This window comes from Leucopleurus acutus (genome assembly GCF_964270905.1).
Source record: "Leucopleurus acutus genome assembly, chromosome: 2".
In the NCBI taxonomy this organism is placed as follows: Eukaryota; Metazoa; Chordata; class Mammalia; order Artiodactyla; family Delphinidae; genus Leucopleurus; species Leucopleurus acutus.
In genome coordinates, this window is record NC_139143.1 from 84,580,540 (window position 1) to 84,650,057 (window position 69,518).

The window sequence follows — 69,518 nt, forward strand, 5'->3', positions numbered from 1 at the left end:
GGTGCCCAAATTCCCCAGTTATCACTTGGACTCACATCCTTCTCATTGTCCTCCACGGGGCTTCCCACAAAGGCAATGATTCGCATCTTGTGATTCTTGCCCTGTCGGTGCTTCAGGGCCAGCTTGAAAAGGAAGAGGAAGTTCCTGGAGTCAGCCAGAGGAATCACCCAGCTCTTTCCTGTTACTCTGCTCTTTTTCTATGGCTTCTGTGTACCTCGAGCCTACCATCATGCTCACACCAGGTCTAAACCCCCTCCTACACCCTTCCCTTCTTGCTGTGCCTCTCCGTGGATAAGGAAGAGGGGTTAATTCTCAATTCTAGGGATGTTTCCCTTCATGATCTTCACCGATCCTGGGATTCATCCCATCATATCCTTTCTACTCCTTTCTCTAGGTCACCTCTCCTCCCTTGCGCTGGTTCTAGCTCAAGAGTCCAGGGGAAAAATGAACAAGGGTGGAGGCAGAAGCCCAGAGCAAGGAGGAACCACCAAAGGGATCCAACAGGACTCACATGGGCCACGCGGATGCCAGTGCAGAAGGTGATCTTGCCTTTGGGTTGGACAGTGTGGAGCTTAGACAGGATGCGGCCGGTGTCAGGGGTGAGTGTGGTCAGCACTTCACAGTCACTGGGATGTGGGGAAAGCACCTTCTGTGATTTCAGGTCAGGACAAGTGCCTCCAAACTGTGTTTGACTAATCTTTTCTTTAGGGATCTTGATAATAACTGTAATCTCTATTTTTCTTAATCAAATATCTTGTGTTTAGAGAGTGGATCTTATAAGTTCTCATCACAAGGAAAAAAATTTGTTAACTATGTGAGACATGGGTATTAATTAAACTTACTGTGGTGATCATTTTGCAATATACATATTTATCAAATCATTATCTTGTACATCTTAAACTTCATGTCAATTACATCTCAATAAAACTAGGGAAAAACATCTAGTGTTTAGACATGAAACACAGAAAATAAGAAGTGGTTGATTTTGTGAGAAACTTGCCCTCTTCCTCCCAATATTTCCCCCAACCTCTCTCATGTCATCTTGCTCTCGGAGCCCTGGGAATCCTCTACAATATCTGGATGCGCCTTCTTATCTCTCCTACCCTCTCCATTTCTAGACCCATTTTCTAGCTAATAACATGTATATCGGGATGGGTGGTCACTCGTTTGAGGATTATCAGTTCCTAAAACAAATCACTTTTGGGGTAATAGGCTGTGTGATATACGCCCTGGGGCTCTGACCCAAAACCGCTTTTTACTGCCTTTAAAATACACTGTGGGAACTTCCTTGGCGGTCCAGTGGTGAAGACTCCGCACTTCCACTAGAAGGGGCAGGGGCTTAATCCCTGGTCAGGGAACTAAGATCCCACATGCCGCTCAGTGCATCCAGAAAAAAGAAAAAATACACTGGGAAATTTTACCCCGGGAGATTTAGCTTCATAACTGTATTAAATTCAGGTTAATATTAAAAACAAGTTGCTGTTTATATTTATACTGAACAGTGAAGAAGGCAGTCTAGGAAGTTCTCATGGAAGCCTCATGGAATCTGCAAAAGGGTAGCTACCTGGGCACCACAGTGGGTCACATACAGAAAACACCCCCGCCTCCCCCAAACCCCTCCTGCTCTGCCCCACGTACTTGGCCAGTGTGATGAGGCCCACGTTGTTCTCAGGGTTGCTACGGGTCTTGGAGTGACAGACTATGTTGACGGCATCCTGCTGGGCCTGTAGCCGGGTGGGTAGGAAGTCCCCGTTCCGCATATACTCGCTGTTGTCCACGCTGTCAGATTAGGGTGAAGGAGGAGAGAGAAGACACACTGTAGGATCTGAGACATCCTCTCCAGTTCCAGGGACCCCCACCTCCTTCAACAACTCTCCTGTGAGGGGCACTGTCGTGTATGGCAGCGGCTCTCAGTCTTTGCGGAACAGAGAATCACCTGCAACCTTTTTTCTTTTTCTTTTCTCTTTATGCAGATGACCAAGCCTTCTTCTAGACTTACTGCCTCAAAATAACCAAAGGAGGAAAAACTTTTTAAGTCTCCACAAGTGATAATGTAAGTACCCAAGGCTGCGAGCTACTAATGTACCACAACCACCTTCTTACAAGGTGCATTAAGTGTTATTAATCATGGTTATGGAGGAACATGTTGTCTGCTACTAAAATAGGAGTATTCCAAAGGTAGGCAATGAAGAGGGCAACTTAAAAATATTTGTAAAATACTTGTAAAATAATACACACTTGGCAGCACTGAGTGCAGGAAGGCACAATGTAATTATCTGGTTAAATGTTTAACAGCTTTGGCAGCTGGACTGAACTGCAAAAATGAAGTTTCAGGGCTTCCCTGGTGGCGCAGTGGTTGAGAGTCCACCTGCCGATGCAGGGGACACGGGTTCGTGCCCCGGTCCGGGAAGATCCCACATGCCGCAGAGCGGCTGGGCCCGTGAGCCATGGCCGCTGAGCCTGCATGTCCGGAGCCTGTGCTCCGCAACGGGAGAGGCCACAACAGTAAGAGGTCCGCGTACCGCAAAAAAAAAAAAAAAAAAAAAAATGAGATTTCATAGATTTGGGGTTCTCGCCTACACTCTCCCTGCAATTTTTCACAATCGCGAAGAATCCAAATAACATGAAATACAAGGGCCAGCTTCCTGGAGACCAAAAGAAGGCAGGTAAGTGAAGCAGTTATATATCCCAGCAGAGAATCAATTCTTGATGAATTGAGGTCCCTTAGAACTCCAAAAGGAAGCAGTGTCCTCGATGTGACACCTCATTTCTATTGGCAAGCAAAATATGGGCTTGGGGGCAATTTTTTTTCTTTACTATCCTTCGCCTGGGAATAAATACAAATCAAAAGTGACGAAGAGGGCTTCCCTGGTGGCGCACTGGTTGAGAGTCCGCCTGCCAATGCAGGGGACACGGGTTCGTGCCGCAGAGCGGCTGGGCCCGTGAGCCATGGCCACTGAGCCTGCGCGTCCGGAGCCTGTGCTCCGCAGCGGGAGAGGCCACAACAGTGAGAGGCCTGCGTACCGCAAAAAATAATAATAATAATAAAATAAAAATAAAATAAAAGTGACGAAGAGAGGTAATTAAGAAGCTACTGGAAGACAAGTAGAAAGGGAGGGAAGGGCAGTGTTCAGGCACAGGCTCAAATCTCCACTCTGCTACTTACTAGTTCTGTGATCCTGAGGAAGCTACTTAATTTCTCTAAGATCCAGTTACCTCATCTGTAAAATGGGTTTTATTATACCTACACTCACAGGGTTGCTATGAGGATTAAATGCATGGAAAGCACTTAGCACAGTGCCTAACAGTAAGCATGAAACACAGATTAGTCCTTATAGTGGAAATTCAATCTATATAAAGGAGGTCAAGGGCAGACTCTACTGACCATGCATTACATTCTTTTTTCCCTGATACACCGTTTCCAATTACTTTCCCAGCAGGGAAGTAACTGCCTTTCTAGCTTCAAATACAGCAGGTGAGTCCAAATATAAAAACAATGGAAGCTTTGAGGATCATCCAGATGGAATAGCTAAGTATAAAGACTGTGGGGGGCTTCCCTGGTGGTGCAGTGGTTAAGAATCTGCCTGCCAATGCAGGGGACATGGGTTCGAGCCCTGGTCTGGGAAGATTCCACATGCCGCGGAGCAACTAAGCCCGTGAGCCACAACTACTGAGCCTGCGCGTCTGGAACCTGTGCTCCGCAACGGGAGAGGCCGCGACAGTGAGAGGCCCGCTCGCCGCAACTGGAGAAAGCCCTTGCACAGAAACGAAGACCCAACACAAACAAAAATAAATAAATAAAATAAAATAAAGACTGTGGGCAAGACCAGCAGATGGATGAGGGCTGGAAGGAAGGTGTCAGAGGAAGCGGGGCCTGAGAGGGAGGGAGAACTCACAGTGCAGAACATGGCGGTAGTTCTCACACTGTCATGCGTGCATCAGAACCACTTGGAGGGTGATGGTGGTGCTGGCACTGTTAAAAACACAGATGCCTTCACAACTATGTATGCATCTCCAAAAAGTGTACTATTTAATTTTCCCAATGTTGAACTTTATATGAATGGAATAATATATGTATTTCCTGTGACTACTTTTGTGCAATGGTGTGTTATTTTTCCCAACAAAAATTCATATCAGGGCTTCCCTGGTGGCGCAGTGGTTCAGAGTCCGCCTGCTGATGCAGGGGACATGGGTTCGTGCCCCGGTCTGGGAAGTTCCCACATGCCATGGAGCGGCTGGGCCTGTGCGCCATGGCCGCTGAGCCTGCGCGTCCGGAGCCTGCGCGTCCGGAGCCTGTGCTCCGCAACGGGAGAGGCCACAACAGTGAGAGGCCCACGTACCGCAAAAAAAAAAAAAAAAAATCATATCAAAAAGGGCTTATGATATTATTCAGCTATTCCATAAAGCCTTCATTTAAAAAAAAGAATACAGATGCCTAAACTTCCCTGGCTGGGTGTCTGATTCAGAAGATTGAGAGTAGAGTCAAATATACACAATTTTTTAATAAGCTCCTCCAGTGAATTCTGATGCACAGCAAAGCATGAGAAAAGGAGTGGCTCTCACCGTTATTCTAAGGCCGGGCTAGTACAATACGCCACCAATACGTCTCTCTGGACCTAATCTTTCCTCCTATACGTCAAGCCAGATCAATATTCTTAAATTCCATTTTGTATACAGCTCTGCCTCGACCAACCTCAGAACTTTTTCAGTAGTCCTGTACTGAAGGGTACAGGACGGAACTCAACCTCCTCAGCCTGACATTTGTGGTCTTCTACCTGGTTGTATCTACCTTTCTCTAAAAAAAGGAACTACCTTAAACCAACAACCTAATAATAAAGTCATACTAGTCTATTTCCTACTTCCTAAACATGCCTTGATAATTTACACTTCAGCAGCTTTCTTTATGCCCTTCTCGCTACTCGTAATGGCCTCTCCTTAACATTTGTCTAAGTCCCTTCAAGGCCCTTCTTAATTTCTTTCTTGAGGACTCAAGTACCATGGCAACTAACAGATGTACAGTGCTGTACAGTTTACAGACCACCACGACCTACATTTTGCCTACTTGTGCTACAAGTAGATGTTACTATTATAGTCCCATTTTATAGATAAAGTGAGAGATTTACTACATTCTCAAGAACATGCAGCTGGTAAGTACTAAAAACACAGGTTTTTGGATTCCAAATCCTGTCCTCTTTCTACTCTTAATATGCTCTCTCCCACAGGCTGCCATATTTAGCAAACGAAAATATAGGACTCCCAGTTAAATTTGAATTTCAGATGAACAATAACTTTTTAGTATAAGTATGCCCCACACAATATTTGTGACACACTTATAGCCACTTTTTGATATTAAAAACTATTGTTTATGTGAAATTCAAATTTAACTGGGCATCCAACATGTTATCTGGCAACGCTATCCTCCCGGCAAAAAGAAAACTCCTAGGTGTCTGTTCCATGCAATTGGAGATTTGTGTGTGTTTGTGTACTATTCTGTTTTTATTCTATGCTCACACTTAGAAGAAACTCTTGAAACCTTGCAAAAGTTTGACTTTTGCAAATCAGACTTGCAAATCTGACTCCCAATAGCTACTCAGCCATGTCTGAGACTGATGAAGAGAGCTAGCTCACTGGATAAGAGCCTCTGCGTCAGATAATCCTGGGTTTAAACCTTGGCTTCACCACTTAATTAGCTGTGTGACTTTGTATAAGTCATTTAAAATTGCCGAGACTTGGTATCCTCATCTGCAAAAGGGAGGGATGTTCACCTTGAAGTACTGCGAGGTTTAAGGCACATAAAGTAAATTAAATGTCTGACACTTAGAAAGCAAGCTATAAAGAGTACCTCCGAAGATGATAGAGGGAAAGGCAATGGAGTTAGAGACTGAATGGGGCGGGGAAGGGATTTATCATCTCTCTTTCTAACATCCATCATTCTGAGAAGAAGAGAGAAGGGCAGAAGACTATCACGATGAGTCCGAGAAGGACTCTGGCTAAAGACAGGCCTGAGCTGGGCTAGAGAAGACGAAGCTGGAATAGAGAAAGGCAGCAGGGCCGATCAATGACTGTCCGCGGATTGAGAGTTAAGGGGAGTACCCCGGGCCTGTCCTCCGGGAACTACCTCCGGGGCCCCGGGATGACTCAGGGAGTCGATGGGGCTCCTTCCCTCCCGGCCCAAGGCCTCATCTCGCCCATCAGGCGCGCTCACCCACCCGAGGTCCGCCCGGCCTCCGAGCTACACGTGCCGCCGACCCAGTCCCGCTCCCCACAGGGGCCCGAGGTAGCTCCTCACCAGACCATAGTGCTTTCCAACACCATCTTGCCGCCTTCCTGCCTCCCCGACCGGTTCTCCTGGACCACCTAACAACAACTCCTCCAATTGGCCCAGCGCTCATCACCAATCACTGATCTCAGCTCCGCCAGCTGGTTCCGCCTCCAATCCTCCGCGTTGCGTTCTGGGAGTTGTAGGCGCCGCCAAAATAAAAGGGACGTTTCGGGCGGGTGGGTGTTGGGGGAGAGGCGAGATAACGTGAAAAAGAGGGTCCCACCTCCACCTGCCCTGCCGTTCAGGTTTTCTGGTGGGGTTCCCTGCCGACAGGATCTAAGAGAAGCTGTGGAGGAACCTTTGAAAGTTCTGTGGCTATGTCTGTTCCAGCATTTTTAAAAAGTGGTGGGATGACTAGTGACTTTCCAGCTCACTGTGTTCCCCATGGCACTTTGTTCATCAAACTACTAAGCCCTTATGCCCCTGAATTGCATTTGCTTGTGTATCTATCTTTCCCACTGCATTAAGGCAGGAAAGGTGGTAATCTCTGCTATCCCTGAGTCCACTACATAGCCTGACACATGGTAGGAATGCAGAAAAAGTTTGACGAATCAGTAATTTTAACTAATCTCCCAAAGAATGGGAGACAACCTAGTCAACCGTTTTGGTTTCTTAATCAAGAATTACATTAAAAAATGCCTTGGCTGGGAATTTCCTGCAGTGGTTAGGACTCTGCGCTTCCACTGCAGCGGGCACAGGTTCCATCCCTGGTCAGGGAAGTAAGATCCCACATGCCACCGCGCGCGGCCAAAAATAAAATAAACAAATAAATGCCTTGGCCTACCTTCCCCTACACACACACACACACACACACACACACACACACACACACACACACACACACACCCCAAAGTAAAACCGAAAATTCCAGGTCTCTATCTTGAAGGAAGCGGGGAAAGGAGCAGGGGACCAAGGCATGACTACAGAGATGGTAGATAGTAGATGGAGCTGGCAAGTGTGTTGTAGATATTACCTAACGGATATGTTCAAAAGTTATTGGTAACCATCACAGCTGGTAGGAGTTAAATCTCTGTATCACTAGAGAAAAAAAAAAAAAAACCAAAACCTGTCACTGTAACCATAGACAAGGATAGTAGACAGCAAAGGGAAGAAAAATAAGAAAGCACAGAAAAATAATTAGTGACAAGTTCAAACATAAACAAAATATTTTAAAAACAAGACAAGAATTACATTTTTTTGAAAAGGAGCTACACGATGTAGAGAACTTGGAAGGGAGCATAATAAAGTCTGCCCTTGTGGAGCTTGTATTCTATGGGGAAGGCAGATAATAAACCAATAAGTAAATATATTGTCAAATGATAAAACTAGGATCGATGTGTTTTCCTTTTTATATAAACAGAATATTAGGGAAGACTTACAGTTGAAAAGAGACCTGAAGGATACCTGGGGGAAAGAGAAAGTGCAAATGAGGCAAGAGTGTACTTAAGACCATGAAGGCTGGAGTAGAGGGAGAGAGAGAGAAGAAATGAGGCCAGAGAGGCAAAGGGAGTGGAAAGGTTGAATCATGTACAGTTGCAAAGATTATTTTAAGGACTCTGAGATAGGAGCTGTTGGAAATTTTCAGAAGAGGATCACTCTGGCTGCTGCATTGAGAACAGACTGTGGGGGGAAAAGAACAGGATATAGACCAGTTAGCAGACTACTTCAGTGATCAGGTATGCTGGTGGCTTATTGTAGGGTGGTAACAAGACGTGAAAATAGTGACATATGGATGGATTTTGAGTATGTCATACGATACAAAACTTAGAAAATTTGCCAGTGGATTTGTTGGAGGATGTAAGAAACGGGAGTGTTAAGGAAAACACTAGAGTTGATTCTAAGCAACTACAAGAATAGAGGCACTATTTCTGAAGATGGGCTAGGAGGGGCAGGAACCAGAAATTTAGCTTTGGACATGTTAGATTTAAGATGCCTGTTAGACACCTAAATGGAGATGTCAAGTAAGTGGGTAGATATATGAGTTTGCAGTTCAGAAAAACGATCTGGGCTGGAGATAGAAATTTGGAAGTTTTTAGCTAATCATGAGGTGACAGGGGTGTTTGACAAATTATACAGGGCCTTTAAAACATTACCTAGGGAGTGAATGTAGACTAAAAGAAGGGGGCCTATGATTGAACCCTGGACATTTCAACATTTAGAGGTTAGAGAGGAAAGGAGGAACCAGAAAAGAGGATGGAGATGGAGCAGTGTAGCACCTTGGTAAGGACAACCGGGAGAAAACACATAGTATCCCAGAAGCTAAATGAAGAAAAGTATTTCAAAGAGCAATAAACTGTCAGATGCTGCTGACATGTCAAGTAAGATGAGGACTGATATATTTAGCAACACTGAGGTCATCAGCGACCTTAATAAAAGATGTTTCAGTTGGGTGGTCAGGGTAAAAACTTGGAGTGAGTACAAGAGAGATTGGGGTAAAAAAAACCTATCTGTAAAAATTCACTTCGGGACTTCCCTGGTGGTCCAGTGGTTAGGACTCTGCACTTTCACTGCCGAGGGCACGGGTTCGATCCCTGGTCAGGGAAATAAGATCCCACAAGCCGCACAGCGCAGCCAAAAAAAATTCATTTGTAAGACAATTGGCTAACATTGACCACTGCCTGGGTATTATTAAGGAATTATCAATTTTTAAAGGCATGATAATGTTGTTATGTTTAAAAAGAGCCCTTATCTCTTGAGTTATATATATTGAGGTATTTATGCATGAACGGATATGATGTCTGCGATTTAACTTAATCCTTTGGAGGTGCAGAGAGAAAGGAGGGGTGGGGTAGAAAGTATACATAAAACAGATTGGCCTTATTTGTGTTGACAATTATTGAAGCTGGGTGATGCATACATGTCAGTTTCCTATACTCTACTTTTGGTTTGGAAATTTCCATAATAAAATTTTTTGTAAAAAAAAGGGGAGAGGGCTTCCCTGGTGGCGCAGTGGTTGAGAGTCCGCCTGCCGATGCAGGGGACACGGGTTCGTGCCCCGGTCCGGGAAGATCCCACATGCCGCGGAGCGGCTGGGCCCGTGAGCCATGGCCGCTGAGCCTGCGCGTCCGGAGCCTGTGCTCCGCAACGGGAGAGGCCACAACAGTGAGAGGCCCGCGTACCGCAAAAAAAAAAAAAAAAAAGAGAGGAGAAATTAGAAATAACTCATGCTCTTTAATGAACTTTTAAGAAGTAATTTTACAGGAGATGATATTGAACTGTTTTTGTGTCTTTGAAAAACTAAAGAATGAACAGCTTGGTTTTTTTTTTTCCTTTAAAAACAAGACGCCCCTTTATTTTTTTTGGCTGTGCCATGCAGCTTGCGATACCTTAGTTCCCCAACAAGGGATCAAACCCGGGCCCCCTGCAGTGGAAGCGCAGAGTCTTAAACCTGGACCACCAGGGAATTCCCAAGAATGAAGAGGATAATCTGAAGCCTATTTTAACTGGCTAATCTTTGTTTAAAGAGTGAATGAGACTCCAACTGCGGTAAATAACTTTCAGAATAGCTGAGACTGACATGCTTAAGAGTAAAACATTAGACCAGGATTTCCAGCTTTATAATCCTATGGTTTTGATTTCCCTCATTTTTGCAACAGGCCCTACTTGCATCTGAATACAGATGGCAGGGTACAGCTGCAGAATAAGTGGTAGCTGCTACCCACCACTAGAGGGACCCTCTGACCATCTAGTGCACCCACTCAGCAGCTGCCTGAGTATGTTGAAGGGTGACGAGGTATGCAAAAGCTTTTAAGTTTCATTAGGTCCCATTGGTTTATTTTTGTTTTTATTTCCATTTCTCTAGGTGGTGGGTCAAAAGGATCTTGCTGTGATGTATGTCATAGTGTTCTGCCTATGTTTTCCTCTAAGAGTTTTATAGTGTCTGGCCTTACATTTAGGTCTTTAATCCATTTTGAGTTTACTTTTGTGTATGGTGTTAGGGAGTGTTCTAATTTCATTCTTTTACATGTAGCTGTCCAGTTTTCCCAGCACCACCGATTAAAGAGGCTGTCTTTGCTCCATTGTGTATTCTTGCCTCCTTTATCAAAAACAAGGTGACCATATGTGCGTGGGTTTATCTCTGGGCTTTCTATCCTGTTCCATTGATCTATATTTCTGTTTTTGTGCCAGTACCATACTGTCTTAATTACTGTAGCTTTGTAGTATAGTCTGAAGTCAGGGAGCCTGATTCCTCCAGCTCTGTTTTTCTTTCTCAAGATTGCTTTGCCTATTCAGGGTCAGTTTTTGCACAGAAAAGGAAAACATAAACAAGATGAAAAGACAACCCTCAGAATGGGAGAAAATATTTGCAAATGAAGCAACTGACAAAGGATTAATCTCCAAAATTTACGAACAGCTCATGCAGCTCAATATAAAAAAAACAAACAACCCAATCCAAAAATGGGCAGAAGACCTAAATAGACATTTCTCCAAAGAAGATATCTATATTACCAACAAACACATGAAAGGATGCTCAACATCACTAATCATTAGAGAAATGCAAATCAAAACTACAATGAGGTATCACCTCACACCAGTCAGAATGGCCATCATTAAAAAATCTAGAAACAATAAATGCTGGAGAGGGTGTGGAGAAAAGGAAACTCTCTTGCACAGTTGGTGGGAATGTAAATTGATACAGCCACTATGAAGAACAGTATGGAGGTTCCTTAAAAATCTAAAAATAGAACTACCATACGACCCAGCAATCCCACTACTGAGAAAGCCATAATTCAAAAAGAGTCATGTACCACAATGTTCACTGCGGCTCTATTTACAATAGCCAGGACATGGAAGCAACCTAAGTGTCCATCGACAGATGAATGGATAAAGATGTGGCACATATACAATGGAATATTACTCAGCCATAAAAAGAAACAAAATTGATTTATTTGTAGTGAGATGGATGGACCTAGAGTCTGTCATACAGAGTGAAGTAAGTCAGAAAGAGAAAAACAAATACCTTATGCTAACACATATATATGGAATCTAAAAAAAAAAATGGTTATGAAGAACCTAGGGGCAGGACAGGAATAAAGACGCAGACATACTAGAGAATGGACCTGAGGACAGTGGGAGGGGGCAGGGTAAGCTGGGACAAAGTGAGAGAGTGGCATGGACATACACACACTACCAAATGTAAAATCGATAGCTAGTGGGAAGCAGCCGCATAGCACAGGGAGATCAGCTCGGTGCTTTGTGACTACCTAGAGGGGTGGGATAGGGAGGGTGGGAGGGAGGGAGATGCAAGAATAAAGAGATATGGGGATATATGTATATGTATAACTGATTCACTTTGTTATAAAGCAGAAACTAACACACCATTGTAAAGCAATTATACTCCAATAAAGATGTCTGCTTTTTTTGTTTTTAAAAAGAGTGATGAGGTAAGGGTAGCAGAAAGATCATTTTTTCCCTACCACATGTTCAGATTCAATTCCTTTTTGGGAAGAAGTCTTCTCCTTACCCAGCCTAAAGGAGGGCTGAGCCTGTGGCTTAAACTCAAATTCAAAACTTTGAGAATACCCAATTCCTCCTTTATTCCAATTACTTGTTCTATCATAAAGTTGTTTTCCTTTTTATTACCATCACAATTCTCTCCCTTCCTCTCCAGTTGATACCACCATCATTCTAGACGCACATCACCTCACACCTAAATTATTACAATCTAAACTGTCTGCTTTTTCTATCCACTGTGATAGAACTTTGTCAATAGATTAGTTTCGGAATTTTGTTTTGATCATGTCCCACTTACGGACAAAAATGTTCTATCCTTCCCCATTGCCTAGTTTAAAATAAAAATCCCTCAGCTTTTATCAGTCAGGTTTCCAGTGTTGCCTCCACCTATACTTATTCCAATATTCTCTCTCAGGTCTCCCTCCACCATTGCTTTCACCATGATCTCTTCCTTGTTCTCTAGAACAGATCATTCTCATACCTCTAGGCCCTTGTGCTCAAGTGAAACTTTCCCCAACACTTCAGGCCCACAATAACCTCTCATCTTCTTTGACCTTTATATGCTGTATCACTCTGAATCAGAGAACTGAAATCCTTAACTGTATCACATCTAACATGTTGTTTTTGTGTGCACGTATGTGTGTGCTCCTCCTGGACACTATAAACCCTTGAAGGTCAATTACTTCTTTTGACCTTCAACTGTCCAGTGCATTCATGGCTCTTGCTCATTAGCTGCTGCATAAATATTTGTAGAATGACCTTAACAAGGTAGGGAATAGTGGTGTGGAAAGGAACATTTTTTAGTTTGTTTCTCTCCAAATCTCCCCCACCGCCTTAGAACATCCCTTTTTGTCTAGTTTCCCATTCCAGTAAAATAGCCTAAGCTCAACCTCACAGAAGAGAAAAACACATAGCTGAGGAAAGCAGTCTCTATGCTTTTCTAGGAGTGACAGACACCCTGGGGCCAGGTCAAGGGAAGGAAAGGCAGAGAATCCTAGGACCAACCAACCTCAAGCTTGCTTTTCCCACTGTCCCTCTCCTTTCCTCCTAAACCTGAGTAGAATTTTGAGCTATGGGTCCCCAAATCCCTAGGCAACAGACCCACATTAATTCCCTTCCTATTCATTCACAGCTTTTCCTTGTCAAGTGTAAGTTGTTAAGAGGGAGGAGGTGACCAGAAGGTAATCAATGAAGCCATTTCTCTCAGCCTGAGTTAGACTGAAATTGGAGTGAGGAAAACTGGAAAGGATGCATTTGTTCAGGGTAACATGAACAAAACTGAGCCTGAGGTAGGAGGGTGGAGCAGATGGTATATGAAAAAGAACCAGGAAGAAGCAAGAAGTCTAAATAACTGATGAAAGTTTAATACATTAAAACCAGGTATTTATCACTTTTATATTGTATTTGCCATTTCTGAACAATACAAAGTAGAGGCAAATAGTGACACTTCATAAAAATGTTGATTCCCCATTCCCTTCCCTAAGACCCAGCCTCCCTCAAATATTCCCTCCCACCCCCTACAGAACTCTGTCCTGAATAAAACACTTAAATACATCATAAATAGTAAATTATGAAAAAAAAATAGCAAGAATTGTTTCTTTTCTTCTTGTAAAAAAGAACATGGCAGCAAAGACAGGCAGCCAGAAACTGGCTGGGGGTGTCTAATATAGACAGTTACTCGGGGTATGAGCTAACCTACTATCAAGGCAGGGTGGGATGGAGAGGGGACAGGATGGGGATTCAACAATCTGCCTGAGATGCCAGGCCCCCTTCTTCCCCTGACAGGGGGAGGAGGATCAGATGGAGAACATGGGGAGGAGAGGGATTACACAGCCCGTTTCCACGTTCTCTGCATGAAGAGAGGTGGCAGGGCATGTGGCACAGCAATGACCTCACTAAGGCAAGAATCTGCTGGCTCTCCATGAGTTTAAGAGAATATTCTCTAGCCTCACAGTTATGGACTACCTGTTAAACAGACACAGGTGTCCCCTTCTCCATCTCAGCTCCATGAACAGCAGAACGCTGTTGGAAAAGGTGGTAAGAGCAAGGAAGAAATCTCCTTTGGAGAAGAATCTAAAATTCATTTGATAAGTCTTCATATTTAGAAAAACAAGCAGAATACATTTCAAATTGCAAAACAGTAATAATCATTATGGCCTGGCCGTGAGTAGGGTCCTGCCTAGAAAGGGTTCTGACCTTTTACCCCTATGACTGCCCCACTGTTTAACAAAAGGGGTAAAGATTACCCCATGTCCCACTCTCTCCATTCCTTCAGCTTTCAGAAATTCATTAAGAGAGGAGGAGTTAAAGAGGAGCTGCTCCTGGCAGAGCAGCTTCTGTTTCTCAAACACCAGGGCTCTTCTGAGGGAACCCTATGAATATGCATCTCACCAATACTTACGGAGTTCTGATCTGAAACTGTCTGGCTTGAAATTGTGTGCTATTTTTCTTTTCCTTTTTTAAGGAACCAAAAGGCGGCGGCTGGGAGGTGGTTAAACACCCTTACCCCCCAAAACACCTTTACAAAGATTACAGGGTGGACGGGCTTCCCTGGTGGCGCAGTGGTTGGGAGTCCGCCTGCTGATGCGGGGGACACAGGTTTGTGCCCTGCTCCGGGAGGATCCCGCATGCCGCGGAGCGGCTGGGCCCGTGAGCCATGGCCGCTGAGCCTGCACGTCCGGAGCTTGTGCTCTGAAACAGGAGAGGCCACAGCAGTGAGAGGCCTGCATACAGCAAAAAAAAAAAAAAAAAAAAAAAAAAGAGTACAGGGGTCTTCTTCCACAGAAAAAGAGCTAAGGTTGGGATAATGTACCAGCCAGTCTGTCCTGAGGAAATTAAGAGTCCAGCTCCTGGTGAAAGGTAGATGAGGGGGAAGAAAACCACCAAGTCCAGCAACCCCACTTCCAACAGGAAGAATGGGGGTTTGAAAACAATTCAGTTGTGGAAGGAAGGCTGGCTAGTAGAAAACCTGTGCCACCCAGCTCAGGAGTAGAGAGGATGCCGCTGTCCTCAACTGTCCGAGGCACTAATGCCCATTCATGAGGAAGGCGAAGTAGAAGAGGTTCTTCTTCAGGGAGGAGACGGAGAGCTCCCTTAGCCTCCATTACACTTTTTTTGATGACCAAGTAAAAGAAAACTCAGCATTGCTGGGTCAAGGGCTGACATCTTGGGATCACAGAGATGGTAGAATCTTGCTCCAGGTCTTCTGAGGATTTTTGTTCACTGGAAAAGGGAAAGGGTTTAAAGTTAAAAAAAATTTTTTAAGTAAGATTTAGGGGGGCGCCCAGTCCCCCTAACCCTGCCAATTATGTTGCTGCTCCACTCCATCAGTGATGCTCTTTATACCCTTCCAAAGCATCCACCTCCCCCACATCCCAGACACTTACATGGATGAACTCTGACTCTGGAACTTCATGCTTTTCCAAGAGGGTTGAGCTAACAGGAGGGGGGAAAAAATGGAGGCAGAAAGAAGAATTAGTAAATAAATGAGAAAAGGGACTCTCAGGTCAAATCTCATACTACTTCTCCATTTCATTGGGAATCAATTTAGGATTCAAAAAGAAGGGGCTAAGAAGCTACCAGATTTGGAAGCACATTGTTTTAATTAACTATTTACTTTTTTGTCTTGACTTCTATAAAATATTTCCTAACACCCTCCTCTACCTTCTTCAATCCCCAGGTGTGGTAGGCACCCAATGAACACTGCCATCTGATAGTCATGCCATTGTGTAATTTTCTCCTCTTGAGTGTGGGCTGAACTTAGTGACTTTCTTCTAGTGAACAGAATGCACCACAGGAGATGTAAAGTCAATTCTGAGATTAGGCTACAAAAAGACTATAGCTTCCTCTTGGGTACCTGCTCTCTCACTTGTTTGCTCTGAGGAAGCTAGCTGCCATGCAGTGAGCTGCCTTATGGAAAGGACCATGTGACAAGGAACTGAGGGAACTGGCCAACAGCCAACAAAGAAGTGAGCCCTTATTCCAATAGCCTACAAGAAACTGAATCCTGCCAACAACCACACAGATAAGCTTGGAAGCTGATCCTCCCCTGGGCGAGCCTTCAGATGAGACCACACTGCTGGCTACTAGCTTCACTGTAACCTCCTGAGAGACTTTAAGCCAAAGGCACCCAGCTAAGCTACACCCAGATTCTTTTTTTTTTTTTTTTTTTTTTAACATCTTTATTGGAGTATAATTGCTTTACAATGGTATGTTAGTTTCAGCTTCACAACAAAATGAATCAGTTATATATATACATATATTCCCATATCTCTTCCCGCTTGCGTCTCCCTCCCTCCCACCCTCCCTATCCCACCCCTCCAGGCGGTCACAAAGCACCGAGCTGATCTCCCTGTGCTATGCGGCTGCTTCCCACTAGCTATCTACCTTACGTTTGGTAGTGTATATATGTCCATGCCTCTTTATCGCTTTGTCACCGTTTACCCTTCCCCCTCCCCATAGCCTCAAGTCCATTCTCTAGTAAGTCTGTGTCTTTATTCCTGTTTCACCCCTAGGTTTTTCATGACATTTTTTTTTTTAAATTCCATATATATGTGTTAGCATACGGTATTTGTCTCTCTCTTTCTGACTTACTTCACTCTGTATGACAGACTCTAGGTCTATCCACCTCATTACAAATAGCTCAATTTCGTCTCTTTTTATGGCTGAGTAATATTCCATTGTATATATGTGCCACATCTTCTTTATCCATTCATCCGATGATGGACACAGATTCTTAAGCTACATTATATCTGAGATAATAATGTTTGTTGTTTTTAGCTGCTAAAATTTGGGGTAATTTGTTACACAATACATAATATATATTTTTGTACCTGGAAGTGAAGTACTGCTGTAATAAATATCTAAAATGTGGAAGTGGCTCTGGAAGAGGGAACTGGGTTTGAGGACAGTTTTAGTGAAAGTTTAAAAGTGCCCTGAATATACTGTAGAATTCTGGACTTTAAGGGGATTGCCAGTAAGGGCTTAAAGTGAAAAAAATCTTATTAAAAATTGAAGGAAAGGGGATCTTTGCAATGTAGTGAAACAAAGTTTAGCAACAATGTCATCTACAGTTATGTGAAAAGTAGAATACGTGCCTCATGAACTGGGTGATCTGGCTAAGGAGATTTCTAAACCAAGTGCTGAAGGTGCCACCTGGTTTCTTCTTAACGCTTATAGTTAAAATATGAGAGAAGAAAAGTAAGTTCAGGGGAGGACTATTAAACAAAAGGAAGCCAAGACTTGATGGTTTTGAAAATTCTGAGCCTCTCCAGATAGCAAATAATGCTAAAATTAAGAAATGGATAAAATCTAAGGCACTGCCAGGAAAATGTGGTCTACAGATGAAGCCAAGGGTATGACTGTAAAACATCTGTTAAGAACTCAAAGTACTATTCAGTCATACAAAAGGTGATTCAAAAGATTAAGGGTATGTCTCTCAGATCCTCTCAACTTAACAGGATCTCTAAGAAGCATAGAGCTTATCAAGAAGGTATTTGTGGCTTCTGTCTAATAGCGTGAATCCCAATGAGATTCATAGGAGGCCCACAAAATCTCTGAGGGTATTATAGCAGCAGAAACACTGTCCTGCTTGGACTGAAAGGGACAGAAATAGTACACAATGAAAAGAGACCACTGGATCCCCAAAATTGGCAAGTAGCAGGCTGAGAAAATTACTCAGCTGCAAACACATTGTAGTTTTCATGAAAAAGGAAGACTCAAAAGGCAAAACCAAGAGTCCCAAAGGTAGAGCCAAGAGCCACAAATTATTCTCATGCTTTGAGACCTGATAAAAGAAACTCCGACATTTGCTGGGGTTTAGACTAGCTATGGATCAGACTCCTCTGTGCCTCCCGTTCTCCCTTTTTTATACAGGAATGTGTGAAGAGATTATCTATTGTTTGTCTCATCATTGTATGCTGGGTGTGTGGGGAGAAGATAGCCTGTCTCTTTAGTTTCACAGTCCACAGTGATCGCTGCTTCCTGATACACTCTTAGGTAATTCACTCCTCAAGTGTGGGCTAGATTAAGTGACTAGAATGCAGAATAGGAGACTTGGTTATGAAAGACCGTGGCTTCTGCTTAGGTGCATGCACTGTCACTTGCTCATGCTAAGGGAAGCGAGCTGCCATGTTCTTAGTTGTCCTATGGAGGGGCTCATGTGGCAAAGAACTGAGGGAGGCCCGCAGAAAACAGCCAGCAAGAAACAAAACCCTCAGTCCAGCAACTCACCAGAAACTGAATCCTGTCAAAAACCACATAAATGAGCTTAGAAGTGAAGCCTCTCAGTTGAGCCTTCAGATGAGCCTAGCCCTGGACAAAGACCTTGAGCCAGAGGACCCAGTTAAGCTGCACCCAGATTTCTAACTCACAGAAACTATGATATATGTTTGTTATTTTAAGTCACTAAGTTCTGGGGTAATATATTATGATGTAATAAGATGATTAACACACCAAAAACAAAAAATTAAATCACAATCTTTACACTGGATCCTTTTGAAAGGTTAACTGTTCACTGTCTTCAGTGCCTGGGAATCTTTCCAGCCTTAAATCCCAAGCTAAGAATTCTCACTTAACTCACCGGGAGATGAAGCATTAGTTGGGGTATTTTGATTGAATACCAGAAAAGTCTGTACATAAAGACTTCCCACCACCCCCTAAAAATGCAGAGATGTTGATACACTTTTCCAAATCACTAAAGATGAGCTCTTAGGAAGATGAACATGCAAAAATCTAGTGAAGAGCAAAAGACAAACAATAGTCTCTGGAAAAAACAGAATTATGGAGGTTCTCAAGGACCTGAAGAGAGAGATGAGAAGATTACATGGAGAAAGGGGCCAAGGAACCAACCTTGTAGTTAGCATTTGCAAAGTCTCTCCAACTACAGGTGAGAAATAGGGGTCAGGAATAGTCGAGACCTCACTGATTTTCTCTAAAGGTGGAGTCTGAGGTAAAACATCAGGACGACCGAAGTGGACGCCTGGAAAAAAGAAAGGGGAAGAAAATCAATAAATAAAAAAGAAGAGAAAAGGGGGTGGGGAAAATATAGGAAAAAATATGTAGCAACTTGGATTTTCATGGACAGGAACGGGGAGTAGAGGTCCTAAGCAGACAAGGACTCAGAAGGAAGGGAGGGAGTGCCCCATCACACGGGGACCCCAACCCTGGCGCTGACCTGGCTCCACTTCCGCCTTTGTTGTCACTTGTGCCTTGTGTTCCCCAGAGACCGATGGCTGGTAAGTTACGCAGGAGTTGCCGCTGGGGCCTGCTCGCCGAGAGAAAGATGAGCCAGACCGAAACTTTTTGGAAGGAGAGGGCTTCACTTCAAAAGGGAAAGAGAGAGCCTACTTAGCACCCACCTCGGAAACCGTCACCAAGACATAGATACAACTTGCTAGCGTCCCCAACACAAACCCAAAGTTGTTCCTCTGCAAAGCAGGAAAAGGGGTTAATGTCAACAAAGATGGGCTCTATGAACTACTCTTCAGAGGAGGGGGCATCTCAGTCCACTTCACTTTGGAAAAGAAGCAGAGAACCTAGAGGAAAGGAGACACATATCTCTCCCCTCCTACAAGCAACCTCAATGGCTTTGCTTCCGCCTGATGACATGTATCCTATTCTGTAATTCCTTTGTTCTTTAATAGTATCCTTCAGTTAAACCAGACAAAGATGACCCTTTCACTCTATATCCCTGTAGCACTTACACACACAGCACGATGGTGATACTTTACACTTGTTTATATATCACTTTGAAAAGATTTTGAAAGGATTTTTCCATGTTTCTTAAGACTGCTTGGCATGCCTAAGTCCGCTCTGCCTCACCGAGGGACAACTGATGCCTATGATGAGGAGACAGAGATGGGAAGGAGGAGCTGGAATCTGCCAGTGGCAGCAGCGTGAAAGGTTTGGAAAGAAGAACATTGGCACTTCCCAACCAAGAAAGTTGAGGGAAGAGACTAAGAACACCTGCTAAGCAGAAATGAGTAAGTGCTTCTCCAACCTTATGATCCTAATCTAAGAACTTCCTGGCCTTGGGGATATGGTAATATTCTTGCCTATCTCTGACCATAAAAGTCCAGCTTCGCCTATCTCAGCCTGTGGCATGGGTCCTACACCCACAACTAAACATTTTTACAACCCCACCAATTTCTCAGAAATGCCCCTCCCCTCAATGACACATGTAGGGATTGCCAGGGGGAAAGCAGCAACTTGGAAACAACTGAGACAGACAAAGTGACTGACATAAGGATGGGCAGCAGCTCTCACGGGATGTGGGTAGAGTAGGAGAAGCCTCTGGCTTTGGCAGTTCCCTGACAGAGGTGTCCTGCCCCCCATCTCTTGAAGTAAGGGAGCCATTGGAGGGTCATCTGGCAGAAGCCACTTACAGAGGATCTTCTTGAACACTGTAGTGCACATGAAGCGCTGGAACCGTTCGGCGTAGAAGCTTGGGCGATGCACTGATACAGTGTCCTGCAGAGCAAAAGAGATGGCTGCAGAGTTAGAGAGGAGGAGGCCCAGCAAGAGGATCTCTGGTCCAAGGGCCATTTTTCCCTAGGATGAGAGCCTAGCAGAAGGGTAGAACCCACAAATGAAATAAGGTAAGAGGAAACTGAGGGGGCAAATCAGAAGTGAGAGAGGCAGAAAGAGGAGAGCCTCTAGCTGACTGCTACTCACCCCATCATGTACCAGAGCTTTCCAAGAGTGCTCCAACTTCTTAACAAACCTGACAAGAAAAATGTATATCATGCATTCAACATTAAACGAATGACCTTATAGTTTTCTACTTTACAGAGTTAAAAGAGCAATCGCAGTAGCAAAGAGAGAGACCGGGAAAGCACCCCCACTATTATGCTGGCTTTCCAAAGAACAGACAAGGTAGTGCTTATTCCACATGGAGATCGAAGCTGTTTCTAGATAAGTCGATTATTGCCCCCCTCAGAAAGGGGTAGTTAATATGTCCCGGCAAGTCAGGGACAAGAATATTTATTGTAAAAGGGGAGCTGGAGGGACAGATGGGCAAACCTGGAAGGGGGTCAAGTACTGTCCAGTCCTCATTAGTACCTGAAACCTTACAGGAGCAAAACTGGGGTCTAACATTTCCAGCTCTTCCTTCACTACCACACCACTGCCTGAATTCCACAGGCTAATGCTTTTCACAGAACACAGTGATCCTCTTGTTTTTCCTCCATGGAAAGGAGGGATGTGTTTCCAGCTGTATCCTAATGTGGAGTATGACTCATGTCACAGGTCTTCCACAAAATGCCAGAGAGATGGCGTTTCTACCCTGGTGCTTCTAAGGACTGACTCAGCTTTCCACAGAGGTGTATGCTATGTTTGGGGAGATGGTGGGATAAGGAAGCCAACAGACAGGCATAATCAGGAAATAAAAAACCATCTGAAACCCAATGAAGCAAGCAGCCAGACTGCAACTTACTCTTCTTGCTTCAGGAAGAATTTGGTGACACCCATCTAAAACAGCTATGTGAGTAAATCCACATCCACTCTACCCCTAGGATCTATATGCTCCTCACCTGTAAGATTGAAGAATGTCAATGATCCCAATATAAAGCAGCAGCCTTTCCCCTTTACTATTCCGGGCCGGGATGCCACCCATACTGGGGAAGACAAGAAGGAAAGAGTAAGAAAATCTTTTGTCTAGCAGGCAGAGGCTTCTGCTAACCTCAAATCAGATCAGGACATGTAACTGAGACCTAAGCATAGTTAGAAGTCCCATCTTCCATAAGCTGGGGAAGAGCAAGAGACTTCGCCCAGCCCCACCCACTTTGGCTTATGTATTGTAACCTCTTTCTCTCCAAATCTCACCTGCCTGCCTCTCCCACCCCAAATCCATGGAAGAGAATCTAAAAATCACCCCTACTCAGCAATTTTAGGAATACTCTCCCAATTAACTCTAAACTTTCTTAGTACTCTACTCTTTTTTTTTTTTTTTGGCTGCACTGCAAGGCTTGTGGGATCTTAGTTCCCTGATCAAGGATCGAACAGGGGCTCTCGGCAGTGAAAGCACAAAGTCCTAACCACTGGACCGCCCAGGAATTCCTCCCCAGTACTTTCATATTTTAATTTATGCCCACTGAGACACTCTTCTGGAGAGTCATGGTAAAGAATACTTTAAAATGAAACCACTTAAAAGACATTTGATACTTTAGTAACTACACTTCCTCGATCCATGATGGTAACAAAGACGCCTTCCATAAAGAAGTCTATAATAAATTGTTTTTGATAAAGTTCTAATATAATTTGCAGGCGTGCATCTAAGACTCTGAGTGAACATTTTTTAAAAAGTCTTGGACTTCCCTGGTGGCACAGTAGTTAAGAAACTGCCTGCCAACGCAGGGAACATGGGTTCGATCCCTAGTCTGGGAAGATCCCACATGCTGCGGAGCAACTAAGCCCATGTGCCACAACTACTGAGCTTACACTCTAGAGCCCATGAGCCACAACTACTGAGCCCACGTGCCACAACTACTGAGGCCCATGCATTCTGGGGGCCCGCATGCCGCAACTACTGAGCCTGCGTGCTGCAACTACTGAAGACCACACACCTAGAGCCGGTGCTCCACAACAAGAGAAGCCACCGCAATGAGAAGCCTGTGCACCGCAACGAAGAGTAGCCCCCATTCGCCACAAGTAGAGAAAGCCTGCACGCAGCAACGAAGACCAAACGCAGCCAAAAATTAAAAAAAAAAAGTCTTGGGACTTCCCTGGTGGCACAGTGGTTAAGAATCTGCCTTCCAATGCAGAGGACGTGGGTTCGATCCCTGGTCAGGGAACTAGATCCCACATGCATGCCTCAACTAAGAGTTTGCATGCCAAAACTAAGGAGCCCACCAGCCGCAACTAAGGAGCACACGTGCCGCAACTAAAGGAGCCAGTGAACCGCAACTAAGGAGCCATCAAGCTGCAACTCAGGAGCCTGCCTGCCACAACTGAGACTCGGTGCAACCAAAAATAAAAAATAAATAAAATAAAAATAAAATAAAATAACAAAAAAAAGAAATTATATGTTTGTTTTAAAATAAATAAATAAATTTTTAAAATTCCAAAAAAAAAAAGTCTCTTAATTTTGAATAGTTCTCCTTCCCAGATGTACAAATCCCAAATTTAAGACATCTTCCTTTCCTTTTACATTCTTAGGAAAGCTCATCCTATAGTTCTGTAAGCATTAAAGCTATTGACTTAACTACTGAATAAAGGCTACTCCTTCTCAGAAGCTGCGTCCCTCCCTCAAGAAAATAGTGCTCTGAGCCTATGCACTCCTTCCCAGTGCCCGAGTCCACTCACTGGTCCTCAGTCTCCATGGTGCCACCTCGTCGAGCCTCGCCCTGGATAGATTCCATGGCTGTGGAATAGAGAGCCTTTTGGGGGGCTGGTCTGCGAGTGTCAGTTGCATATTGTGCTTCATTGCCTAAAGGCTCTCGTTGTGCATAATCTATGTTATGGATTGACACCAGGAGGCTATAGTCCATTATCTTGAAGCTCTGCAGCACCTAATGGAAGGAAAAAACATGATCTGAGCCTTGGGAGGTATGAGAATCTTTTTTCAGGATCTCACAGCTTTCCTGATCTAACTGTTTTTGATAGCGAACCTCCAGAGCTATAACCACAGGATCAGCCTTTGCTCCTCCTACTCCTTGGAGAACAGTACATTGACCTCCTCTGGTCACCCTTCACTGATATCCCTTCAGCTTTCCTTCACCAGAGTACATACAAATTAGGCCACGGCCTAGCCCACAAGATCCTCTTTGTCTGTTCTTTCCTTGTATCTCTTCATGAAAAGAGCATTATATTCTCAATGAAAGAAGAAACACATATTTGAGCTCTAAAAAAATCCACAAGGAGGGTCTGGTAAAAGTAAACTTTGTGACAGAGCAGATCTGTGGCAGGTCCTTATATGGCCAGCTTCACTTCAGTTCATTATTTGCTGAATCCTTACCATCTGTAGGCACTGTGCCTGCTTATGTGGATACAAAGATACGTAAGAGAGCTTCTGTCCTCATGGATATTATAATTTAGAAAGGGAAACTAATGTAAAAATAAATACAATACAGTCTACTATGTGTAACAATGGAATTGCATACATGATTGAGGAATACTACAGAGACATACATAAATAGGCTTATGAGGGATCGATTAGAGAGAAAATAAATGCAAGTAAATAAAGGAAGGAAAGAAGAATGCCAAGGCCTGCAAGCATGAAACAGCAGGCTACATGCAGGGAGGTATAATTTGGTGTTGCTAGAACATAAAATGCAAAGGCTAGGTGTTTGGCACGAGAGAGAGGACGGTAGGGGCAAGACAATGACAGGTCTGATGTGTCATATTAAGGAGCCTGGATTGTCTCCTACAGTTCTCAACCTTGTATATTTCCACCAGTTCCAGCAGCTCACTTTGGGGGTTTTGGTAGGTGGATAGAGTAAGGGATAAAGAGAGTTCAGGACTGATTCTTGGCCTCTCCCGCCGTGGAGCACAGGCTCCGACGCACAGGCCCAGAGGCCATGGCTAACGGGCCCAGCCACTCCACGGCATGTGGGATCCTCCCAGACCGGGGCACAAACCTGTGTCCCCTGCATCGGCAGGCGGACTCTCAACCACTGAGCCACCAGGGAAGCCCAGGACTGATTCTTATGTGTGGTTTGAAAAACCTCTCTGCTCCACCAAGTCTCCAGTCCTCACAACCAAAAGAGCCAAACTAAAATAGGCATTATCCTGGAAGTAGATGCAGAGTAAGCAAAGAAAGGCAAGGATGGATAACAGCATGGACTGAATAGAAGATGACAATCCTACAAAAGCAGTTTGCCAAAAAAAAAAAAAAAGGTGGAAAAATCAGTAGGGAAAGATGTCACAAAAACCAACAGATGTCAAGAAAGTGGAATCAGGGCTTCTCTGGTGGTGCAGTGGTTGAGAGTCCACCTGCCAATGCAGGGGACACGGGTTCGTGCCCCGGTCCGGGAAGATCCCACTTGCCGTGGAGCGGCTGGGCCCGTGAGCCATGGCCGCTAAGCCTGCACTCCGCAATGGGAGAGGCCACAGCAGTGAGAGGCCCGCGTACCGCAAAAAAAACAAAAAAAAAAAGAAAGTGGAATCAATCAACTGTCAAACACTGCAGAAAATTCAAGGAAGGACTGAGAAGTACTCTCTATTCGGCATCTACGTGGTCATTGGAGAGAGCAGTTCAATTGAAGTGGTGAGAGCAAAAGCCAGGACACGGTGGGTTGAGGCAGGAATAGGAGAAGAGAAAGGGAAAAGAGAAATGGAGGCATCATTAAATGAAGACATTGAAAAACATTCTCTTAATCTTAAAATAAAAAAGAGATAAACTTGTTTGTATATAGATAGAAAATAGTCAGTTGAGGCTGAAGCCAGAGGTGGGAAAGGAAGTAAGTGATGAAGCAGGATCCTAGAGAAACAGGAGGAAATGGATCTAGGTCACAAAAGGGACTGACCTGGAATAATCGACCAAGTTGGGAAGAAAATATAGATTAAGGATGGTTAAGTGTAGATCCATTTATAAAGTGATGATGGGGGCAGGACAAAGGGATGGTACAGAATAGAAAGTTGAGGTAGTTTGTTGAGAAACAAGGCTGGGGGGATAAGAGTCAGAAACCTGTTTGAAGAGAGTGCCAATCATGTGCAATCTCTGGGAGGAACAGGAAATGGATTGATGAGGAATACTGAGGGCCCAGGTAGGGGTGGATATCATAAATCTGTAGAGATGCCAGTATACACAGTTGTGTGATTTTTTTCAGCAGCACTCAGCTTCTAAGATATAAATTTGGATTTGGCAGACAGGATCAAAAACTGAGCCATGATGGTGCTGGTATGAAAATAAGGAGAATGTATGCTTATGAGGCCCAGGACAGGTAGCAGGTAGAGAAAAAAAAGACGGGAGGGGAGTTAGACAAACGGGGAGAAAGTAAAAATGTAAAGGCATAAAGGATCTAATATAAAAGTTATTTTAAATGAAGTCTGGCACAGATGGAGCTAAGGAACAGAGTCCCATCTCCCACAGATTAGATGCCTAAGAACGACCAAGCTGTTTTACAGACTGAGATTTCCGGTGCCTGAGAGAGAAGGAAATGTGACAAACTCACCAAACAGTCGCGCTGCAGGGTCTTGCACAGAGCATTGTACATATCAGCATCCAAAAAGAGACCATCAGGGATGTCTTGTAAGAAGTCCAGGTCTTTAAGGGTGGGGAGAGGTTTCTCTCGCTCTTTTTGGGAAGCCCGCCTTTTGTAGGTTGAGCCCTTGAGGTCATATTTGATATGCATCTTGACTGACCGTGGTAAGAGATTGTTCATCACTACAATTCGAATGTTCTTACCACCTGCCTGCACACAGTACAGTCCATAGAACTTAGGCAGCAAAGTCCGAGGGTTCTGGTTGAGGTTCTGAGGACAAGAAAGTAAAAAGAAGTAGAAGAGCAAATTAGCTGATTTTCAATAAAACTCAAGGGCAAAAGCTGTCACCCCCCTTCCTTTGTCTGTTACATGGGATTCAGATACAATCTGCCCATAAGCCCACATTACATTTGTTTAAAATTTCCCAATGTATCTATCTCAATAATGAGCTCACCACCAAGCCGAGTGGAAGGCCTACAATACAGTAAGCAGTCAGGATACTAAACATATGATGAACATATTCCTTCAGAGAGGTTTAAGAGAAGACAGCACTGAAAAAGACTTAATGCTTAGCCTTCTGTATAGTATATTCTTGTGAGTATGAAAGGAGGCAAAGAAGAGTTCCCTAACTTCTCCAGAACCTCCAAGAGGTATCAGTCAGAGTAAGAAAAAATACAGTATTATCAAGGGAAGTAACCAACCTCATACTCTACTCTAGGAGCTGGACTAAGAATGGAAAGCAGAATCATCATTGAAGAAAAACAAAAATAAACAAATGGGACCTAATTAAACTTAGAAGCTTTTGCACAGCAAAGGAAACCATCAACAAAATGAAGAGAAAGCCCAAAATATGGGAGAAAATATTTGCAAATGAAGTGACCGACAAGTGATTTTTCTCTAAAATATACAAACAGCTCATGCAGCTCAATATCAGAAAAAAAAAAAAAACCCAATCAAAAAATGGGGACTTCTTTCGAAGATGGCGGAAGAGTAAGACGTGGAGATCACCTTCCTCCCCACAGATACACCAGAAATACATCTACATGTGGAACAACTCCTACAGAACACCAACTGAACACTGGCAGAAGACCGCAGACCTCCCAAAAGGCAAGAAACCCCCCACATACCGGGGTAGGGCAAAAGAAAAAAGAATAAACAGAGACAAAAGAATAGGAATGGGACCGGCACCAGTGGGAGGGAGCTGTGAAGGAGGAAAGGTTTCCACACACTAGGAAGCCCCTTTGCAGGTGGAGACTGCGGGTGGCGGAGCGGGAAAGCTTCGGAGCCGCGGAGGAGAGCACAGCAACAGGGATGCGGAGGTCAAAGCGGGGAGAGATTCCCGCACAGAGGATCGGTGCCGACTAGTACTCACCAGCCCGAGAGACTTGTCTGCTCACCCGCCGGGGCGGACAGGGCTGGGAGCTGAGGCTCGGGCTTCGGTCGGAGCGCCGGGAGAGGACTGGGGTTGGCGGCGTGAACACAGCCTGAACGGGTTAGTGCACCACGGGGGGGGCCGGGAGGGAGTCCGGCGAAAAGTCTGGACCTGCCAAAGAGGCAAGAGACTTTTTCTTCCCTCTTTTGTTTCCTGGTGCGTGAGGAGAGGGGATTAAGAACGCTGCTTAAAGGAGCTCCAGAAAAAAAAAAAAGGAGCTCCAGAGATGGGCGCGAGCCACAGCTAAAAGCCCGGACCCCAGAGACGGGCATGAGACGCTAAGGCTGCTGCTGCCGCCACCAAGAAGCCTGTGTGCGAGCACAGGTCACTATCCACACCCCCCTTACAGGGAGCCTGTGCAGTCAGCCACGACCAGGGTCCCGGGATCCAGGGACAACTCCCCCGGGAGAACGCACGGCACGCCTCAGGCTGGTGCAACGTCACGCTGGCCTCTGCCTCCGCAGTCTCGCCCCCACTCCGTGCCCCTCCCTCCCCCCCACCTGAGTGAGCCAGAGCCCCCAGTCAGTGGCTCCTTTAACCCCGTCCTGTCTGAGTGAAGAACAGACGCCCTCCGGAGACCTACACGCAGAGGTGGGGCCAAATCCAAAGCTGAGCCCCTGGGAGCTGTGAGATAAAGAAGAGAAAGGGAAATCTCTCCCAGCAGCCTCAGAAGCAGCAGATTAAAGCTCCACAATCAACTTGATGTACCCTGCATCTGTGGAATACATGAATAGACAACGAATCATCCCAAACTGAGGAGGTGAACTTTGAGACTAAGATTTATGATTTTTTCCCCTTTTCCTCTTTTAATGAGTGTGTACGTGTAAGCTTCTGTGTGAGATTTTGTCTGTATAGCTTTGCTTCCACCATTAGTCCCAGGGTTCTAACCGTCCGTTTTTTTTTTGTTTTTCAATTTTTTTCTTAATAATTATTTTTTCTTTTAATAACTTTATTTTATTTTACTTTATCTTCTTTCTTTCTTTCTTTCCTTTCCTCCTTTAGACAACGAATCATCCCAAATTGAGGAGGTGGACTTTGAGAGCAAGATTTATGATTTTTTCCCCCTTTTCCTCTTTTTGTGAGTGTGTATGTGTACACTTCTGTGTGAGATTTTGTCTATATAGCTTTGCTTCCACCATTTGTCCTAGGGTTCTATCCGTCTGTTTTTTTAAAAAATTTTTTCTTAGTAATTATTTTTTTATTTTAATAATTATTATATTTTATCTTACTTTATTTTATTTTACTTTATCTTCTTTCTTTTTTCCTTCCTTCCCTCCTTCCCTCCTTCCTTCCTCCCTCCCTCCCTCCCTCTCTCTCTCTCTCTTTCATTCTTCTTCTACTAATTCTTTCTTTCTACTTTTCTCCCTTTTATTCTGAGCCGTGTGGATGAAAGGCTTTTGGTGCTGCAGCCAGGAGTCAGTGCTGTGCCTCTGAGGTGGGAGAGCCAACTTCAAGACACTGGGCCACAAGAGGCCTCCCAGCTCCACATAATATCAAATGGCAAAAATCTCCCAGAGATCTCCATCTCAACGCCAGCACCCAGCTTCACTCAACGACCAGCAAGCTACAGTGCTGGACATCCTATGCCAAACAACTAGCAAGACAGGAACACAACCCCACCCATTAGCAGAGAGACTGCCTAAAATCATAATAAGTCCACAGACACCCCAAAACACACCACCAAACGTGGACCTGCCCACCAGAAAGACAAGACCCAGCCTCATCCACCAGAACACAGGCACTAGTCCCCTCCACCAGGAAGCCTACACAACCCACTGAACAACCTTAGCCACTGTGGGGCCAGACACCAAAAACAACGGGAACTACGAACCTGCAGCCTGCAAAAAGGAGACCCCAAACACAGTAAGATAAGCAAAATGAGAAGACAGAAAAACACACAGCAGATGAAGGAGCAAGATAAAAACCCACCAGACCTAACAAATGAAGAGGAAATAGGCAGTCTACCTGAAAAAGAATTCAGAATGATAGTAAAGATGATCCAAAATCTTGGAACTAGAATAGACAAAATGCAAGAAACATTTAACAAGGACCTAGAAGAACTAAAGATGAAACAAACAATGATGAACAACACAATAAATGAAATAAAAAATACTCTAGATGGGATCAATAGCAGAATAACCGAGGCAGAAGAACAGGTAAGTGACCTGGAAGATAAAATAGTGGAAATAACTACTGCAGAGCAGAATAAAGAAAAAAGAATGAAAAGAACTGAGGACAGTCTCAGAGACCTCTGGGACAACATTAAACACACAAACATTCGAATTATAGGGGTTCCAGAAGAAGAAGAGAAAAAGAAAGGGACTGAGAAAATATTTGAAGAGATTATAGTTGAAAACTTCCCTAATATGGGAAAGGAAATAGTTAATCAAGTCCAGGAAGCACAGAGAGTCCCATACAGGATAAATTCAAGGAGAAATACGCCAAGACACATATTAATCAAACTGTCAAAAATTAAATACAAAGAAAGCATATTAAAAGCAGCAAGGGAGGGCTTCCCTGATGGCTCAGTGGTTAAGAATCCACCTGCCAATGCAGGGGACACGGGTTCGAGCCCTGGTCGGGGAAGATCCCACATGCCGTGGAGCAACTAAGCTTGTGCGCCACAACTACTGAGTCTGCGTGCCTAGAGCCCGTACTCGACAACAAAAGAAGCCACCGCAATGAGAAGCCTGCGCACCGCAACGAAAAGTAGCCCCCGCTCACCGCAACTGGAGAAAAGCCAGAGAGCAGCAATGAAAACCCAACACAGCCAAAAATAAATAAATAAAATAAATTTATAAAAAAAAAAAAAAAAAAGCAGCAAGGGAAAAACAACAAATAACACACAAGGGAATCCCCATAAGGTTAACAGCTGATCTTTCAGCAGAAACTCTGCAAGCCAGAAGGGACTGGCAGGACATATTTGAAATGATGAAGGAGAAAAACCTGCAACCAAGATTACTCTACCCAGCAAGGATCTCATTCAGATTTGATGGAGAAATTAAAACCTTTACAGACAAGCAAAAGCTGAGAGAGTTCAGCACCACCAAACCATCTTTACAACAACTGCTAAAGGAACTTCTCTAGGCAGGAAACACAAGAGAAGGAAAAGACCTACAACAACGAACCCAAAACAATTAAGAAAATGGGAATAGGAACATACATATCGATAATTACCTTAAATGTAAATGGACTAAATGCTCCCACCAAAAGACACAGATTAGCTGAATGGATACAAAAACAAGACGCATATATTTGCTGTCTACAAGAGACCCACTTCAAACCTAGAGACACATACAGACTGAAAGTAAGGGGATGGAAAAAGATATTTCACACGAATGGAAACCAAAAGAAAGCTGGAGTAGCAATTCTCATATCAGACAAAATAGACTTTAAAATAAAGACTATTAGAAGAGACAAAGAAGGACACTACATAATGATCAAGGGATCGATCCAAGAAGAAAATATAACAGTTGTAAATATTTATGCACCCAACATAGGAGCACCTCAATACATAAGGCAAATACTAACAGCCATAAAAGGGGAAATCAACAGTAACACATTCATAGTAGGGGACTTTAACACCCCACTTTCACCAATGGACAGATCATCCAAAATGAAAATAAATAAGGAAACACAAGCTTTAAATGATACATTAAACAAGATGGACTTAATTGATATTTATAGGACATTCCATCCAAAAACAACAGAATATACATTTTTCTCAAGTGCTCATGGACCATTCTCCAGAATAGATCATATCTTGGGTCACAAATCAAGCCTTGGTAAATTTAAGAAAACTGAAATTGTATCAAGTATCTTTTCCGACCACAACACTATGAGACTAGATATCAATTACAGGAAAAAACCTGTAAAAAATACAAACACATGGAGGCTAAACAATACACTACTTAATAACGAAGTGATCAGTGAAGAAATCAAAGAGGAAATAAAAATACCTAGAAACAAATGACAATGGAGACACGATGACCCAAAATCTATGGGATGCAGCCAAAGCAGTTCTAAGAGGGAAGTTTATAGCAATACAATCCTACCTTAAGAAACAGGAAACATCTCAAATAAATAACCTAACCTTGCACCTAAAGCAATTAGAGAAAGAAGAACAAAAAAACCCCAAAGTTAGCAGAAGGAAAGAAATCATAAAAATCAGATCAGAAATAAATGAAAAAGAAAAGAAGGAAACGATAGCAAAGATCAATAAAACTAAAAGTCCTGGTTCTTTGAGAAGATAAACAAAATTGATAAACCATTAGCCAGACTCATCAAGAAAAAAAAGGGAGAAGACTCAAATCAATAGAATTAGAAATAAAAAAGGAGAAGTTAACAACTGACACTGCAGAAATACAAAAGATCATGAGAGATTACTACAAGCAACTCTATGCCAATAAAATGGACAACCTGGAAGAAATGGCCAAATTCTTAGAAATGTACAACCTGCCAAGACTGAATCAGGAAGAAATAGAAAATATGAACAGTCCAATCACAAGCACTGAAATTGAAACTGTGATTAAAAATCTTCCAACAAACAAAAGCCCAAGACCAGATGGCTTCACAGGCAAAGTCTATCAAACATTTAGAGAAGAGCTAACACCTATCCTTCTCAAACTCTTCCAAAATACAACAGAGGGAGGAACACTCCCAAACTCATTCTGCGAGGCCACCATCACCCTGATACCAAAACCACACAAGGATGTCACAAAGAAAGAAAACTACAGGCCAATATCACTGATGAACATAGATGCAAAAATCCTCAACAAAATACTAGCAAACAGAATCCAACAGCACATTAAAAGGATCATACACCATGATCAAGTGGGGTTTATTCCAGGAATGCAAGGATTCTTTAATATACGCAAATCAATGTGATAAACCATATTAACAAACTGAAGGAGAAAAAACATATGATCATCTCAATAGATGCAGAGAAAGCTTTCGACAAAATTCAACACCCATTTATGATATAAACCCTGCAGAAAGTTGGCATAGAGGGAAATTTCCTCAACATAATAAAGGCCATATATGACAAATCCACAGCCAACATTGTCCTCAATGGTGAAAAACTGAAAGCAAAAAAAAAAAAAAAAAAAAAACTGAAAGCATTTCCACTAAGATCAGGAAGAAGACAAGGTTGCCCACTCTCACCACTCTTATTCAACATAGTTTTGAAAGTTTTAGCCACAGCAATCAGAGAAGAAAAGGAAATAAAAGGAATCCAAGTCAGAAAAGAAGAAGTAAAGCTGTCACTGTTTGCAGATGACATGATACTATACAAGGAGAATCCTAAAGATGCTACCAGAAAACTACTAGAGCTAATCAATGAATTTGGTAAAGTAGCAGGATACAAAATTAATGCACAGAAATCTCTGGCATTCCTATACACTAATGATGAAAAATCTGAAAGTGAAATCAAGAAAACATTCCCATTTACCATTACAACAAAAACAATAAAATATCTAGGAATAAACCTACCTAAGCAGACAAAAGACCTGTATGCAGAAAAGTATAAGACACCAATGAAAGAAATTAAAGATGATACAAATAGATGGAGAGATATACCATGTTCTTGGATTGGAAGAATGAACATTGTGAAAATGACTCTACTACCCAAAGCAATCTACAGATTCAATGCAATCCCTATCAAACTACCACTGGCATTTTTCACAGAACTAGAACAAAAAATTTCACAATTTGTATGGAAACACAAAATACCCCGAATAGCCAAAGCAATCTTGAGAAAGAAAAACGGAGCTGGAGGAATCAGGCTCCCTGACTTCAGACTATACTACAAAGCTACAGTAATCAAGACAGTATGGTACTGGCACAAAAACAGAAAGATAGATCAATGGAACAGGATAGAAAGCCCAGAGATAAACCCACGCACATATGGACACCTTATCTTTGATAAAAGAGGCAGGAATGTACAGTGGAGCAAGGACAGCCTCTTCAATAAGTTGTGCTGGGAAAACTGGACAGGTACATGTAAAAGTATGAGATTAGATCACTCCCTAACACCATACACAAAAATAAGCTCAAAATGGATTAAAGCCCTAAATGTAAGGCCAGAAACTATCAAACTCTTAGAGGAAAACATAGGCAGAACACTCTATGACATAAATCACAGCAAGATCCTTTTTGACCCACCTCCTAGAGAAATGGAAATAAAAACAAAAATAAACAAATGGGACCTAATGAAACTTAAAAGCTTTTGCACAGCAAAGGAAACCATAAACAAGACCAAAAGACAACCCTCAGAATGGGAGAAAATATTTGCAAATGAAGCAACTGACAAAGGATTAATCTCCAAAATTTATAAGCAGTTCATGCAGCTCAATAACAAAAAAACAAACAACCCAATCCAAAAATGGGCAGAAGACCTAAATAGACATCTCTCCAAAGAAGATATACAGACTGCCAACAAACACATGAAAGAATGCTCAACAGCATTAATCATTAGAGAAATGCAAATCAAAACTACAATGAGATATCATCACACACCGGTCAGAATGGCCATCATCAAAAAATCTAGAAACAGTAAGTGCTGGACAGGGTGTGGAGAAAAGGGAACACTCTTGCACTGCTGGTGGGAATGTTAATTGATACAGCCACTATGGAGAACAGTATGGAGGTTCCTTAAAGAACTACAAATAGAACTACCATACGACCCAGCAATCCCACTACTGGGCATATACCCTGAGAAAACCATAGAGTCATGTACCGAAATGTTCATTGCAGCTCTATTTACAATAGCCAGGACATGGAAATTACCGAAGTGTCCATCGACAGATGAATATTAAAGAAGATGTGGCACATATATACAATGGAATATTACTCAGCCATAAAAAGAAACGAAATTGAGCTATTTGTAATGAGGTGGATGGACCTAGAGTCTGTCATACAGAGTGAAGTAAGTCAGAAAGAGAAAGACAAATACCGTATGCTAACACATATATATGGAATTTAAGAAAAAAAAATGTCATGAAGAACCTAAGGGTAAGACAGGAATAAAGACACAGACCTACTAGAGAATGGACTTGAGGATATGGGGAGGGGGAAGGGTAAGCTGTGACAAAGCAAGAGAGAGGCATGGACATATATACACTACCAAACGTAAGGTAGATAGCTAGTGGGAAGCAGCCGCATAGCACAGGGAGATCAGCTCAGTGCTTTGTGACCACCTAGAGGGGTGGGATAGGGAAGGTGGGAGGGAGGGAGACGCAAGAGGGAAGAGATATGGGAACATATGTATATGTATAACTGATTCACTTTGTTATAAAGCAGAAACTAGCACACCATTGTAAAGCAATTATACTCTAATAAAGATGTAAAAAAAAATAAAGGTAGAAGATATAAATAGACATTTCTCCAAAGAATATATACAGATGGCCAAAAAGCACATGAAAAGATGCTCAACATCACTAATTATTAGAGAAATGCAAATCAAAACTACAATGAGGTATCACCTCACACTGGTCAGAATGGCCATCATCAAAAAATCTACAAACGGGCTTCCCTGGTGGCGCAGTGGTTGCGAGTCCGCCTGCCGATGCAGGGGACACGGGTTCGTGCCCCGGTCCACGAAGATCCCACATGCCATGGAGCGGCTGGGCCCATGAGCCATGGCTGCTGAGTCTGCGCATCCGGAGCCTGTGCTCCGCATCGGGAGAGGCCACAACAGTGAGAGGCCCAAGTACCGCAAAAAAAAAAAAAATCTACAAACAATAAATGCTGGAGAGGGTGTGAAGAAAAGGGAACCCTCCTACACTGTTGGTGGGAATGTACAGCCACTATGGAGAACAGCATGGAGATGCCTTAAAAAACTAAAACTAGAGCTACCATATGATCCAGCGATTCCACTCCTGTTCAGTGTTCTTTGCAGCCCTATTTACAACAGCCAGGACATGGAAGCAACCTAAATGTCCATCAACAGAGGAATGGATAAAGATGTGGTACATATATACAATGGAATATTACTCAGCCATAAAAAGGAATGAAATAATCCCATTTGCAGCGACATGGATGGACCTAGAGATTGTCATACTGAGTGAAAGTAAGTCAGAAAGCGAAAAATAAATATCATATATTATCACTTATATGTGGAATTTTAAAAATGGTACACATGAACCTATTTACAAAACAGAAGTTGAGTCACTGATGTAGAAAACAAACTTGTGGTTACTGGGGGGAAAAGGCAGGGGGTAAACTGGGAGACTGGGATTGACATACACACAGTACTATACACAGAACGGATAATTAATAAGAACCTACTGAATAGCACAGGGAACTCTATTCAATACTCTGTAATATGGGAATAGAATCTAAAAAAAGTGGATATATGTGCATGTATAACTGACTCACTTTGCTTCCTGTACAGCAGAAACGAAACACTGTAAATCAACTATACTCCAATAAAAAAAAATTTTTTTTTAATCATCATTGAATCTTGTCGTTGGGTAGCAGGGTCTAAGCTAAAAACACTTAAAATAGGACAGATAAACAAAACCTCCTTTAGCCACAGAGAGACAAAAGAGATGGGAAAAGCACAAAGATGAACTACATTCCTACGACAGAAGGGCTGACATTGTTTTGTCCCCCTGATGGCAGCCTCCCCAGTGGAGTGGAGTGGGCAGCTCAGGCAGCCAGTGCTCCTGGTCCTCTTACCATGTAGTATCCTGGAAGCAGCTTCTGCAGAAACTCCGCCTCTTTGTGCTGGACTGTTTTAATGATGAATTCATCATCGCTGGACACATAGAAGAGGGAACCACTAGCTCCAGAGTTGCAGAGTTCAATCAGCGGCTCATTGCAGAGGGAGTACTGGGCCCAGAGAAAAGAGAGCAAGAGGTTCAGAGATACAAGGGCATGCCCAACCAGAAATCAACTACAGATGCAATTCTAAAGAAAAACTAGAGCAAGAGTGTGGAGAGAGGGTCTCCCTTTGGAAGTATCCCTCTGATACTGGAGTCCCAGGGTCCTGAAATCTGGAAGCTTACCAAGTAATCATCAGGGCGGATACCAAATAACTCCCGAAAGTAGCGGAAGGCAACAGGTGCATAGGTCTTGAACCGAAAGTCATTGTAGTGATGAGCAGGAGTCAGGTTGCTCCCTTCACTGTGGGGTTGAACAGAAGAAGCCATAACTTACCAGTTCCTGTCATTTAGGGAGTCCACACCCTGGAAAGACACTCAGTCACCCAGAGGCAGGTCAATACATCCCCCTCCTGAGAGAACCAAAGGGACTGGATGAGTCAGTTACATAATGGGACAAGGCACAACACGGGGATTAAGACATGGGCACAGGGAATCATATTACCTCCTCCCGATGCACTAAATTGTTTTTTAGGGCTCAGTCCACAGGCCGGAGGCTCATGGAAACATCCAAAGGAGAGCATGTGCTCTTCAAATTCTCCAGTCCCCATATCACCCTGATTAAAATCAGGTTAAGGATTGGATGCATGCCTAAATTAGACATGAACCCTAAAATGCCCTGATGATGATATAAAAAAGCCACATTTTCTAGGACATTCCCCTGCACATTAACCTCTGTACCTCGGGAAGAAGATACTCTCCACCACATAGAAGTCTTGCATGAGGACATCCCGCTCTGGTTTGGTACTCAGGCTCCCCACAGTGTGAGTAATGCCTAACTGGATGGCACCTTTTAAAGCTGACGAGGTTGTCTAAGAAACAAGAGAAACAAGAGGAAAGTTTCTAGTATTAAATCTGATCATAGCAATAAAAACTCAGAAGAACCAGAAGGAACACGGGAGAGCAAATGCCTATCTAGTAGTTCAGACTAAACTGGGGCAATCCAGTTTCCCCATCCCCACACTCTACATGGCAATTAAGCCTGCAAAGATTGGAAGAGCATGAAGATACAGAATAGCAAAGTGGGGGCTCTCTAAACAAGGTGTTCCCTCCTATTCACATCTATATCTGGAAGATACGTTGTACTGAGAGAACAATCCTAGGTCTCACTCCAAAGGTTCCTGCCCCCAGAGTATATGGAGTCCTCCAAACATTTTATTCATCTGATACAGAATGTAACTAAAATTAACTGATACTCTGATTCACTGCCTAGCTACTGAAGTTCAGTTCTCTAAGGCAAGGGCTGACTGGCGTTCCAAGGACAACTGAGTGGCAAAAAAAGCTCCTGACTGAAGAAGAAAGCCTGAAAGATTCAAATTATTTCTGAGAGAACTATTTAGATTTAAAATTATCATACTGTGGTCAAAACACAAATATAAGAGCCCCACTCTTACAATCCAGGATTTCAATGTCATGGGAAAATGTCGTATTATCTAGTTCTGTGCTGTCCAATATAGTAGCTACTAGCTACACTCAGCTATTTAATTTTAAATTAAAGTTAATTTAATTTAAAAATCATTTCTTCAGTCTTACTAGCCATATTCAGGTATGATTAGTGGGTACCACACTGGATAACACAGATATAGCACATTTCAATCACTGTAGAAAGTTCTATTGGACAGTTTTGTTCTAAGTGATTTCCCTTATCCCCCCAACCCTCACCAAATATTACTTGTATCAATATTCTACCTAGTCCTCATTGGGCATTAAAATTATAACTAGGGACTTCCCTGGTGGTCCAGTGGTTAAGAATCCGCCTCCCAGTGCAGGGGATGCGGGTTCGACCCCTGGTTGTGGAACTAAGATCCCACATGCCATGGGGCAACTAAGCCCATGCGCTCTGAAGCCCACGTGCCACAATTAGAGAGAAGCCCGTGAGCCACAACGAAGCGCCTGCACACCACAATGAAACATACCATGTGCCACAGCTAACACCCAATGCAGCCAAATAAATAAATATTTTTAAAAATAAGAATAGGGATTTCCCTGGTGGCACACTGGTTGAGAATCCACCTGCCAATGCAGGGGACACGGGTTTGAGCCCTGGTCCAAGAAGATCTCACATGCCACGAAGCAACTAAGCCCATGCACCACAACTACTGAGCCCGCGCACCACAACTACTGAAGCCCACACGCCTCGAGCCTGTGCTCTGCAACAAGAGGAGCCACCGCAGTGAGAAGCCTGCATACTGCAACGAAGAGTAGCCCCTGCTTGCCACAGCTAGAGAAAGCCCATGCACAGCAACGAAGACCAAACGCAGCCAAAAAAATTTAACACTTAAAAAAAAATTTTTAAATAAGAATATTTAAAAAAAATAAATAAAATTATAACAAATTTTTTAAGTGCTTGCCTCTCCAATTAGACTAGAAACTCATCTTTTTGTCTCAGTGTTCAGCACATAAAAAGAGCTCAATAAATGTCTGTTTAATTGACATGGGCCTCAGAGTCCATTCCCAGGGAGAGTCAGGTCCCTGACTGAGAATGAGTCAGTCCACCTCTATCACTTCGGACAATGCAATAAAGACAGAGAACAAACACAAGAAAAATTTACATGGGCCAGACAAGGTATAGATGCCAAATAGGAGGTTGAACACTGTACCCCAGGAAACCTAAGCATCTCCAATTAGTCCAGAACTGGGGAATTGGGTCACTCCAGGATGCTTCTCTCCTGTTTTCCCTTCACCAGTTCAATTTTCTCTTCTTGGTTATTACTACTATCTTTCCAATCCATTTGATATCTCTAGCTCAAAATCAGGTATTCTAGGCCCTATTCACCAAATGAAACTACAATCTTAAAAAAACAAAACCCATGGACTTCCCTGGTGGTCCAGTGGGTAAGATTCCATGCTCCCAATGCAGGGGGCCCAGGTTCGATCCCTGGGCGGGGAACTAGATCCTGCATGCATGCCACAACTGAGAGTCCACATGCCGCAACTAAGAGCCTGCACGCCACAACTAAGAGCCCGCATGTCACAATTAAGAGTCCACATGCCACAACTAAGAGTCCGTATGCCGCAACTAAGAAACCCACATGCTGCAACTAAAGATCCCGCATGCCGCAATGAAGACTCTGCGTACCACAACTAAGACCCAGCACAGACAAAAAACAAAATAAAACAAAACATACACACACACAAAGAAAAATTCTTGACCTGTTGTCTATCTCTGTATCACCAAGCTGAATGGGATCCAGCCTTCACTTTATGTACATCCAGCACAAGAGACATGGTTCCCTAAAGCTAGGTAAGAATGGCCTTGGGGGCTTACTACATGTTTATATCTAACAGGGAAACACAATTTCTTCAGCTCAGTGAAAAAGCATACAACACCAGATTTGTTCATTAAGAACATTCTCATTTAAACACATATATGGGGACTTCCTTGGTGGCACAGTGGTTAAGAATCCGCCTGCCAATGCAGGGTACATGGGTTCCATCCCTGGTCCAGGAAGATCCCACATGCCACAGAGCAACTAAGCCTGTGTGCCACAACTACTGAGCCCACGTGCCACAACTACTGAAGCCTGTGCGCCTAGAGCCCATGCTCCGCAACAAGAGAAGCCACCACAATGAGAAGTCCATGCACCGCAACGAAGAGTAGCCCCCTGCTCGCTGCAACTAGAGAAAGCTGGCGAGCAGCAACAAAGACCCAACACAGCCAGAAACAAAAACAAAAACAAACAAAACGAAAAACACATATACAGGGCTTCCCTGGTGGCACAGTGGTTAAGAATCCGCCTGCCAATGCAGGGGACACGGGTTCGAGCCCTGGTCCGGGAAGATCCCACATGCTGCCGAGCAACTAAGCCTGTGCGCCACAACTACTGAGCCTGTGCTCTAGAGCCCGAGCCACAACTACTGAGCCTGTGCGCCACAACTACTGAAGCCCACGCGTCTAAAGCCCGTGTTCCGCAACTAGAGAAACCACCGCAATAAGAAGCCTGCGCACCGCAACGAAGAGTAGCTCCCACTCGCCACAACTAGAGAAAGCCCGCGTGCAGCAACGAAGAGCCAACGCAGTCAAAGATAAAATAAATAAATTTATAAAACAAAACAAAACCCATATATACAGACCGGAAATAATTTACCCTTTGTGAAGTAAATTCTAAAGTTCAAGTTGCGGGGCTTCCCTGGTGGCACAGTGGTTGGGAATCCACCTGCCAATGCAGGGGACACGGGTTCGAGCCCTGGTCCGGAAGGATCCCACATGCCACAGAGCAACTGTGCCCATGTGCCACAGCTACCAAGCCTGCGCTCTGGAGCCGCGAGCTACAGCTACTGAGCCGCGCACCACAACTGCTGGGGCCCATGCGCCTGGAGCCCATGCTCCACAGCAGGAGAGGCCACCGCAGTGAGAGGCCCACGCGCCACAGCGGAAGAGTGGCCCCCGCTCGCCGCAACTAGGGAAAGGCCGCGCACAGCAACGAAGACCCAACGCAGCCAAAAATAAATAAAAATAAAATAAATTAATTAAATTTATAAAAAATAAAAAAGTTCAAGTTGTATGATGGCTATTGTGCAAAGGTTTAGCGTATCAAGAAATGGGATGGAATGTGGAGAATAATATCAAGGAGACAGAACTATCCCTTCCTGGAGTAAGATGAATGGGTTTCACCCAGACACACCTTTTTATATGTTGTCTCTCCTGAGGAATCAACACCTCGGTGGCCTATTTTCTTCATGGGCATGCTAGAGGCATAAGGCACCTAGAATAAGAAGAGTCAAGATTAGTACATGATTCCCATGTAACACACGAAACAGCTACCACGATGGTAAATCAAAAAAAACAAAACATGCAACACACCCTTTTTAGGTTAAGAACGTTTTAGAAAATCTTCAGAAGATCCCTCCCATGCAAACACAAAGCTATAGTGTTGCTCCCCAAAGAACTAAACTGACTAAAAGAACACAAAGAAAACTCCAAATGACACATATTTCACCTTTGGTTCTCAGAAAGATGATATGGAAAATTAAAATGATTATCATTAAAGAAAAGGAGAAACAGGGGAAGTAAGCAATAGCAGCCCCAGAAAAAAGGAAAGACCCTCAGTTTACAAAAGCAAGAGAGAAGTAGAGCTCCACAGACCCAGCTTTCTTTCAGAAACTACTACCCCTCTAATATTCAACCCAACCTGAACACTATTTGCTCAAACTGAATTCACCAGCAGAAATGATCTAGCCACTGGCAAATGCAAGTACTGCGAGCCCAAGTATTAAGAGGCTGTGGCAGTAAGATGAGTCCTCTAAGAAAAGGGCCTCAGTGCCTCAAAGACATTCCTGAGAACGTGGTATGGCTTTGTTTTCTACTCACATACATCACAGCCTCTGAAAAAAGGAAGAAGTAAAACCAGTGGAGCAGAGGCTAGAAGGCTATTCTCCACAGCCAAGATGCCAGCACAACAGACATGAAGGTATTCTTCATGATGTCGATACTCAAGTTAACAAGCCAGAAGGCAAAAAGACTACTGAAAATAGCATGTTACCATCTTAGGGCCTGATATTTAAGTTCTACTCTTCTTGCTAAGACCCTTAGTGCCAGAAAACCCTCAGTATATAACCTGACAGATCTTGGAAGATGTTCTGAGAAAAAAGCCTAAAATCCTACGCCAAAATGGTCTGCACTCTGAGGTCCCGTCACAAAACCCAGGAGAGATGCAAGAAGTAAAAAGAGGAATGGGAAATACTCTGTGGGAAGAAAATTAAGCAAATACAAGATACTCTGCACAAAAGAGAAAAACTTAGAATATCAACAGCTTCAGTACGGTTAAAAGAAGTTCGCCACATTCACTGAAGCTACGCAGTCAGGAGGTATTAGCAGCAAAACAAGAGAACGAGCTTTAGTGTCAGACTAGCTTTGAATCCTAACCTTATTAATTACAGGACCTTGGGCAAGCTATAGAACCTCTAATCTTCACTTTTTCATCTATAAAACATGGATAACAACAGTACCTACACTCATAGAGGCTCTTTGAAGGATTAAGTAAGAATACCTATAAAGAGCACTTAGGTACCTTATTTACTCTTTGGTACATTAAAAAAAGGCTCAGGGTCTTCCCTGGTGGCGCAGTGGTTGGGAGTCCGCCTGCCAATGCAGGGTTCAAGCCCTGGTCCAGGAAGATCCTGCAGCCGCGGAACAACTGGGCCCGTGCGCCACAACTGCTGAGCCTGCCCTCTGGAGCCCGTGAGCCACAACTGCTGAGCCTGCATGCTGCAACTGCTGAGGCCCCCACGCCTGGAGCCCGTGCTCTGTGATGGAAGAGGCCACCACATTGAGAAGTCCACGCACTGCAGCAAGGAGTAGCCCCCACTCGCTGCAACTAGAGAGAGCCTGCGCACAGCAACGAAGACCCAACAGATCCAAAAATAAATAAATAAAATAAGTAAATTTAAAACATTAAAAAAAAGTTCAATAAATCTGAGCTATTATTAATATTCATAATAAACTGTGACAAAAGTAAAGTTGTATAATTACTAGCCTACCAAAGAGATGTGAGAACCCTATCTAGATTCCAAGACCCAAGTAGGGGGAAAATAAGGATGTTATAAACAGGTATCCTTCTATCCCAGAATTAAGGTTTTAGAACCACTGTATCATATAAAACTCACCTCAGATGCCATGGGTCTCTTGATTCCAGATGCTGTGAAAAAAATAAAATAAACAAACACAACCATAAGTATATACACACACTCACAATGATCTCTATCAAGCCCACTGAAACAATCAGGATTTGAGTCACACTAAACCTGACAATGAGCTCCTGCCTCTTGCTCATTGATAACAGATCCTTTTGGATAGGGATTTTAAACGTCCCTTCTTTTTCCTCCTCCATACTCACAGAGCCCTTATGCATATTCTGTTCTCATTCTAGTCCTTTTTCTTACACAAGTGTTCATATTTTCTCTAGGAAATATATCTGTTCTTGATACATTTAACCATCAGAGCCAGAGGGTCTCATTTGATACCATGGCTGAAAGAGAAAGGGCATAAGAGATACGAAGACTTATTGGACAACCTGGGCTTGATTAATAATTTTTCCTGTAGAGCTAAAAGGGTAGGTACTCTTAGAGCATATCTATGGTGCTTTACACTTCTACTAATTATTTCAGAAAAAAGGTAAAGAGTTGGTCTATGGAAGCTTTATTTACAGTAGCCAAGATATGGAAGCAACCTAAGTGTCCATCAACAGATGAATGGATAAAGAAGCTGTGGTGTGTCTGTGTATGTGTGTGTATACATATACATATTTATGCAAATGGAATATTACTCAGTCATAGAAAAGAATGAAATTCTGCCATTTGCAACAACGTGGATGTCTCTAGAGGTTATTATGCTTAGTGAAATAAGTCAGAGAAAAACAAATACCCTATGTTATCACTTATATGTGAAATCTAAAAAATAAAACCGATCAATGTATATAATAAAACAGAAACAGACCCACAGAGAGAAAAAACTAGTGGTTACCAGTGGGGAGGGAAAAGCGGGGAGGGACAAGCTAGGGGTAGGGGATTAAGAGACACAAACTACTGTGTATAAAATAAATAAGCAACAAGGATATATTGTACAGCACAGTGAAATATAGCCATTATTGTGTAATAACTTTAAATGGAATATTATCTGTAAAAATATTGAACTACATTGTACATCTAAAACTAATATATTATTATAAATCAACTATTCTTCAATTTTAAAAAAAAGAGTTGATCTATGGAGATGAGGAGGCTAAGGATGGGGAAATGCAATGTCAAAAAAATGGAAGAGCACAGAGTGCAGGCAGAACCTGACTCTACATCCTTCCATCCTCATCTTGATTTCTGCTGTAAAAGCAACAGGAATTTGTTGGTGTATACTTAGTAAATATATAATCAGTGGAGATGTGTAAGATAAGTGTGTAGTTAAATCTCATCAATATTATGACTTTTATCCACTTAAATGTAGAAAAAGATTTCAAGAATATGTTTAGAAAGTGACTAAAAGACCATTATCTATAGAAAAATACTCTAAAAGGTTAAATCAATTCTTAAGGGTCTGCGATCCCTATAACTTTCATCCATGATCACATTGGAAACAGGGAGACAGAACTTTCTCCCCTTCATATTGAAGAATGTTGGCCTTTTTTCTTCAAAGACTACTGATATATTACTTTGATGTAGTTCTAAAGAATTCAAAATGAATAAAGATTAGCCATATTTAAGAAAATTAAAAAGAAGAATCCAATTCGGACGAATCCTCAATAATATAATACCTGAATAGGAAGACCCCAGTTCTGGTCCATATATAAGGTTTGAGACAAGATGGGCTTAAGGGCAATCAGGTAAAGCTCTAATTACTATTGTTTAAGACCAACGATCAAGGGCGCTAAGAATTTCAGAATATAGCTGGGCTCAGAGAAGAGATTGTGGTAGACCTTAGTAGTACAAAGGCCACAGACTAAGCATTTCTGGTACCAATAAGCAGAGCAGCAAATTTCCTTCCCCATAGTGAGTCAGAGTAGCAAAACTATGGGGAACAGATGGTTTTCATTCCTCTTCCCAAAAAAGGAGGTAAGGGAAATGTCATCTAGCTGTTAGGAAGATGTGCTGCATAAAATGGCCCAGAAAATTAGAAAAACAGCAGAGCCCAATAAATCTATGCTTTTTGCAGGATGCTTCATCTTCAGTCAGGTCAAGTTCAGGTAGGTGAAAGACCATTTTAGAACTGGAACCCTAAGCTAAAGCTTCCAAGGAACAATAAGCCGGGACGAGTCAGATTTATGATAAAACTGTTACTGACTTAAAACCTTTTACACAAGAGCCAACATGCTGAGCTATTTAAAAATCAGAAGACCTGGATTCAAATCCCTGTTACATCAGGTAAACTGTTCTCTATATTTAACTAAAAAAAGAGGAACCTTATTAGAAGGTTTATGTAAAGATCAGATAAGACAAACTAAATCAGGGACTTCCCTGGTGGTCCAGTGGTTAAGAATCCGTCTTGCAGGGCTTCCCTGGTGGCGCAGTGGTTGAGAGTCCGCCTGCCGATGCAGGGGACATGGGTTCATGCCCTGGTCCGGGAAGATCCCACATGCCGCGGAGCTGCTGGGCCCGTGAGCCATGCCGCTGAGCCTGTGCTCCGCAACGGGAGAGGCCATAACTGTGAGAGGCCCGCGTACCGCATTAAAAAAAAAAAAAAAAGAATCCGTCTTGCAATGCAGGGATGCTGGTTCAATCCCTGGTCAAGGAACTAAGATCCCACATGCCGTGGGGCAACTAAGCCCGTGTGCTGCGACTACTGAGCCCGCACGCTCTGGAGCCAGGGTGCCACAACTAGAGAGAAGCCCGCGCGCTGCAATGAAAGATCCTGCGTGCCGCAACTAAGACCCACCCAACACAGCCCAAAAAAGGATAAACTAAATCAAAGTACTTCATGGACTGCGACGTGCTATACAAATATGTTGTCATATGTGAATTTTTTTTTTTAAAGAGACCACAGACGGTGCAAGACGGTTTCTTTTTATTTTAATTTTTTAAAAATCTATTTTATTTATTTAGGCTGTGTTGGGTCTTCGTTACTGCGTGCAGGCTTTCTCTCATTGCAGCGAGCAGGGGCTACTCTTCGTCGCGGTGAACATGCTTCTCTTTGTGGTGGCTTCCCGTGTTGCAGAGCACAGGCTCTAGGCACGCAGGCTTCAGCAGTTGTGGCACACAGGCTCAGTAGTTGTAGCTTGCGGGCTCTAGAGCACAGGCGCAGCAATTGTGGCGCACGGGCTTAGTTGCTCCACAGCATGTGGGATCTTCCTGAACCAGGGATTGAACACGTGTCCCCTGCACTGGCGGGCAGATTCTTAACCACTGCGCCGCTGCGCCCATATGTGATTTCTAATGCAAGAGTAAAGCTGGGCCCCCAGGAAGGTTTAATGTTCAATTACCTAGACCTATATGAAATTCTAATTAGCACCTCAAAGTTCTTGGCTCCTCCCCAAACCCTCAGCCTCCACCTCCCCCCCAACATAACCTTGTGCAAGTGTACAGGCAACTGTAGAATTAGTAAGTCTCAATAAGGAAATCAGTATGCTTTCAGTTGAGAAGACAACACTGATTCTGGACTTCTTGGTCAGTACCTGGCTTATCCCTTCCTCTTTTACCCCAGAGGAAGGGGTTTGGAGGGAGCTGGCAGAACCAAGAGCCAACATCCAGTCCTAGGCTGACAGTCTCTCCTAGAACACAACCTCTTCTGCATGCAAGGAGTCAATGGACCAAGTTAAACAATGGAGAAAAAAAAGCAGGTAAGTGATTTTCAAGGCAGAGAGTAGGTCTGGGGCTTTCTTTCTTTTTTTTTTTTTTTGTGGTACGCGGGCCTCTCCCGTTGCGGAGCACAGGCTCCAGATGCACAGCCTCAGTGGCCATGGCTCACAGGCCCAGCCGCTCCACAGCACATGGGATCTTCCCGGACCGGGGCACGAACCTGCGTCCGCTGCATCGGCAGGCGGACTCTCAACCACTGCGCCACCAGGGAAGCCCGGTCTGGGGCTTTCTTACTCCCTAAAAAGTTCTACTTTGCTACCTTTCCTAGTTTTATCACACAAACACATAGCTCTAGGGCTGCTACACCCTTACAAAGTACCCAGAATGAGGGTGGGAGGACTTCACTCAGTGGAATATGGTGCCAACTACTTAGCTATCTGCAACTGCAAAGCTTGGATTAATCCCAAGAACACTATAGCTGAAGCAGTTGGATGGATACTGGGGTCTAAATAATAATCAGAACAAGTAACACGGGGAGGAGAATTGGGACCCAAGACTTACTCTCTTCCTTGTCTGAAGTTTTGCCCCTAGGGCACAGGTCAGAGCTCCAACCTCCCAGAGAAGAATGGACAGGAATAGAAAAATAACTGGAGAATTTTATCAATGTTGCTGTTAACACCCAGCTTGGTCCAGAAGAAACCCAATGAAGAGCAGTGATATTTCAGGGAACCAGGTACTATCTGCTAAGGCTTGACCATTTGGCCCAAGGCTCTGCCAATGAGAAACTGCCTACTGAGACTGAAGAGTCACCAGCACTGTACCTGTTCATCTCCTAATCAAGATCTCTTCAGAAGGAAGAGGAGGAGCAGAAATGGAGGAAGAGGGGGGAGGTGGACGGAGGGGGGAGGAAAAGTGAGGGAAAAAAAGAGAGAAAAGAAAAGAATACCAACTCAGCATGGCAACACCCGGCTTAGCAATGCCATCCAGCCAATGTTTAAGGAGAACGAGATTCATCCTTATGGATAAGACTAGAATGTTATTCAACAGAAAGTTTGTTTTCTAGCATCTGTCTGAAAAATGATCTCTGATAAGTATATACTATCATCTTATAATCCCCATATCCACGATCCATATGTATCATCCTCTTTTTGGGTGGGGAAACTGAGTATAGGGCAGAGTTCCAATGTTAAATTTCCTCTTCCTCAGGGAAAAACGTTTCCATAGTTTGTTTCCTTCATGACTATGTAACTCCTACTTATTAACAGGCCCTAGACCAAGAAGCATTCTAAACAACCAGCTAATGTTGCTCTACTGGAAGCAAAAAATAAAGCCATGACAAATAGGCTGCATCAGAAAAATAATGGTTCAAATAACTTAATTCTGAGTGGCTCAATAGATGATATAGAACCAACCATGGTGATTTCAAGCCCTAGTTCTTCTGCAGAAAGATGGAAATGTAAAAGACCTAGAGGACATTACCAAGAATCAAGGTACAAAACTGTACTCAATTACATATTTACTAAAAAAAGACTGGCTTGTTGTTCACCAAAAATATTAGTAAATAAAAGACCTAGAGGAGCAAGGGTGTACTCACTTTGGGAATTTTTAAAAAATTCTGACCAGAGCAGGTTCAATCTGGCTGAAATTTATAGACATTAAATGAAAGTTGATTTTTAAATAGAACAAGTTGAGAACTTAGTTCCTTCAGCCACATATGAACCTACTTGCCCATTTTCAAGCAAACAAATCAATAACAATTTATATTAAGAAAAAAAAATCATTCAGCAAGGGCCTTTGAGATTTTAATCTAATCTTATTTATAAGTAAAAGTACAGAGCATAAGGGATGTGCTCAAAATCACAGAGCAAAGGCAGTGACAGAGCCAGAACTGGAATCCATATTCCTAAGCCCCAGTTCAACTCTCTTTCTTCTAATCTATCTTTTGTTTACAATTTCCTGGCCACTTGGAGTCTAGGTAGGACAAGAAACCAAGGGAACTAGAATACTTTTACAAACTAAATAAATCTCAGAATTGCTAATGGACAACATGAACATATATTTTCTTCCCTTGAGGTGTTCCCTTCCCTTCCATTTTCACTGATAAGAGGATTAAGAGCAGAGACCTCCTCCTTCAGTTCCTCTCAATGAAATGAATAACAACACTCTTCCTCCAGCAACAGTCATCAATGTCACTGGCAAAAACAGTAGGAAAGTATCTTTCATTTCTTTTAGTGAGATTATCCTTGTTCTGAATCAGACAATGCCAGTATTCTAGAGGAGCAGAAGCTATCTTTCAAGTCTGATACTTGAAAGAGCAGTTTCACAGATGTTAAGGTCCTCACTAGCAGTAGAAAGTATCTTTTTGTCTTTGTAATAAGACATGAACAACTTTAGCAGAGAGAGAGAGAGAAAAAGTTTTTAATTCATCTCAGATTGGAGTTTTCTTTTTGGTATAAGTGGAACCATGTCTTGCTCTGATTAAAAGCATAAGGGTTATGATCATTGAATTTGCAACGACAAAAAGAGGGCATCTGATGGGCACTCCTGTTTCAGTGATCTTGGAATTGACTGCAGAATCAGTCACCAATCCTTGGCAAAAATCCACATTAACTTCTAAAATATTTTCTTAAAGTATGATCAATAACTCCACATAGGGCTTCCCTGGTGGCGCAGTGGTTGAGAATCTGTCTGCCAATGCAGGGGACACAGGTTCGAGCCCTGGTCTGGGAGGATCCCATATACCGCGGAGCAACTAGGCCCGTGAGCCACAATTACTGAGCCTGCGCGTCTGGAGCCTGTGCTCCGCAACAAGAGAGGTCGAGATAGTGAGAGGCCCGCGCACCGCGATGAAGAGTGGCCCCCGCTTGCCACAACTAGAGAAACCCCACACACAGAAACGAAGACCCAACACAGCAAAAATAAATAAATTAATTTAAAAAAATAACTCCACATATTATGCATGGAGGAGCTCAGAATTTTGTTGCTTTTTTAGGACAGCTAAAGTCAGAAGGGGAAGTTCCCTTCTGCACTATTCTTTTGTTGAACAACAAATATTTAACCTGGTTTAAAGTCAAGTTAGTTCACAAACAGCCTTTCAGATTAGTGAGAGAGCAATAAGGTATAGTGGGTAGGAATGTGGGCTCTGAAATCAGAACACCTAGGTTGGCTAGATTTGAATACTAGATCTACCATTTACTAATTAGGTAACTTTGGACAAGTTGGTTAAAATGCTCTAGGCCTTGGTTACCTCATCCATAAAATGGACATATAATAACATGTATTTCATAGGGTTGTTATGAGAATTAAATAAGTCCTGTATAGCACCTAACATGTAATAAATGCTCTATAAATACTAGCAATTATTACTACTATCATTGTGAATTATGAAACCCCATCTACAGGATGGGAAGGGTCAGGGGAAATAAGAGGTACAACAGAAAGGGAAAAGGAAAAGAGACTCATTTACTGAAACAAAAGGAAATGGAGTTATGGGAAGACTTTGAGGGAGACAAAAGATAGTGAACGGATTCATTTCATACTGTGGAACTGTGAGAAAAGAAGTTTCTGGGTTAAGACAGCATCTTTTTTGGAGAGGACAGAGGGAAATGGGAGCTAAAGTGAAATAATGCTTGCAAGACATCCACAGCCTTCTCAGAAGGCCATGCACTACTACTAAAAAAGAGTCTGCAATTGTTATGGGGAAGAGGAGTTGGCTGCTAGTAACTACAAGGACTCATGCTTCTTCAGCACAAATACACATCAGTTCTACCTCTCTTACGGTTGACCCCACAGCACAGAAAGTTGAAACCTAAACGAGGAAAAACAGAAAATTATCACTTACTTCTGGGGTTCTACCTGCTTAACAGCAGAATAAGCACATTAAAAAAACAAACAAACAAAAAACACACAACAATGCTAAAGTTTAAAATTATTAACAGGACCTGACCTGATGACCCCCAGTACCATACTGGGAAATGTTAGATGATTTTCTGCAGTTCTAGGTAAATGTCAAAAAAAGAGACAGAAGGAGAAGCTCAGGCAGAAAAATTCCAGGGAAAAAGAAAAAAAGAAAAATTCCAGGAGTGATCACAAAACTTGCAACCCAAACAATTTCACACTGGAGTGATTTCAGATGGGCCAAAAATTTTCAGGTATAAAGCTCCTTGCATGCAGGCTTCTATCCTTTTAAAAAAGACTGTGTATACATTTTATTTGACGGTCTTCCACTTGTGAGGGCAATTTGGTAATATCTAGCAAAAAGCCTTAAAAACAAATATGTACCATTTGTCCCAGAAGTGAGAATTTATCCTAAGGAAATAGTCAAGTGGACAAAGACATATATACAAAGATATTTATTGTAGCATTGTACATAATAACTATAATTGGGTAGATATAATGGGAAAGAATCTAAATGAACAATATAGGTGACATAAGTTGTAGTGCAGTCATAAAATGGACTAGTATACAACCATTATTTTTATGTGTAGGATAAAATCCATTATTTTTATGGATAGGATGTCACAATAAATTGCTGAATGGAAAAAGGTAAAAAATTACATAATGCAATATTTTTCTAAAACACTTACCTATAAAGTCACATGTATTTATATACATAGAAAACGTCCAAAAGATTATATACCAGAATGTTAAAATACGACTATACTGGATAGTGGGATTAAGTTGATATTGTAAGTTTAAGTTTCTATTTTTCCTTATCTATATAAATTTTCTGTAACAAATAATTAGATAATTTAACAATTAAAGGAAAGAGATACACGGGAATGGCTTTATTATCTTTTTTATAACCATTTTTCCCAGTAAACTAGTGCTCAACAGTCCCACACATACCACCATCAATCCCCTCCCCACACATTAACTCAAGCTCATTACAACATATGATGATGCTGCAGAGATAGAGGAAAAATGTGAAAAGATGTCTAGAAAGCTGCTGACAATTCCAAGCCACAAATAAGCATGACTCCTATACATTCCCTCCCATTCTTTATTAATTATTACTTTGAGATGCCTATACAACCTGAAACAAACCTATATCAGCACATAGGATAAGAGGTTCTCTCTGAAGAATTTACCTTTCATATCCTTCAGAATATCAATTTTCTCCTATAAAACATGTATACCTAATTTCAGCAGATCTCCTGGATACTTGAAAAATAAAGATCGAGCCTCAAAATTATGAAAATTAGCTGAGAAATCTTTAATGTTACTAAGTAATTTCACAACAGCTGAACTAGCCAAGTCAAGTGCCTAAGTGGAAACAACCCAATCAATTCCTGCTAAAATACAAAGTTGAATCATCATACCATGTCACAGAAAATTTTTCTGAGTAACTCTGTACTGGTCTCAAGGAAGCACTCCATTTTGGTCCTTGGCCCCACCCTAAATTGTGTTTGTGATGAAAAAGGTACCCAAGGCCTTAAAAGAGGAGATAATTGAAACAAAGATATTTTCAGACAGTAAATAGCTCCAAAATATGAGTTGTTGTTCCCCTCCCCCGCCCTGCTCTCAGTGTGTGGAACAAAACAGAGTTGGCCTTAATACCAGAGCCTCTCCCAGTGCTTTCAGAGCAGAAGCATTTCCGTCGGAGATGAGATGACATCATCTACCAGATGAGAAACTAAGAGGCAGTCTGTGACTGACTTCAATGTTTGAAGTACTCATATAATTTCGGGAGGCTAGAAGTTGGCCGGATGTGCATTGCTCAGACGAGTTTTGCCCGAACAGGTCATAGAGAAGCAATTCCAGAGACCTACCAATACTACTACAAAAATGTGTCAGTAATTCCTACATAAAGCAGAAAGAGACAAGCAGGCTTTTTGGAAGCAAAATGCTAATTCTTAGGGGGTCTCTTGGTTGATAATATTGAGCGCCAGAGATTTCAAAAGAAAAAAAAAAAGAGCAAAAGCAAAAACCTGCACAAAAAAACAAAAGCCATCAGCCCAGTTGTTTGCTGGACTATCTCAAACAAGCTCTCTGGTCCTCTTTAACTTGAAATACTGAATTTTAATTATACCACTGCATGTAGGAGGCATAATATGTTATCCAAATGAAAATACTCACAAATATGTCTGACGTGTCAGCCTACCTAATGAGAAGTACTGCTGAGCACAAAGCTCTAAGAGATAATGTTAAAAGGAAATTTTAAAAAGGCACTATTACTATGCCCTCAATAAGAACTAAACCAAGCCAATTAAGAAAACCAAGCCACATCTCTCTTTTTTTTTTTTTTTTTTTGAGGTACGCAGGCCTCTCCCTGCTGTGGCCTCTCCCGTTGCGGAGCACAGGCTCCGGACGCGCAGGCTCAGCGGCCATGGCTCACGGGCCCAGCCGCTCCGCGGCATGTGGGATCTTCCTGGACCAGGGCACGAACCCGCGTCCCCTGCATCAGCAGGCGGACTCTCAACCACTGCGCCACCAGGGAAGCCCCAAGCCACATCTTAGAGAAGAGCTAAATTTTGTTTCCTAGCAGGTGTCAGTTTTTCCTAAGGATCTTCTAGAAAAAATGAGAAAGGCAAGGATGCTCTTAGAAACAAAAGCTCAAAAGCAGTTTGATCTACCAGTCCTGGGGTCAGCTGAGAGCCAACCTGGTCAGCTAAGAGCCAACTAAGTAAGTAGCAAGAATGAGCTGCAAATTTATTAAGACCCATCTTGACAACATACAGACTTTATGCAAAGTCTTTGCCACTATTAACAATGTCTTTGAATCTCACTTTCCTAATTTGTAAAATGAGAGTGTTAAATTAAAATATCTCTACACTTCCCTCTAGTGATAATTTTTTTTTAATTTATTTATTTTTGGCTGCGTTGGGTCTTCATTGCTGCATGCGGGCTTTCTCTAGTTGTGGTGCTACTGTGTGGGCTACTGTTCATTGTGGTGCGTGGGCTTCGCATTGCAGTGCTTGTTGCAGAGCACGGGCTCTAGGTGCACAGGCTTCAGTAGTTATGGCACGCAGGCCCAGTAGTTGGGGCTCGCGGGCTCTAGAGCGCAGGCTCAGTAGTTGTGGCGCACGGGCTTAGTTGCTCCGTGGCATGTGGGATCTTCCCGGACCAGGGCTAGAACCCGGGTCCCCTGCACTAGAAGGCGATTCATAACCACTGCACTACCAGGGAAGCCCTAGTGGTAATTTTTGCTTCTAGTTCTATAAGCCAAATTTCATGGTTCTCAGGCCTCAAATATGTATCTCTTAGCAGTAAAATTGATTGAAATTTGTGAAAAAATCTGAGTCCTTCTTTAAAAGACCCGAGTCTCCTGGATAAGCCAACCCACAGCGAAGAAGCAGTTGAGATTTCTGGCAGATCACCACCTCCCAATTCTATTTCCAAACCTGGTTCTATCTTGAAAAAAAGCAGTGGATATTGCTGGCTTAGAATGTACATATTTGAGCCGAGAAAGTAACTTAAATGATATCATAACGAGCATAAATTACCTCAACAATGCACTTCAATCACCTCCCAGACACTAATGCAAGAAAATAAGAGATACGGCCAAGCTCCTTCTCTGCCATCCCTTTTATACAGGTTCTTGTCAATGACAACTTGGGAGTTTACCAGGGATGTTTACCTACACTGTGCACAGAAAAGTTAATATACTCTAAGCTATTTATATATCCTTAAAATAAAAAAAAAAAACCTCTTCCCATTCTCTTCCTGTAACTTCCCTTTGCCCACTCCCCATCAACATTACTGATCCTTTGGGATAGTGCTTATTCTTGGTTAACTCCATATTGCTCAGTTTAGTACACAAAGCAAATAATAAGATATATGGAACTCCCTACAAGGAATCTGCCCTTCTCTCTCTTTTTACCAGTCTTCTTCAGACTCCAACAATAAGGTGACTTTTTGGGAATCAGATATTTAAAAATTAATACATATTGTATACAGCCATTAAAAACAAACAGACTAATTTCACAGGAGGAGAAAGAAAAATGATCAGTAACAAAGTTTAAAAAGATGGAGGGGGGGGCTTCCCTGGTGGCGCAGTGGGTGGGAGTCCGCCTGCCAATGCAGGGGACACGGGTTCGTGCCCTGGTCCGGGAAGATTCCACATGCCGTGGAGCGGCGGGGCCCGTGAGCCATGGCCGCTGAGCCTGCGCGTCCGGAGCCTGTGCTCCGTAGCAGGAGAGGCCACAATAGTGAGAGGCCCGCGTACCGCAAAAAAAAAAAAAAAAAAAAAAAAGATGGAGGGGTTGAGGGAAAAAAGTTCACTTCAAACAAAACAACAGTAAAAGAAACAACAGAAGCTCATAGGAGATATGAATGAAACAGAACCAACACATATGTACAAACTAAACAATGTTCTCTTTTGATAGGAAAGGGTGGAGAAGTGAAGGGCAACAGGGGAAATGAACTAGGAAGGGGTTTCCTCTAGGAAACACCATCAGTCCAAACACTCTCTCTTTGAGACTGAATGATGGGCTGGGGTTTGGAACACAGAGAAACAGAAATTCTCTCTGCTGAGCTATCAGAAACAGCATACTTCCTGAAGCATACTTGTATCCTTGATCAAGAGGATACACCCAGTAAAAAGGAGAGAGAAGAAACTGACAACTTTGGTCTTTTTGCTTTCTTCATGTCAAGTAAGAATATCCCAAAATTCTAGGAAAGAAAATATCCAGTTTAAAGGACAAAATACCCCCACACACTTTCCTTCTCCCCAGTTCTGAATTTGGCCTGGTGTTATCGCTGTTGTTCACTTCACAGGCTATAGTTTCCATTATTTATTATCAAAGAAAAATAGACTGATAAAATATTTAACAGCTAGTAGCTAGCACATATTTAAGCAAAGTTATTAATCAGAACAGTTTTATATCAAACCAGAACAGCACACAGAAATTAACAAACAAAACATAATATGTATTTTGATATTCAAAGCTAACGTATAAGTACACATTACCAATTAATATCAGATACTGGATACCTAATAAGTCTATATAATTGACAGTGGGCTTGAGCAGCCATGGCAGAAATAAATGGATAATTAAAAACAATGACATTCTAATGTCAGTTTTCCGGCAGAAACTACCAAGGGGACAAAAGAAAAAAGGAGGGGGTAGGTGGGTGTAAACCCTCTGCGGAGAAAGCAAAAAGAAAAATCTCTCCCTACTTATAAAATACCAATCAAAACGGAACCTGGTGATATTCTGCCTACATGGCATTCTGTTCTATCTTTACCTTTCCAAATTTCAGTTTCTCACTCCAATAAAGTGGCTTAAGTTGCTTTATTTTTCACTAGTATGGAAGAATTGAAAGGAAAGAGATCAGTCTGCAAATGGCCTACACTGTACCAAAGAACACAGACAAAAAACCCCTACCATTTGGAGTTATCAGATTACAGCATACATTTATTTACTTGTGGAGCTCTGCTAAGAAGAACAAAGCCACCAGAATCAAGGACTGATAAGACTGGCTCTACTACAAAAGTTCCAAGCAAAAATCTTCTCTCCTGTGTCTTCCAGGGTCTCCCTCACTAGTTAAGGGAAAGTCAGGAAAGGAGCTGTAAAAGTTACCTCCAAATCATTTATTTGTGCTCATGATAAAATCATTTGGTGATGTGTGACAATTTCAGAAATGTTCTGGTCTGAAGCAAAAGGAGCTATAGGTTCATGATCTTCTAAGGTTTCAAGAGCTTTTTCTTAGGGGAGTCACACATGATTTTATCACACAGCTCTTATTTCAGGGGAGCAAAGGACACCTCAACACTCTAACTTTACTTTTTAACTCCTCCACTAACTTCAAATCAAGTCTCCAAAACAGAAACTCTTCACTCCCTTCCTGGTGGTAAAAAGGGGACTCAAGTGGCTGAATTTCAAACTCTTGATGGACTAGTCAAATTGCAGACGGGGGGCTCTCCTACACTGGTGTGACAGATGGTCGCACTGTCAACAGCACCTTATCAGGGCTGATTTTATTTTTTAAGTGGTGCCACTGTCCAAATAATGAGGATAGGAGGGAAAGGAAGAGAGGGAATACATTTCCTTTAACACATGCAACAGCAGACAGCAAACTGCATCACCTTTTCTTAACCAAAGTTTAAGAACAAGCACATGATAATGGCTGCTGTAAACTGATATTCATTTATAATTGCCTCCCTCCCACAAATCCAAACATGGTAATCACTCCAATGGGAAAAGATCTCTCAGACATCTCTCACATATCTCTCAGAGCGAATGCTTTGCTCTACCTTCTGTATTTCACTTGTCAGCAGCTTAAAAGACCAGCTCTCACTTAATGGTGAAATAATATAGACAGGGGTTTAATACTGGCAGGGAACAACCGTTCTAAATTACCTGTCCTTCCTAATTTGAATGCCAAAAGATTTTGAGCCTCCAAAGGTTATGAGTGACTTATCTAAAACATCAATCTGTCCCTGAATCCTGACATTCTTATTTTGTATCCACTTTCAACACTGCCAGAGAATCTTGCCTTTAGGATTTCAGTTTCACCAATATTTGAGTTCAGCTAAACACCTAAGGACAGTAACTTGGTTTTAGGATGATTAAAACACAAACACACACAGTCCTACCTTGAATTTCTACAAAGCTAGCCTTTAACAATTTAGGAAATCATAAACCATTGTTTATTCCTGCCAATGTCTTAATTCCCCTGGTACCATCCCGACAGAGCACCACTCCCCTCCAATCACAAATAAAACACATTCTCAGTAGCTTTTTTTGCATCAGAATCAAACATCCTCTTCAAAAACATATCCCTGAAATGAAATATTCTATTAAATTAAATTCAGTAAGCCAAAACCTAAGTGAACATGCAGATACAACAAAAAGTCAACAATGCTTATCTGCACACAGATAATCCCATGTTTTCAGAAATATTTATGAGCATTTTTCTTAATCCATTTCAGTATTTGCCAAAGAAGCAGAAAAGGACGGTGTTAAGAAACGAAAGTAAAAAAAGGAATCTAAGCTATTTATTTTTAGCCATTTTTATATATCTTGACTTCACATATGAACACAGTAAAGCCAAGGAGCTGTAATGTCCACTAAAATCTGATATTTGATTTTCTGGTGAAAACACAATAGCAAAAAACATTTATTCAATCTGAATTACATCTTGCTAGTCCTCGGATCTGGCAGAAAATATAAAAACATACAAAAATATCAAATAGTGACATCTTAAATAGATAGTAGGACTTCCCTGGTGGCGCAGTGATTAAGAATCCGCCTGCCAATGCAGGGGACAAGGGTTCGAGCCCTGGTCCAGGAAGATCCCACATGCCGCGAAGCAACTAAGCCCGTGTGCCACAACTACTGAGTCTGCGCTCTAGAGCCCAGGAGCCACAACTACCGAAGCCCGTGCGCCTAGAGCCCATGCTCTGCAACGAGAAGCCACCGCAATGAGAAGCCCGGGCACTGCAACGAAGACTAGCCCCCGCAGGCCGCAACTAGAGAAAGCCCGAGCGCAGCAACAAAGACCCAAGGCAGCCGAAAATAAAAAATAAATTAATTTAAAAAAAAAAAGATCAACCTGGTTTCTAATACCTGATTTGATAGTTAAGTCTGCTTAACGACTGTACACAACCATTCTTCTTTCAGCACTGGGGGAGCGGGAGAAGAGGCTTTAAATTGAGGAGCTACTATATTAAAAACACTATCATTTTAACTTTATCCTTCTTCACATTTAGAATGCAACATGAGTTGTTCTGGCCTGCTAATCCTTTATAGGAAAGGTAAAAATCACCTCTCAAGAAACTAAAAATAGATGTACATAAATAAAACTGCAGTTTGGAAAAAGATATTTGTGACCAAGTATTTGCTCATCTGAACTGGAATATGAAAGGTGGAACCCTCTATTTAGTCAACTCAAAATGGGAAGGATGCAATCCCAGGCCTAAGGAAATGTCAATGTCTCAGGTAAAGCATCCATCATGTGGCAGCCTCTCCTGTCCACAGTGTAGAGGCAACAGTCACTGTGGAACCCCAGACATTTCTGATGGAAGTTCTAGAACAGTTTCTGACTCAAACTACCCCCCCCACACACACAAACCCCAACACCACACATTTTCCCTCCTACACACAATCTGTTGCTTTTCTTGTGGGCTCCTCAGCCCTCCTCAATCTTCAATAGTTTCTAACCACTTTGAGCTGTATTCCCTGGCTCCCTTCTCCAAGTGCCAATGTCGTGCCTAATCATTCCTCCAGTCCATTTCCTATTATGCAATATTCGCCACAGCACTGAGGGCCACCCCCACCCCATCCTTCTCAGGCCTAATTCCCAGCATCACCTCCCTCAACCTTTACTGCAATTCGAGACGCCACCGTTCCGCCTTCTCCATCTGTTTTCAGGGTCTTTTAGCCCTGATTTCCCACATTCCTCAGGTTTTCTTCAAAACCTCCCATTCCTTCCCAAAGTTGGGCAGTCTAGAGATGGGAGTCTCCAAAGGAGAATGTTTGATAAAATTGTACGTTTATCTGTGCGAGCGCACGCGTGTTTGGGGGCGGGGGCACGAAGTGAGAAGGAATGACGCATTAGGGGAAGGTGTGACTAAAAAGACGGCTCCAATAACTCCCACCCCCAACAAAATCCACAATTCCCTAACTCCCCAGCAATGGAAAGCGTCCCATAACGCTTCCATACCTTTTAAGTCCCATGGCTTCTCTTCCACAGTTTCATCCAATTAATCCCGCAATTAACTTGGATTCTACCTGCCTCTCACACTACGTAATTCCTCCCTACTTACGAAGCCTCCATTTACTCTACTTTTCTCTACTCCCTTCGGTTCCCTTTCTGTTGCCTTCCTACCCCCACCGTCAATCTCCATCCCTTCCTGACCCTACTCCTTCAAAGCCCTCAACCCGGTCTCCTCGAAGCCAGCCAATGTTCCTGACAGCTTCCCTTTTCTCAGTCAAATCCATCCTTTCCTCACACTCCCCCTGCCAGCTCAGAAAGCTAGAAAAGCCTAGTCCTCTGTCCTCCTTACCGGCAACGACTCGGACATCCCCAACTACAGGTGCCCTTCCTGGGTCTCGCTCTTCCCCCCATCGCACAGCTGTCAACAGCCCCCAGCCCACGCTCCGCCCTGATTACCTGAAGACGAGGTGCAGGGAGGGACCCCGGAATCCGCGGATGAAAACCCAACCGCCGACGACCCAGAGGAGGCCGACGCCATCTTGGCAGCCCCCTCCCCCTCAGCGGCCTCGCTCCTTTTGAATCCTCTTCCTCTTCTCGGAGTCGAATCTTCCCCACGTCTCTTCACAGAACCCGCGTTCTCCGGGCCGCCTCCCCGCCCCCTCTCTCAGATACGTCGCGCCGGCTCCGGGACCAACTCAGGGCCGCACCATTCAGCGGGCATGGGGGAGAACTCTCGTCTCGCACCCTCTCCGCAACTTTAACCGCTTTCCGCGGGAGCTACTTTCCCCCTTCACAACAGAGGAAGCTCAAGCCAGCTGCCGGGACCCCGCGTCCGGACCAAACCACACCTAAAAGAACAAGGTGGAGAGTGAGAAGTCCCAGCGGAGCGAGTGGCCCCTCCCCCTCCTCCCTAGCCACAGCCAGTTTATCGCCCAACCCCACCGCTCCACTCCCGGTGGCCAAAGCAATTCAGGCATCGCGCATGCGCCCAACCTTCTCCGCGGCCCATCCCATCCAATAGGGGAGGAGGGAGGGCCCCAGAGAAATCAAGCCAATCAGGAGGCTGATCCTGGTCACATGACGCGGGTCCGTCGCGCCCTAACAAATCCAAGGGTCGAAGACGGCGCGCCCCTGTCTACGGTGCCTCGGTGAGTCAATCTACGTTCGACTCTTTGACGAGACTAGGTTGCGAAGTCTGAGCAGGGGATCTGAGTACGCGGGGCTGACCCTTTCAGTTCACAGCCCAGGAAGAACTCCCGATAGAAGCGCCGGTGTCAAGTCAAAGACGTTAAACAGTCGAATATCACAAAACACATTCCACCAAGTATTCTTCCGGCTTTACTGCCTTGTTTACCATTTAGTTTAACATGCGTGCATGGCTTGCCTTCCTCTGAATGACATTCGAAACAGATCTACACTTTGCCTCAAACGCAATACTGGGCACAGTGATTGAGTTGAGTAAATATTTGATAAATGAACGAATAATGTCCATTTATTTGATAAATGGATAGGAATAAAGAGCTGTCCAAAAGGGCAACGGAAGGCGATCAGAAACCTAACACAATCTTCCTGTGATCCAGGCCCTTAGTCTCTCTCAGTTACCTATGCTCCAAAGGGCATGGAGACTCAGAGAAATTCCCCATTCTAGTCTAGTCTTCGTACTAACCCCGCTCAATTTTAACAAAATACCCTGGAGATTATGAACCCCGTTGGGGATATGAAGACCTGACTATCTCTGAACAGACTGTAAGCTGCTAGAGAGCAAGGACTGTGTTTCACCCTTGTATCCCCAGCTCCTCCCATGACGTAAGTCTGTACTTAGTAGGGGCTCAATAATTATTCATGGAATGAATAAATGAAGAGGAATGGAGGAAAAATCCTAGGTATTGCAGCCCCCAACATGGGCCTGGTTATCCTCTATCCGGATGTCTTCTGGGTCTTCGAAAGAGAACATAGGACCTGAACGTCCAGAAAATATCTCCAAGCATTTACCTCTGCCTTCTACCCCCTGCTGTCATCAAGATCTAAAATAATTGTTTCCCTGCTGCCACCTGCTGGGTTATTCATCTTCCTTTAGGTACTGAAGATAGACAAACTTCAAATGCTTGTATTACCACTTATAATTCCATAGCAGTGGGACTGTGTTACATTGAAGTATTTTATGATTCTGATTTTAAAATTGGAAATAGACCAATAAAACCCTGACTTACCAAGGCGGTAAGTCAACAGGGGGATCTTCTCCCTCGGATTTGATCTATGAATTAGATTTCAGCCCTCCTGAAAGAAGAGACCCCTGTTTTGTAGCTTCTTAGGGGTTTTTGTTTCTCCTTTACGTACCAGAAAATAGCTACTATTACTCCTACCACCTTGTATTATGTCAGTCTGTTTGCTTGTTCGTCTCCCTCATAAGACTGTGAACATTCCAGGGCAAAGATTACATCTTATCCATTTTTATATCTCAGACATCTAGAATAGTGCCTGGCACAGAGCAGTGCCCAGTACATGCTCCTGAATATATGAATGGATGAGGGCAAAATTCAAAAAGTGGGGCTAGGGGTGTTTTCCATATTTTCCCCAAAACCTTGTCTTTGCCTCCACTCCCAGTCAATCCCTGGCGTGGCCTCTGAGTCATAGAGCCACTCTACCCCAGTAACATTCCTGGCATAGCAGTACTGGGGTGACGTGGCAGGGTGTGGAAGCAGGGGCAGAAAAGGACACATTGGCTTGGTGTCCCCAAGGATATGCAAAAGGGAATTCACCAATATATCCTTTAGAAAGGGGGGTGGCAATCTGGTGATCTCAAAATAGAGCCACACATACAGACTTGAAGGAAATAGTGTATACACATACACACACAAACACACACAGCCTTACTAAAGTGACCTTCATGTCTTAGGACAGTTCCTAACGTCAAAATGGAGTGGCTAGGTCAACATAGAGGCAAAGTAAGAGGATGGGTATCTTATTCACTCAATTAGTCATTATTTCATTCATTCATTGAATTAGCATTATTTAGCCTCAACTACATCCTAGGCACTATGGGAATTCCTGGTATACACAGATGAAGATAAAGTCCCTGGCCTCAAAAAGATCACAGACTAATGACAAAGACAGACACAGAAATGATCAGAATAAAACATAATAGGTGCCATCACAGAGTATGCACAAATGCTGTGTTTTGAAAACCATATTTTCAGAATAAAAAATGGGAAGAGAAGTTGATACACTCTTTTTTTTTTTTTTTGCGGTACGCGGGCCTCTCACTGTTGTGGCCTCTCCCGTCGCGGAGCACAGGCTTAGCGGCCATGGCTCACGGGCCTAGCCGCTCCGCGGCATGTGGGATCCTCCTGGACCGGGGCACGAACCCGTGTCCCCTGCATCGGCAGGCGGACTCTCAACCACTGCGCCACCAGGGAAGCCCCATACACTCTTTTTTTAAATTAATTTTTACTGGAGTATATTTGCTTTACAATGTTGTGTTAGTTTCTGCTGTACAGCAAAGTGAATCGGTTATACACATACATATATCCACTCTTTTTTAGATTTCCTTCCCATTTAGGTCATCGCAGAGCACTGAGTAGAGTTCCCTGTGCTATACATAGGTTCTCATTGGTTATCTATTTTATGTATAGTATTGTATATATGTCAATCCCAGTCTCCCAATTCGTCCCACCTCCCTCCTTCCCTCCTTGGTAACCATAAGTTTGTTTGCTACATCTGTGACTCTATTTCTACTTTGCAAATAAGTTCATCTGTATCATTTTTCTAGATTCCACATATAAGTGATATTATACCATATTTGTCTTTCTTTTTCTGACTTCACTCTATATGACAATCTCTAGGTCCATCCATGCTGCTGTGAATGGCGTTATTTTGATACATTCTTTTTTAAAATATTTATTTATTTATATTTTATTTGGCTGCCTCAGGTCTTAGTTGCGGTACGCAGGATCTTCGTTGCCGCGTGTGGGCTCTTAGTTGCGGCATGTGGTATCTAGTTCCCTGACCAGGGATCGAACCCCAGGCCCCCTGCATTGGGAGCGTGGAGACTTAGCCACTGGACCACCAGGGAAGTACCGATACATTCTTGATAATACCACAAACTATTTGAGATTGGAACTATTCCCGAGGATTTAGGAGGCATGATCCCAAGCGTTATAGGAGCTGTGACTGGGAAGAGACGAATCGGTGTTGAGAAGACTCCACTGTCGTATAGAATTGGAATTTTTCCAGATAGACAAGAAAGAAAAGAGATTTTAAGGAGAAGGAAAAGCATGGAGGCATGACAGTGAATTGGTGTCAGGGAAATGATGCTAGAATAGGATGATGTGGCAGGAGTTGAGGCTATGAAAGGCAGGGAGAGGCTAAATTATGAAGGACCTTGAGTGCCATGTGAATAATTATCACCTAGGGACTTCGCTGGTGGCGCAGTGGTTAAGACTCCATGCTCTCAATGCAGGGGGCCCGGGCTTGATCCCTGGTCAGGGAACTAGATCCCACATGCATGCCGCAACTAAGAGTTCACATGCCGCAACTAGGAGCCGGCAAGCTGCAACTAAGGAGGCTGCCTGACGCAACTAAGACCTAGAGCAACCAAATAAATACAAAAAAAATAATAATTATCACCTACTAAACATCTATGTGCTTACTAAATACTGTGCTAAGCAGTTTACAAGAATTACATTTCTTAAACTTCTCAACCACCTTAAAGGGTAGGTATTATTATTAGTCTCACTTTACAGATGAGAAAACTGAAATTCAGCGAGGTAAAGCAACTTGTCCAAAGTCACACAGCTAGAAGACCTTAAGCTCAAACGCAAACTCAGGTCTGGCTGGCTCTAAAGCTGTGCTCTTAACCACACTACTATTCTGCCACAAGGATTTTGGACTTTATCCTGTAGTTGACGGGGAGCCATTAAAGATTTTTGAGCAGAAGAGTGACAAAATCTGCGTTTTTAGAAAGGTTTCTACTGACAGCAGAGTGGAAAACGTACTGGAGCAGAGGGAGACTGACCTCTTCTAAATGAAAATTTCTAGACTCCCAAATTCTGTACTTGGGGTAGTGGGGCTCCTGGTGTCTCCGAGTGGAGTCATTCCACAGCCCAGATGGGCGCGCGAACTGGGGCGGGGAGCTTGGGGTGGTCTCTACGCAGGAGTGGGCGGGGCTGAAGCTTTGAGAAGGCCTAGGGGAAGGGACTACTAGCCTCTCGACGCTCTGCTACTTCTGCCTGTAGGCAACCGGCTTCCGCTGCCCGCCCGCAGGTAGTGGTGTCGAGCACCGAGCCCAGAGAACGGTGCTGGGTGAGGAGCTGCTGATGGCAACGCAGTTCGTGTAGGCGATATGAGCTTGGCTGGGGGCCGGGCCCCCCGGAAGACCGCGGGGAACCGACTTTCTGGGCTCCTGGAGGCAGAGGAGGAAGATGAGTTCTACCAGACGACTTATGGGGGTTTCACAGAGGTAAGAGCCGGGCCCAGGAAGAGGGAGGGAAGAAAGCTAAAAGGAGTCCTGACGAAGGGAGAAACCTCGGACAAAGAAGGGGGCGGGGAAGAGAGAGGAGCCCTGGTAGCTGATCCTAGAGATGGGGTGGGCGAGATGGGGGGATAAACTGGAGTCCTAGAATGGGAGCCCTGGATGGGGTTGGAGGGGTCAGGAATGGAGAGGCTGTCCGGAGGACCCCAGAGTGTGGCTGAAACCTACTGTGTATTTCCCCAGTTGTGTCTCTCAGTGCACTTTTGACGTGTCTAGCATATGCCAGGCACATCGTAGTCACGCGGTATATACTTGTTGGTCCACTGCCTGGTTATTAACGTGAAGTATAGAAAGGAACCTCTCAAAAAAAATTAGAGGGACTTAGCCTACTCCTTTTTCAGCTTTCAGATCTCGTTGTATAGATGTCTTAGATAACCGTTCCTTGACTGTCCTAAAAAGTGTCCCCGTATATTTCCTTCATAAAACATATTTCAATTTGTAATTAGATTTGGTTTGCTTATTTGCTTATACTTTTCCATTAGATTGTAAGCTCTGTAAGGTCAGAGGTGGTCTGTTTTCTTCAACAGTATATGTCCAGTGTCTGGATTGAGTTGGCACTTGTTAAATTTTTATTGATTGAATCTATCCATTCTTTAAATGTTTTAAGCGCGTAGAGTAAGCCAGTCACCGTGACAGGCTCTATGGAAACAGAGAGTTAAAAACACCTCTTTATCTTTACATATTCCAGACTCCAATGGGGGAATTAGCTGAGTTAACAGTCAGTTAAAATATTGTGTGATAAGGAGTAAAATAAGTGTTAAGCATATAGGGTGCTGTGGTAACACATGGGAGCCAAAGTTGTTGTTTGGGATGGGCATCCCTGGGGGACATGATGTTTAAGCTGAGGACAGTATGAAAAGTAGGTCTTGGGTGGATGAAGAGCAGTAGGACTGGAAGCAGGGAGAGGAGGAAGGTTAGTCCAGCGAGGGGGTGGGGCAGAATATGTAAAGGCACTGAGATCCTTGTCTGGAACCCACACATCTACTCTCATCCTCCAGACCATGAAGGAGAATAAAAGTTAGAGGGAGTAGGCATGGGCCAGATCCTGTAAGGCCTTGTGAACCATGTTAAGGAGTTTTGCTCTTCATTCAAAGGACTGAGAAGATTATTTCATGATCAGATTTTTACTTTAGAAAGATCACTCTGTAATGAGGAAAATGATTTGAAGGAGGCAGTGGGAGTGGAGAAACATGGATAGGAGAGTTCAAGAGAAATTAAGGAAATAGAACCCACAGGACTTGGTGACTGATTAGGAATCATTATTAATCATTAATCATACATAGCCCTGACCAATTAGTTTAAAATAGAACCTTCTCATCCCTCCTCCAAAGGCCATTTTCCTATTCCTGTCATTTTACGAGTTGTTATTTAATATGTACCCTTCATGCTTCCAAAAACGATCTAAGGAGGTTTACCATATAAACAAAAAGTAGGAACAGTAAAAATAGAGACAGATCAGAAGTAATTGTACCAGGGCCTCTGCTAAAATGGTAATAGCAGTTGATATTAAATTTAGCTGTGACTTTCCTGGCAACCAAATCCTGAATTTCTTTTTTTAGTGAGAAGGAAGCATATAAGTTCTTCAAGAGAGGTAAACTTATTCAGCTTTAAACCTAGGGAGAATTGTATCCTTATATATAAAGTAACAGGGGTTTGGTAGATGTTGTAAAAACATTCTCTTATCTAGTCATGTCTCTTAATGACCCTCGATAAAAGCCAAAGGAATGGTAGTAAATACGAAACTTAGTGAAAGCATTTCAATTGGGCACTAAGCTAATGTGTGGTTGAACTACTACCCTCTGGTGATTTGACTTAACACCAGGTCAGTGCTGAGGGGATTAATGTGTTCCCAGGTTGTCTTTCACAGACATCAGTTGGGAGGAAATGATGGTCATCAGTGCAAGACTGAACACTGGCTGGCTGGCTTGGAGTGTCAACTGTCTGTGTTATTTGCTTACTTTGGCACCATGTGTACCAAGATTAGCCCATTAATCTCATCATTGATTAAAGAGAAAGCCACATGTTTGAGGTGCAGCCCCGCCCAATTAACTCTCCTGCCTCCAACTGTTTTTTTTTCCTCTTTCCTTTCCAGTGTGGCTGCTGTTTTAGCCCTAGCTTGTATCACCTCAGGCCTTGGCTCTACTCCATGTTCTCTTCCCCAGCGCATCTGACCACCTCCAGAGCTTTCTGAAACACCCCTTGTATACAGTTTTCCCCTCCCCGCAAATCTTCGGTGGCTTCCCATTATAGATAGTAGTAGTACCCAACTATTTTTCTGTCCCAACTCACCTGAGGAATGAGACATATTTCTCGGTAACTTTAGTTTACTTCAACAGTGATTATCAATGCTGGGACAAGTAAGGAGAGGGAGAGGATTGAGAATCACTGGCCTGCAAGTTAAAGTCATAAGTTTATTAGCCTGACATTTAAGTTTCTCTACAGATTGAATGCAACCTTCTTTTCAAATCTTGTATCTCTCTAGGGCAATCAGTTAATGTTGGAAGGAGGCTGTACTGGAGCCAAAAGCAGTCAGCTAGGAAGACTTCTTGCCAGAGACAAACCTGCTTTACTTAGGTCTAAATGCTTAATCTATCAACATGTTATACACATTCCTGCTTCTGCATCTTTGTTCCTGCCATTTGATCTGCCCATGATTCCTTCTTCCCTCTTGGTTATCTAAATACTACCAGTATTTTAAACCATGGCTCAAGTCCTCTTCATTCTTTAGAGTCTAAAGCAGGGTTTAGTAAACTACAACCTGCTGGCTGAACCTGGCCCACTACCTATTTTAATCTGGCCCTTTACAGAAAAAGTTTGCCAACCCCTGTTCTAAAGGAATAAACTCTAAAGTTTAGACCTTCCCAGGCCACCTATTCAGAGCAGGTGTACCTTCCTCTGAACACCTGTAACATTTTATTGCCTTTGGTAGTTTATATGTTGCCTTGTATTAAAACTTCCTTTTATAATTATGCTGTGACATCTACTAGACTGTGAGACCCCTGAAGGTAGAGATCAAACCATATCCTTTTGTACCCCAGCACTTAACACAGTGTGCTAGAGGAGAAGGGCAAGCAATTAATGTTAGAAGGGGTGGTGCTGGAGCCATCAGCTAGGAAAGCTTCTTGCTTGAGGCAAATGAAAGGTTGAGATGGGAAGGAGAGTGGGGCAGCCCTTATCAATAAGCAAAGGGATTCTCTTCGTCCTGGAGGGGCATTAACAACTGATGCCAGTGAGAACCTCATCTCCCTATGTCCCCAGGAATCAGGAGATGATGAGTATCAAGGAGACCAGTCAGACACAGAGGATGAGGTGGACTCTGACTTTGACATTGACGAAGGGGATGAACCATCCAGTGATGGAGAAGCAGAAGAGCCAAGAAGGAAGCGCCGAGTAGTCACCAAAGCATATAAGGTGCAGGGGAGGCCTGGTTTTCTTGGACTTCCTTCATTTGTAGTCTCCCTTTCATCAGGTCCCAGTTGTCCCCACACCAATCTCATTTCCTACTCTGCTGGTTTTCTCTTCCTAAGATCTTCATCTTCTTTCTTCTATTTCTTCTCTTCCCTGGTGTCTGATTCCAATCTGTCCCCAGGAGCCTCTGAAGAGCTTGAGGCCTCGAAAGGTCAGCACCCCAGCTGGTAGCTCTCAGAAGACCCGAGAAGAGAAGGCACTGCTTCCACTAGAACTACAGGATGATGGCTCTGACAGTGAGTGGGGATGTTTGGGTCAACTGACAAAATTGAAATATGGTGATAAAATATTGTATTAGTGTTAAGTTTACTGAAGTTGGTAACTGTACTATGGGTATGTAAGGACAATTCTTATTCTTAGGAAATATACACCGAGTATTTAGGGGAAGAGAGCCATGATGTGTGCAACTTAACTCACAGATTATTCAGAAAACACACACACACAATGCAAATAGGGCAAGATATTAACAGGTGATCTGGTAAAGGATACATGGGTGTTCTTTGTACTATTCTTACAAATTTTTTGTAAGTTTGAAATGATTTCCAAATAAAAAGTTTTAAAATTAAAAAAAAAAAAATACAGAGGAGGTAGACATGAATTCAAAGATTTCTCCCTCTCTTATTTTCTTCCCAGGTCGGAAGTCCATGCGGCAGTCTACAGCTGAGCACACACGACAAACATTCCTTCGGGTACAAGAGAGGCAAGGCCAGTCACGGCGGCGAAAGGGGCCCCACTGTGAGCGGCCACTGACCCAGGAGGAGCTGCTCAGGGAGGCCAAGATCACAGAGGAGCTCAACTTACGTTCACTGGGTCAGTCTATGGTTTTCAGAACAGTGGGTAGAGGGGCTGAGGAGCATGAGAAAAACTGAGACCTGGAGGACCCAAAGAACTGGAAAGATGGAGATTTGGGACAAGGGAATCAGAAGAAAGAAATGGGGAGAGTATGTGATTAGGGCCAAGGAAGTAAGCAGTTATGAGGGCTCTGAAGAACAAGTTATATTGAAGTACTTTGGTGTAAAATAAGAATCGTATAGAACTCAGTGCAGATCCTAGTTCTGCTGTTGGTTTGCTGTAAGACTACAGGCAAATTATGTGCAACCTACTTGCATCTTTCTCTCCTTGTTCACAAAATGGGGTGATTATGCCTACTTTAATGATCATGAGAATTAGAAGTTGAGTAGAATCAGTCAGTTCATGGGATACACTGCTATAAAGTAAAAATTCTTTAAAATCTCTTCAGTTTATGTGCAATTGGGCACACAGTCATGTATGGTAATATATTGTACAAAAACATACATTTCTTTGAAGGATGGTGAGGATTCTCAGATCATGAGAGGTACGTGAGAAATTGAGGGAACAGCAGATTTCGTACCTCGCATCCACATGCTCACTCTGGGGCATACTGGCATTGAGTGAAACAACAGGTGAAATCTACAACATTTAATTTGTTATTTCTCTCTCTCTG

General features: G+C 43.1%; 3 protein-coding genes across 8 annotated transcripts in view; 1 reads left to right on the forward strand and 2 right to left on the reverse strand.

Moving 5' to 3' along the window:
- PSMD4 (proteasome 26S subunit ubiquitin receptor, non-ATPase 4) overlaps positions 1–6,345 on the reverse strand; it is an 8,988-nt gene extending 2,643 nt beyond the window's left edge. For both annotated transcript variants that reach the window (XM_082832376.1, XM_082832375.1), the window contains exons 1-4: positions 6,290–6,345; positions 1,639–1,779; positions 512–626; positions 36–122 (exon numbers count right to left, since the gene is read on the reverse strand). In XM_082832376.1, the coding sequence (XP_082688502.1) occupies positions 36–122; positions 512–626; positions 1,639–1,779; positions 6,290–6,315 (369 nt within the window). In that variant the 5' untranslated portion in view covers positions 6,316–6,345. The remainder of the gene's footprint in view (positions 1–35; positions 123–511; positions 627–1,638; positions 1,780–6,289) is intronic.
- Positions 6,346–13,366: 7,021 nt separating this feature from the next.
- On the reverse strand, positions 13,367–59,902 carry PIP5K1A (phosphatidylinositol-4-phosphate 5-kinase type 1 alpha; the record flags this gene model as incomplete). Of its 5 annotated transcripts, XM_082833675.1 has the most annotated exons (15): positions 59,512–59,902; positions 42,838–42,869; positions 40,857–40,937; positions 36,913–37,043; positions 36,358–36,475; positions 36,029–36,181; positions 25,888–26,187; positions 23,078–23,283; positions 21,307–21,390; positions 20,450–20,498; positions 20,161–20,245; positions 18,951–19,097; positions 18,626–18,755; positions 15,163–15,211; positions 13,367–14,998 (listed from the first exon to the last, which is right to left on the reverse strand). In XM_082833675.1, exons 1-15 carry the CDS (start codon positions 59,591–59,593, stop codon positions 14,996–14,998), a joined length of 1,650 nt encoding a protein of 549 aa, XP_082689801.1. In that variant the 5' UTR covers positions 59,594–59,902. The 5 variants fall into 5 exon arrangements, with proteins under 5 accessions (XP_082689801.1, XP_082689803.1, XP_082689802.1 ...); XM_082833677.1 differs by lacking the exon at positions 15,163–15,211; XM_082833674.1 differs by lacking the exon at positions 13,367–14,998 and having other exon boundaries at positions 15,103–15,211.
- Positions 59,903–64,338: 4,436 nt separating this feature from the next.
- VPS72 (vacuolar protein sorting 72 homolog) overlaps positions 64,339–69,518 on the forward strand; it is an 11,100-nt gene continuing 5,920 nt past the window's right edge. Inside the window, exons 1-4 of the mRNA XM_082832874.1 lie at positions 64,339–64,513; positions 67,844–67,996; positions 68,175–68,289; positions 68,687–68,863. Coding sequence (XP_082689000.1) covers positions 64,397–64,513; positions 67,844–67,996; positions 68,175–68,289; positions 68,687–68,863 — 562 coding nt within the window. The 5' untranslated portion in view covers positions 64,339–64,396. The remainder of the gene's footprint in view (positions 64,514–67,843; positions 67,997–68,174; positions 68,290–68,686; positions 68,864–69,518) is intronic.